Source organism: Arachis stenosperma, chromosome 1, assembly GCF_014773155.1.
Source record: "Arachis stenosperma cultivar V10309 chromosome 1, arast.V10309.gnm1.PFL2, whole genome shotgun sequence".
Taxonomy (NCBI): Eukaryota; Viridiplantae; Streptophyta; class Magnoliopsida; order Fabales; family Fabaceae; genus Arachis; species Arachis stenosperma.
Genome location: NC_080377.1, coordinates 122227669 through 122279743, shown reverse-complemented (window position 1 = coordinate 122279743; position 52075 = coordinate 122227669). Strand labels below are relative to the sequence as shown.

Here is a 52075-nt window from a genome sequence, read left to right as displayed (position 1 = left end):
GACGAGGTTAATGTTTTTGCTTTGTGTGTGTTAATATCCAACACTAATATTATGTTTTCAATTTTCTAATAACATGTTGCAGTTTGTCTGACGGATGTACAAAAGATTAATCATACCCGACAAGTTATATGGATACCTTGAGGTGTGTGTCACCATTGCTCTGTTATTGACATTTGAGTCTGTCACATGAGACCCTATGAACTGAGTGATGCGTCAGTTCGGGTATGCACAACCCGTTTCGGTGCTAGCAAAAGCCATTCTACCGAAAGAGCATTGCATCACTCTTCGCAGAGTGCAACTTCATGACGGGAGAGTTTTATATGCGGAATGGGGCAATCGTCGTAACACTCAGTTGCGAGATCTGCACCCCCTTCCGACTTGGGACTTTAGACCATCAGTTGAGTACCGTAAACGGTATGTGGGTTTGTTCAGGCATCAGCTGAAATTGTTGGAGCAAGTTTCTCAGTATCCGCCTCAGCCACAAGCACCTCAGCCACCAGCACCATAACCACCAGTGCCTCAAGGACCACCTCAGTATGCAGTATTTGAACCGTTTTCTTATTATGGAGCACAGCAACTAGACCACAGTTAGCATAGCCGACACAGTCATCACAGACACCATAGCCAGTCCAGTAACCACGACGAGCCCAGCCGTCACAGTCAGCACAGCCATCACAGCCAGTCCAACGACCATGGCAAGCCCAGTCGTCGCGATCAGCATAGTGGGCATAGTCAGCATACCCGTCAGGGTCAATCCAACCAGCAGATTAAGCCCACATAGCACATTCAGCCCAGACAGCAATGGGTTGACTTTTTGTTGATCCAATCGCAGATTCCCGTTGATGGGGATGATCATATACAGTAATGGATTGATACTGCTGTGGGTCGTTTCCAGATTTAAGTACTATCCCTTCACCACCAAAGTCTGGTCGACAGGAGTCTGCTTCTGATCGCACTTCAAGGAGGGTGTGAGTGATTCCTGATAGAGTGGTTTCTTCGCTTCGCATATGGTATTCGATACTACTCGTCTCAATCTACCAGATACTGGGCCGAGCACTTTTGAGCATGAGGTTGTTGAGGAGTACAACCCTGGTGCATCTACGCCGGCAGAGGCAAGTGGGTCAGCCACCCCGGATGTCGGTGATTCAGTTCGGAGTCATCCATATAACCTACGGACGGAAAGTAATCCACCTGATAGGTTTACTCCGTCGTGGTTTGGTCAGTGCACGATAGGCAAGGGACTTATTTGGATACTTGGAAATAAGTAATAGTAATTAAGTTTAATGTAATTTTTAATTAATCTTTTGTAAGTTTACCTTATCGAACTTTAAGTTATGGTTTTAGAATTAAGTTAATGTAATTTTTAATTAATCTTTTGTAAGGTTATTGTATCAAATTTGAAATCATCATCTCAAAAACTGTCAACTGTAACAACTCACACAAGTTAACATCTAACTTAATAATACAAACACAACAACCCACATAGACATTAAATTATAAAATTAACTTAAAAATACAAACAAGACGAACGTCAAAAACATTAATTGATAAAATTAACCTAAACATACAAACACGATCAACAAATATCTAGGGACCATCATCATCACCAACTCCACTTGGTCCAACACGCCGAGGACATCGACTCCGACTATGACCCTGTATACCACAGAGACAGCATATCCGAGGACCACACATTTTTCGTGAATCCATTTCATTCAGGTATCAAGTCAATTTGGAACGAACTTTAGACCTTTACTGCAAGGCAGGATTAGCGACCAATGTTGGTCCCAGATAAGCAAGCCATGTCTTTTAATCGCTTAATGGTACAAACTCAAATATGTAGACCTTAGAAACTTCTGTCATCTTATACACATCATTCATATACAACTGTCAATCGAGATGCTAGTTAGAACGGCAAGTAATAGCATGGCAACATGGTAGTCATTCCACTTGAAAGTGCCCACAATCACACGTCCATCGTGCAAGATCAACTGCCAACACCTTTTCATTAGGCATTTTACGCACCTCAAACACCTCGTTTCATTTATCAAATTGGTGCACAACTATATTTCCAGCACATTGCATGTTTGCTTCTATTCGCTGTTGTGTAAATACATAATAAGTAAATTTCGCACTCTTGCGATCGTGAGCTTCAGCACACTTTCACATAAACAGCTCGTTTAACCAATAATATGTTGCTTGGACGAGCGCCAACACAAGGAGGTTTTTGGCACTCTTTAGCACTGAATTAATACATTCAACAAAGTTCGTCATCATGTGGCCCCATCGATGTCCCTCGTCAAATGCCAATACTCAGTTTCTAAGTCTAATGGCATCGCACCACCGGGCATATGTCTCGCCTCATTTTTTTAACCTCTTATAATTGATGTACTCCACCGTCCTTGAATACCCTATGTTGACAACAGGTTTTTGCAAATGCAAAACTTTGAATGCTCTTAAGAAGTTGCTACCGATGTGCCTAATAGAAAACATCCACCATGCTCTTGGAGGTTGCCAATCACCTCCGAAACGATTTACTACTGCTCGGATTGACTTATGTCAGTCTGAGATTATACTTATGCCATCTCTTCTAACAACATGCCTTCGTAAATTATTGAGAAAAAAGTGTCACGCATCAGCGATCTCCCCCTCCACGAGGGAAAAAGCGATAGGCATAATATTCTGGTTCCTATCTTGTGCAACAGCAACAAAAAATGCACCTTTGTATTTTTCGTAAAGATGTGTACCGTCAACCTGAACCAGAGGCTTGCAATGCTTGAATGCTCTAATACGTGTAACACCCTACCATACAGAGTCTTATGCTTAAGTCATAATTCAGAGATGGCAAGGTATTACGACCTCTAAAATAAGAATTTAGTACGTATAGTAGTATGAATGATTGATTATAACTAGGAGCCTTTGTAGAAAAAAGGGGTAAACAAAAATCGCAACTCAAAAGCGCAACACTCCGATCGATAACGTAACGAACAAGAATAAACCAGCATGAGATTATATATATACAAAGGAGTGTCAAAAACAAGAATATCAAGACTCAAAATTCGGCTGCGAAGATAACCGGTTCGAGCATATAGCAATATATACATATGATAAAAATAAGGAAAACCCCAAAGGAAACCCAAAGGGACACAAATACAGAAACCTATTCTCCAAAATCTCCCATAAGAGGAGTCATCATAGTTTGTATTATTTAATAGAGATAAAACTATCTAAGCAAAACAGATAAACTAAAACAGAATCCCGAGACACAAAGGATCTTTGCAAGTCTAGAAGTCTCCAGCATGTCTCAGCGGGAAACCCCACGTCCTGCATCTGAAAACCACAAAATCCGCATGGGTGAGAACTAGAGGTCCCCAACATGGTAACAGTTTCCACATATATAATACATAATAATAGAGGAAAGCCGAAGGCAATCCTAGAACTTCCTCCAGATAATTCAAAGCTTATAAACAAGCTAAACCATAAAAGGGCATATGACTAAAGATCCTTCAGTCTAACTAATATTTCCCTTTCCAAATCCTTCAGACCTCCCAACCACCAGCAGGAGTATAATGTAGCAAACACAATTATATCAAACAAGAAATATACAAATAGGAACAAATAAGACATTTAGACAATTAGCAAGTAATATGCAGACAAATAGGCAATCTCAAACAATTCATATAGTATGCATATGATGAATGCCTGTCCCTAGTGGCTGATGATATCATCTGTCGGTTATAGAGCCAACCCGACAAGTCCTGGTAGTTAACCATTGGACTGTCCCTCTGTCATGTCTCCCCAACTCGAATTATACTCAATATAAACTTGATCATAATCATGATCCACATCCATCACCCTCACTGGTGAATATTTATGGGGGTGAGCTCATCCGGGGCTTTCATAGTGCCGGCCATCCTGACGACATAGGGTCAAAAGAGTTTCAAGTCTCAACCTGGAGCACGTGGTGGCTAGCCACTGCTTTCTCCCAGGGAAACTCTCATCTCCGATAATGGAAGTGCAACATTCACAATTCATTCAACAACATATATATGCATTTATTCTTAACCATAATCATGGCTCCGCCGTAACACGGCAATAATCCAGCCTTCCGGCTCACGGTTAAATCCATAACCAGCCATCTGGTTCACGGTTAAATCCATAACCAGCCATTTCATCAACAATTACGGTCTTTCGGCCCATGGCATAACAAGCACTTCCACCGCCATCCTCCGCATCTCACATAATCATCTTTGATCCTCATTGATCATCCATTTTCCCTTGCTTCACTCGCAAGTTACCACATCCCCTAGCTCCTTTTCTAATTACTAGGCATATCATAATGATTTAAGACATAAGTGGTGAGATCGGAGGCTTAGAAGTACGAGATTTGGCTTTTAAAACTCAAAAATCAACTTTGGGATGAAAACAGGACCACGCGTACGCGCACCCCACGCGCACGCGTGGATTGCCACAAAACTCATCGACGCGTATGCGTCATGCACGCTAACGCGTGGATTGAAAATTAGCCAATCGACGTGCACGCGTCAGCCACGCGTACGCGTGGGTGCTCTCGTGCCCCTGGCACAAAACTGGCACAGTTATGACACAACTCTCTGGAAAATGGCTGGGCATTGGGTGCAGCACATTCGGCGCGCCCGCGCACATCACGCGTACGCGTGGATGGCGCTTTCTGGAAGAACGGCGCGTACGCGCCAAGTGCGCCTACGCGCGGGGGGTCATTCTGCTAAAAATTTTCTAAGTTAAAATCTGCAGAATTCACAGATTAAACCCCCAATCTTCCAACGGACATAACTTTCTCATTTTAAATCATTTTTCACCCGTTCTTCGAACGGCATGAACATCCCGGATCCAATTTCATTTCTAAATAGATTTAGCACAAAACAAAGATCCGTAGTCCAAGTTATGTCCCGTCAAAGTATGCCCAAAAATCATATTTTTCATACAAAACCACAAAGTGTCATTTTCAACTCTTTTCAAAATCAATCAAAACATGCCAATTTCATCCCTTTTCTTTGAAATCAATCAAAATATATCAAATTCAACATCAAGCCTCCTCAACTCACACATTGACACTTTACTACAATTTACCAAAATCACTATCTCATCATTTTAACCCACTTCACCCAAGTGGCTCAAACTCAAATATATTGACATATCATATACTCTTCCTCATGCCAATTCTCAACAACACCAATTCCAATAAATCATCATTGCACACAATCAATATCATACTCACCATCAATATGGTTCCACCCACAATTCAACCATAATCAATCATCAAGCATATATCACAACATGCATATTTCTCATACATCATACCATCAAGGCATCAATAATCATCATCACATATATGACCACATCATATATTTTAACCATTCAACAACATCAACAATTCAATGCCTATTTTAGGGCCTCTAGCCTAAGTATTTCCTACCACATTACATATTAGATATGAGAAACCGAAACCATACCTTAGCCGATTTCCCAAGCTCAACCGGAGCACTTCCAAACCACTTTTCCTCAAGCTCTCAAGGTCTCAACACCTCTAAGAACAGATTTTTCACCACCAAATCCTTTCTCAAGCTTTTCAAAATCACCAATCAAGCCCCCAATATTCACACATACACAACCTAAGCCACAATCATCATACTCATACACAACATCTCAATACCCAAACATCATAGAACCACAAATTACACTAGAGTTGAGAATTTTACCACACCCAAGGTCCAAGGAGACAAGATTAACCTTCTCCTTCAAGAGAGTTGGGTCCTATAACATCAAAGAGCCCAAAATCTCAACATTTTTGCTCATAAAACTCGAAAACAATGCTGGAAATTCGAAGAGCAAAACGTGGCTTACCTCAAGATTTATTATATGGGTTTTGTAGAGCTCTCCACGGTGAACGCGTGGCCACAAACGGTGCGGCAATCGGAGCTCTAGATCAAAAGTTATGGTGGTTTGAAGATCAACCAAGGGAGAGAACTTGAGAGAGTCTTCTTCCCTCTTGTGCCTCCAATTTCAGCGTGTTTTGGTATTGTGTGAGGAGAGAGAGTGCTGAAAATTAGGATTTTGGTTTAGTTATGTTGGGCCAAGGACCCACTTTGGGTCCGGTTGGCCCGATTTGGCCTGTTCGGTCCAATCTTGGTCCGAATTCTATAAAATTGGTACCGAAATTCTCGTCTCAATCTCCTCTATCATATTTAGCCATAAAAATCACATTTTGGACTTTCTATAATAAATTCTCATTTATGGGTTAATTAGTCGTTATTTAACCGGGTTTTACAATACGTAGATTGAAACTCCAAATACGTGGTGAAATATCATGACACCGTCTGCCTCCTCATTTTCGTTGTACAGGAGTTATGTTTCTATTTGAACAATCGAACCAGACATCTTTCGAACCATGATCGAGAACCACCATGGCAAAGTTTGGTAAGAATATTTCCAACCACAAAAAACTTTGGCTAGGGACTTCTGCTTTGCCAACCAATAAGCCTTTCGGTAACTAATGGTATAGTTGAACATTGACTGAACTTCTGCAATTATAGATTTCACCTTGATAGATGGGTCAGTCTCAACCAATGGCCTTATAGCCTCAGCAATTGTGTCCAAGTCCAACTTGGAATGATCCTGTGAAATCGTTTCCATGGTGCATGTGTGCTTACCATTATATCTGCGTATGTCCCAACAACCTTTTTTTCATATCAAGCTGGCTCAGATAAGCCAGTCGCACCCACGCCCATACGTCTTGCATTTTGCATAGAACGTTTGTGGCTCAAACTCATACATATTGTAGTCGACTCCTCTAGAGATAGTGTAACTTCTAATTACTGCGATGACTGACTTTCTAGAATTATATTCCATTATGATCCTGAACTCCCTGTCCTCAAGATCAGCAACACCTACACAAAATAAAAATCGTCACTCGTTGATCCATCTAAAATATAAATTAAGAAAAACGTATTATTCACTCATCACGTACCTATGTTTGCATATTCAGAGAATTTCGGTACATGCATGACGTCAAGATCCAACTTATGCATAAAAGGTGGAACGTCCACCGGTTGACTAACTACAGGAAGAACCACTACATTCTCTGCTGCTGCCTCACCTCCTACATCACCATCCTCGTTTTCATCGCCGACTTCATAAGTAGCTTCGAAGTCCTCTCAGCTATCATTGTTCATTCCTTCGTACACTTCAGCTCTATTATCCTCTATATCTGAATCATTTTGAATCACATCTTTCTGTATATTTTCAAACTCAACATACAGCTCAATCTTTGGCTGTTGCACTTGTAACACCTCATATTTTTAAAACTTTAATTATTATCAATTTATTTTAAGTTATGATTTATTTATTAATTAAATTGAACTTGTTATTTTTAGATATTATTTTAATAAAGTAATTAAATTAATTTTATAACTATTTGAATTCAATTAAATTCAGATTCTTATATATATTTTTATTATGATACAATATTTTACATAATTGAAACTATAATTTTAGTAATTTATAAGTATAGTAATAAAAATTATATATATATATATATATTTAATTTGATTAAATGACATTTTTAATTTAAAAATAGAGTTTAGTTAACGATATTATTATCAAGCTCGATATCCGCCGATATGAGTAAATATCGGTACTCTTCGATGAATTTAGTTTTGCTAATGATTTATCGTATATCTTTTATCATTATGTTACCAATCTCATATATATTAGTAACTCATATATATTCTTACTTGTGTTTTAATATATCCAACTTTCATATTTATCTGTTTAAGATATTTATAATTTGAATCGTTGACTCAGCAGCCTTAACACGCGACACACAATCCCTCATTAAACACATCATCACTTATCATTAATCATTATCATCAATCAGCCGTGCATGCTTCATTTTTGGAGAAAGAAAAGAAAAAAAGGTCGTGAGAGAGAGAATGAGAAACCATGGAACATCCAACCTTCGACGTTCGATTTTTTGAGCTTCGTAACTCTAATAAAAAATTTAATCCGATTAAAGTATTTGTATCTTCATCCTCTTTACGTTGACGTCACTTTTGTTTGGGAGAAATCGCCAGATGGAGCCACTAAATCTTCCATAGCCACAGTCATAAGGAGCGTCGCCGTCGAGCTGCCGCGAGAAGAGTTAGACGAGATAGAGAGAGGACGCGATGGAGAAGAGAGTAAGGTGTGGTGATTTCCTTCACCGCTGTTGCAGCCATCAGAGCCGTCAAGAGCCACCGCCATTGCTGTTTGAGGCTGATCGGAAGAGTGAAGGTGATGGTGGCGCTGCTGCGTGTGACAACAAGCGGCTGTGTTGCCATTGAAGCTTTATGCCGCTGTTTTGCTTGTCAAAAATCATCACCAGAGTTGTACCTACTCTATTCCTTGGTTCTTCTTTAAGTACAAGTTGAGTTTCGGTCCTTGCATGTCATGTTTGGAGTTGCCGTTGTTGTTGTGAAAGCAATATAGAGCTGTAGTTGCAGCTGCCTCTGTTGCTGGACAAGAGAAATAAGGTTTTTAGATGCGTTTGGTTTTATGGGTTCAACTATTCGAGGTAGTAGCGCTTTTCTTAAACTTATTTTACTTTTAAAGAATTGTTATAAGTTGAAATTAATGCAAAAAATGTATGTTTATGATTTTCGTAAGTCTTATGGACTGAAATGAGTTGCTTTGACTAAATGTAATTGCTTGCCTGGTTGGTTATCGTTGAATTGGGTTTTCTTGAATTATTGAAAGTGATTTAATACCGAAATTTAGTTTAATTTTGGAAAAGATTTGATTTTAGAAAAGATTTAATATTGAAATTTGGTTTGATATTGAACCCGATTTGATATCGGAATTTGGTTTAAAACAATTTTGAAAAGGATTTGCTATTTGAAAATAATTGATAAGGGTTTGAGGGATGTTTGGATGGGACCCTTGAAGGGTGGTAAGGTCCGAATTTTAGAGGAGATGCTACCCAAATTTTTACAAAAATTGGAGGCTTCGTTTGAAATGATTATTTAAAAAGATTTGGATTTAAGGGTTATATGGTTTGATTTATTTAGAAAAGAATGAAACTGAAATTGGTTCTCGTTTAAGTGATTTGGTTTTGGTCTATATGATTTGATTTTAATTCCGAATCGATTATGTTTGATGGTGAATATGGATGGAATGAGATTATGATAGATGTTGTGAGGACGGTGGTTTTGTCCCACTCACAGATTTGGCAAGTTGAAGATGAAGGACTCCCTCTCTTGCTGTGATGTGAGTATGGGAAAAGTGGAAAGACACGCTCCTTCGTATTATTTCTCCCACATCTTTCTTTGGTTGTAAGGTGGAAAGGCACACTCATTCGATGTGAAAAGACACTCTCCTTCGTAATTCCTCCAGGAGAAGGTGGAAAGACACTCTCCTTCGTTTGTGTTTCTCCTGAGGATGCGCAATCTAGAGACAATATCCGGGTTAGCTACCAGATGTGTCGAGTTTTGACGATTTAACCGACACGTGAGCTCACGGTCAGTAGGACAGGCATGCATCATACTGCATTTATTTGCTTTGTTTGGGTGTGCTTAAGTGTTTTAGTTTGCCTATCTGATGATTTCTATCTAATTGTTATTTGTTGTACTTACTGTAATTGCTCTCTGATTGTGTTTGACTTGCATTATTTTGTGCTTATGATTGATTCTGTTTTGTGATTGAGCATTGATGGTGATTTGTTTTGAATTGAATCGTAGGTCGAGTTGATTTGATTTTAGGCCAAAGGCTGAGTTGATTTAATTTGGGTTGGAGGCCGTGATTGGTTGGATCAGTGGCAAATTTTGGTTAAAATATTTTCTTAGTAAGTGGTGAAATATGTGGAATGTTATTTTGCGTAAAATTTTTACAAGAAATATATGAGTTTTAAATTTGGATAATGAACTGACGATCACTGCGATTGAAAATAATTTTATTTAAAATATTTTGTTATAACAATTCTTAAACCCTCTATTGAGAACCAGTGAGTACGATATTCTCAACTCCCTACAAACTTCTCTTTTCAAGACCAACGAGGAAGCTTGTGAAAATTTTGTTAAGTTTTTAGATGCGCTGCTTCTGTTTGTATACATATGTTATAAATTTTCCTCGCCTTTATTATTATAATCTTGTAAGAGGGATAGGAGTTATATGTTTTGTATGTATATTATATTTATAAGTTACTTGTGTAAGAAGTTTTTTATATATGTATATGCATATTTGTATTAGCGAAAACGAGCTTTCGGTTTTTTCAAAGAAAACAACAATACGATTTCGAGTCAAAAGCTCTTATTTTATTGTTAAATATATGAAGTCATTGTAATACTTTTTGTTATTAGAGTGGCGTAGGCGGAAACGTGACATTCTGATAGTAAGGGTGTTACAACACCTGGGTCTGTCGGTGAATATGGAACATATTCTACATACTCGCTTCGTCAATGATCGGCAATTCGGCATAATATTAAACTGTATTAGACCACCAAAAACTATAACGGGATTTCGGTACAGAATACTGCTCACTCTCCTCAACATATTGTTCTCCATGCTTTGACAGAGACCGTTCTGAAGCTCCATGAACGCCATAGTGCATGTAACCACAAACAAAAATGGATTCTCACACGCAAAACTCACTCCATCATGAGTATTCCGTATAATCTCACCGTTGTGATATACCACCAAATTTGCGGTACCTTCTATCACACCAGAAACACACAAACAACTCTTCTCTTCGCAATGAAATGGTACCGATCTTTGCCTTATATAGGGAGAGCATTCAACATGTAGACCACGTGTTGCATCGCCATCAAATGAGAGAGCGACACGTCGCCATCACACCCTCTATGTACTGAGTCAACACGCCCTCCACGTATTGATGGCACGCCCTTACGTGTTACGTCAGCACGCCCTCTACGTGTTACAGCTGCCCAACTGACACGTCACCATTCTACAAATACACTAAATATTCTCATTTCCATTGAAAATACCAATAATATTTTTATATGAAAAAAAATGAGCCAGTTTTTTTATATTATATAAAATAAATAAATAAAATAAAACAAAGCTGAATAAAATTCCCGCACAGACACAGTTGGGGTCTTTGGGAGCAAATTTAGGCTAAACCTACAATGATAAGTACAAATAGTTAGTTTCTACAGTTATGGAAATGCAGTACCAAAAAAAAAAAAGTTATGGAAATTGTGCTTGCGTGTTATCAAATGCGACGTAACAATGAATCCACTAGATTGTTCAAAAGATGAAAATAATTATGGTAATTCAGTTGGACACGACCGATTATAAGTTCTAAAAGGATCTATTATAATCCAACGCGTGTTACCCGTTTATGGTTAAGCTCGGTTGAATCTTGAAAACACGCAAAATAGTAAAGAGATTGATTTTTTATTTTAGGATAAATTATATATTTTTTCTAAAGTTTAACAACAAATTTAAAAATATTTTTAAATTTTTATTTTGTTTTAGTTTCATCTATTTTTAATTTACATCAAATATATTTTTCACAGTTAAAATTTTTAAAAAATTTTAAATTAATCTAACAAAAATACATAAAAATTATACTTAACTTATTTACATTAAAAGTTGTTTTTATGAAATTGTTGTTGAATTAGTCTTAAATTTTAAAAAATTAATCATCAAAAAATATATTTAATACAAATAAAAAAATTTGAAACAAAATTAAAATAAAATAAAATTTAAAAATATTTTTTAAATTTTTTATCAAATTTTAAAAATAAAAAATATATATTATCTATATAATTTTTATATAATATAATTATTGACTTAACATACATATTATAAATTATAAATTATAAATTAAAATTTATTAATTTTTTATTATATTATATTATGTTTTTAATTTATTTTATAGTTAATTTGTTCCCGCTCATATAAAATTTCTGGTTACGCCGTTAAACTTAACATATTAGTACTGATCAAACAGCTGCAGAAACAATCAGTTTGATGAGTTCAATCTCTTGAATACAGTGCTTTACTAACTAGAGGACGAACCGACGAACCCAAAAAATTAAAACATAATAAAATGAGCATCTCCTAAATAATCACAGATTAATCTCCTTATCCCATATCCAAAAAATAAAATCTGGACAAAATAAAATGAGCAACATACTTTAAGATTTTAATATTTTTGAACTTTTTTTATAATAACTTCATATAACTAAAATAAACAGTATCTGAAATAAATTTTAAAATAATTTTCTTTTAAGTACATATACTAATATAATTTATTAAAAAATTGTATTTATTTTTGTTTAAAACCTTGTTTAATAATTCATAATTGAAAAAAAAAATACATTTAATTGTTATTGTCATATGAAATAAAAAAAATTAATATTTTTACAGAGAATGCATAAGAAAATATGAAAGAATAAAATTTAATTAAAAATAAATTGTAACTTTAATTTGTTTGGATTATCTTAATTTTTAAATGAACTAACTTATTATTTTTATTTAACCCATATTTATTACAAATTTATTATATATTTATACATAATATAATTATTCCATATTATTATTATTATTATTATTATTATTATTATTATTATTATTATTATTATTATTATTATTAACACTACTTGCTATCAATATATTGTAATACACATTATATATAATGAGTTATTTAAACATAATTTTTTTATATATAATATACTAACATATACTAATTGACTAACAGTATACATATTACATATATTACTAATATATTATTTTAAAAAAATTGGGGACCATGACCATTTTAGGTGCCCATAAATTCGTCACTCGCTAAGATGGAAACCATATTTATTTAAAGGATATATATATATATATATATATATATATATATATATATATATAATTAAGAGACGATATCAGGCATAATATAAAGGAATTTTATTAGAGAATATTTTAAAGAAATTCTTTAAGCTGCGAATACTTGTTAGGATTGAGACTAAAATAAGGGAATTGAAACGTATTATGTTTGATTATTAGATATTAAAATTAAAATTTTAATTTCAGCACATACAATTTTAGCTTTTTAGTATTTTAAAAAAATAAAAATACAGAAATTAAAATTTTTAAGAATAAAAATTAAATTTAAATAATATTTTTTAAAATATTTTTATCCAATTTTTAAAATTTTAAATTTATTTTTTTGTGTGAAATTAGAAAAGAGGATAAAAGAGAAAAAGAGGGAAGAGCCGACGATGTGGAGAGTCATGGCTCTGATTGTCGCCATGTGGTGCGAAGAGAAAGAGAGGAAAAGAAGAGAAGAAGCTAGAGGAGGAAGAGAAAAGGAAGATTATTTTTATTTTTTTATTTAATATTAATACTTAACTTTTTAATTTATTTTTAAGGATATTTAATTAATTTTGTTTGTTTTAGTTTTTATATTTATCTTGAACTAAATATAATACTAAGATGTAATCTAATTTTATACACTTTATATCAAATATAACATAAAGACAGAAATTATTTTTAATATAGAAAAAGAGATGGTGTTTTAGTTGAATATTGATATTTGAAGTGTATTACAGTACTGTAGAAATTATTCAACACGCTCCCATATGATGCAACACGCTCTCTATGTATTGGCCAATATATTGCCACGTGTCTAACACACTCCCACATGTTGACCAAAATGTTACTATGTGTCCAACACACCCCCACGTGTTGCAACACGCCTCTCACGTGTTGACTTCTCTTCTGCAACATCCACCATAATTATACTAAATAATCCCATTTTAAAAAAAGACACCAAAATTTTTTCCACACAAAAAAAATCAGCCACATAAAGATTTAATTTAATTTTTATATTTCGATCTTACTCTCTCACTCTCTTTTTTAAACGCAACCTTAAGAAATTAAAAGAAAATAATTTTTTTATAAATAAATTTTTAATATAATGAATGCATTAATATCCTTTTGTATGTCAATTTTAAATAGTATTGTTTTGATACTTAGTAATAAAAGTATTGTTTTGATTGGTTAAAAAAATTAAGCCAATGACAAAAAGAGAGGTAGCAGTACTCAATTTGACTAATGAAATTTATAATTTGATAGTTAAAATTATAAAATTGGATTTTAAAATTTATAATCGTAATTCACATTCATTTATGAGTTGATATCCGTTAACAGTATGTTGATTTGGTACATTAATATGCTATGATTTGAATTTTTCATTCAAGTTTTATGTAATCGAGATTTATTAGATCTTCTAAAAATTTAAAGGTTGTTCTCAAAGTCTTAATTTTTCCAAATTAAACTTATTATTATCGTTTTCATGAAGATGTTAGAGAAACAAACAAGTTTCTAGAAAGATATAGTAGATTTCAATTATATGAAATTTAGACGAATAATCCAAATTTTGGCAAGTTAACATGTAAAACCAACACATTATTCATAAAAATTAACTCAAGAACTAACACGAGTTATTATTGTAAATTTTAAGTCTAAATTGAGTCTATTATAATTTTAGACGTCAAATTGAACTGACCTCAAATTTTAGAGACCAAATTGAATATTACACCTTAAAAAAAAAGTACTTATCAAGAATATAAGGAAAATAAAATAAATATTACTCTAGTTTGTATTTAATTAGGACATTTAGGACACTAGACTTGATGTTATTAGGGCACGATGAGAAATTCTTAGGTCTGCCTTACATATAAAATTTTAAATTAGAGATACTTTATATTTTTAAAAAATAAAGAGAATAAATATTGTCAATCTTATTTTAATAATTTTATTTTTCTTATAAAGTTTATTAAATATATAATATAAAAAATAATGTATAGAATGACACTATTATTATCTATAAATAAATAAACACATAAATATCCCCTCAATATTAATTTCTTGGGCATATGCATATGGGTCCAATAGACAGAGGCGAAACAAAATCTCATATTTTGCTTCGTTCATTGCATTCTACGTAGAAGAATCATAAAATACACAAAAGCAGTCAATTGTGTTGAAGTTTCACTGGTTTTGTCTTTTTTGGCACTTTCATTTTAATTCATAAACTTGATTTAGGATGTTGATGTGAATAAGGGTTTCTGGACGAAAAGGATGGTTTGGAAAACAAACGGGGCTATTTTGTTTTTCAAGCCTTTTTTTTCATTCCTTTTTATTAAAAATAAAATATATCGTTCCACTAGGGTGTTTTTATGTAGCCTTTTATTCCTGTCCAATAATAAAACTAGGTGAGTTATAGTGTACAGACAAGTATAATCACCCGTGCCATGCACGTGAGAAGATTGAAATTATAATTTTAAATTATTTTTTTAAAATTAATTTAAATTATAATAACTTGATTAATAAAAAAATAACATATTATGCATTGTTTTTTTTTAATTCGGTGTTAATTGGATTAATTCTAAAATAGTTATTAATCGGTTTTAATAATGTACTTTTTTCAATAAATCACACATATACTGAATGTGATCATAAATAATATAGTAATAATAGTTAAATCCACCAACAAATATATTAGCTATATTATCACACTATTAAACAAATTAAATATAAAGACTATTAACACTTATAAATTTATAAAATCGTACTTTCTTTGATTCGTGCGAGGGTTTACTTGTCAAATAAATTTAAAATATAAACAAAAAATATTTATAAGATGGACCTAGCATCACTTGAAAGAATCATGGAAAATAATCAACTTATCTTATCATCCATGAGAACCATTTCTACATAAGTCGTCTTGTTCTTGTCAAATTTGTATGGGACTTTCCATAACCTTATAATTCTTGCCTTTATTTTTCAAACTTTTTCATTACATAATCTACCGTACCATAGGTAACACTATTGATAGAATCGTAATTAGTAGCCCTTAGGTATGAAAAATAATAAACAGAAGAAAATTTATGTCCGAGGTACGAATTTTTAAATGATAAATTAAATAATTGTAACAATTCACTATTACTCCTTCTATATATATATATATATATATATATATATATATATATATATATATATATATATATATATATATATACACTAATTATACACGGTAATAATTAGCAAATATCTTCAATGGAGATACTTACTACAGTTAGGTGAAATTTATTTCATTATATTTTATTAACCTTTATGATTAATTCAATAGAGATACTTACTCAATATATATGTTATCTACATTAATTATATGCCAATATTTTTAGAAAAGAGCTAAAAGAGGAGATATATAAATATATAATATCATTGCTATATAGGAAGTAGGGCTGTCAAACGGGCTAGTCCGGTCCATTTAGGCCCAACCCATTAAGCCAGTGGGTTAAATGGGCTGGCCCGTTTAAGCCCACTTTATTCGCAGGCCAGAATTTTAATTTCTAGCCCGGACCGTTTATGGTCAGTCCAATGGGTTAAACGGGCCAGCCCGTTTATCATTTAATTTTATTTTTTGAAAAATATTTTGACAAAAAATACCACTTTTAGGTCAAAAATCTTTAAAAATAATATTTTTTTTAGCTGATAGGTCTGATTTTCAGGTCGAATCGAGAGAAATATCAACTAAAAGTACTGATTTTTTTGAAAAAAATGTAAAAAAAAAAATAAACGGACCACCCATTTAGCACACAGGCTAGCCCAAAATTTAAATGGGTTTAATTTTAGAGGTAAAGTCCGTCCATTTAAATGGGTAAACGGATTGGTCCGATGAGTTTAGCCAATTTTAACGGTTCTAATAGGAGGCATACATAAATTGATACATTTTTTTTTATTATATTATACAACTTAAAATTGTACTATCATGTTATTATTAATTCTAGATACTTGCTATAATTATATCAAATTTAATTATGACTCTAAAAAATAAAATATATAACATTCGATATTATTTTTTTCTTTTTACATTCAATATTTATTGTAAATATAAAAAGTAAGATAATTAATGAAAAAATATGAACAGAAAATAAAATATATTAATTAAAATTCAATTTGTTATCTAATTAATCTTGTGTTCATACGATAAAACTTTATGAAAATATTATGAATCACAAACTTTTTTTATTCTACATAAAAAAAAACACTATACGAAACTTTTAGTCGTACAAAAATAATTATAAGAATTAATTATTGATGTTGATATTAATCACAATTAATTATTGATATCCTATTTTTTTTAAATATATTTTACCTTTTTTAAAATATAATGCATGTACCATGTAGACCTTTTATTATTATTATTATTATTATTATTATTATTATCCACTAACTGATATCAAATTAAATAGGTCACTATTAATATGTGCATCAACTATCTTCTAATAAAATTATTATACTTAAATGCAGATTAGAACTATATCAATTGATATAATTAGAATGATTAAAAATATCGATAATTGATACGTAGTTTAATAACGCATTGAATATTGATTATAATTAATTAATTTATATAAATTATAATAAATTGTGAGATTTGAATGGCTAATCAAATTAATTAATTGATATAATTAATTAATTATAATTGATTTGCTTTGACGAATTAAATGAAATAGATTTGGAAACACCTCAAGAGCATGCCACATCAGTTCCATTATTAAATACAAAAATTCTATTTTTATATAATAGAATAGAATAGAATAGAATAGATAGATAATAAAGATATTTTCTTAAATTAGTGTAATTATACATTATTCATTAAATATTTATTATAATATTGTAATATAATTATAATAAAGATATTTTTATAAAATAAATTTATTTAGAGAAATATAAATTGGTTATTAATGGCCGGTGCCATTATCATATAATTATCATATTATATTATTATTATCATTATTATTATCAATATAATTAAAATGATCAAAAATATTTTCGATTGATAATTGATAAGTAGTTTAATAATGTATTAAATATTGATTTCATATAACTATAATAAAGATATTTTCTTAAATTAGTATAATTATGTATTATTGCTTAAATGCTAATTATAGTATAATTATAATAAAGATATTTTTATAAAATAAACTTAGAAGAGAAAATAGTGTATTAATTTTGGCGGAAAAATAGATTCACGAGGAATCGACACCTCACTTTCATTAGTTGAAAAAAAATCTAATAGAAAAAAATTATATAAATAGAAATTATTCAATCAATTTCGTATGACAAAACAATGGTTAACAGAAAGTATGGAATCTTTTTTTGACATAAGTATTATGCCATACGTATAAATTATACGGGTTATTTTATAACTTCATATATATATGTATAACAAAGCAGTTTAATATTATATTTTATCTATATTAATTATATGTCAAAATTCTGAAAAAAGAGATAAAAGTGGAGATATATAAATATGTATAATATTATTGTTATATATGAAGCAGTTTTATATTACTATAATTATAGAGACTTACTATAATTATATCAAATTTAATTATGACTGTAAAAAAATAAAATAGGAAACAATCAATACTAATTTTTTTCTTTTTATAGTCAAAATTTACTGTAAATATTAAAAATAAAATCACTAATGATTAAAAATTTGAGTAGAAAATAAAACTCCATAAGCTGAATTCAATTTGTTAACTAATTAATTTGATGTCTATATAATAATAATAATAATAATAATAATAATAATAATAATAATAATAATAATAATAATATTATTATTATTATTATTATTATTATTATTATTATTATATATTGACTAAAACTGTGAATACATACTAATAAAATTATTACATACGAATGAGAATTAGAATTTTACCAATTATATAAATTCAAAATTATTATTATTATTATTGAATAATGATGATAATTCATGTGATAATGAATATTACCTATAAAATATCTAAAATTAAATAATATTCAACAGTAATTATGTAACAATTATAATTCAAAAATTACTGTATATGAAGTCACGTGAATGATTATTATAATTGATATAATAATTGCTATAATTGTTACATATTCTCAATCTTATAGGTTGTATCAATTTAACTATATCAATTATATTCAAATTAGTAGTCAATTATTTTTATGAAAATTCTTGCTATAATCAGGTTATACTTATGAGATTATCTTGTATTAATCGTTATAATTAATTTAATAAAGATATTTATTAAGTATATATGTTATCTATATTAATTATATGCCAATATATATTTGTAAGAATGAGTTTAAAAAAGTGATATATAAATATATATAATATTATTGTTATATAAAAGTTAGATTTAAATAATATATTAAATATTGATTTGATATAATTATAATAAAAATATTTTTCTAAAATAATATAATCATACATTATTCATGAGCTAATTATAATGCAATTAAATATATAATAATATTCTATATTATTTATTTACCGTCATGATTTGATTTGATTATTTTCTAATTTATTTACTTACATAAATGATTAAAATATATAACATAACTATTGTAATTATTATAATTTTATGATATAATTATAATTAACATATTTTATCATAATTAAATATTGATTTGATATAATTATAATGAAAATTTTTTTCTAAAATAATATAATCATATATTATTTATGAGACAATTATAATGCAATTAAAGATATTATTATATCATAATGTCTACTTACTATATTAATATAATATCAAAAGATACATGTTTCATTATTTTTTATAGATAAAATCGGTTTTTATTGGCAACTAAATTGTGCTTAGGACAACGAAAACTATATATTTAGGTAGAGTTTTTTTTGTCAAATATAATGAAAATACCAATAAAGAAATAAAGAATAAAAATAAACTTAAATAATATACTTGACACCACTTTATTTTATTAATTATTAAATTATTTAAAAATAGTACATTCACGAAAAATAATCATAATATATAAATTGAGGCAATAATTTAAAATTCTCTAATTATAATTTAATCAAATACTAATATTAAAACCAAAATTACTTAAACAATATTGAATCTATTCTAGTCTTTAGTCACGTATAGTATAAAGTCATTCTCGTAACGACAACCAACTGAAATAATATCGTAAGTATCAACATTTAAAATTCGTACAATTTAAAATTAATAGTACATCAACAGAGTTAAAAACACAACGAAAAGGATGACAAAAGTATTGAGAGTTTGGGACATTTATTTTGCAGCTCACAATAAAAATCTGAGGACACTTGCTGCAATAAGAGCAATTAAAAAAAAAAGAAAAACAAAATCTGAATTTGAACCAAATTAACCAATTTAGGATGGTGAATCTAATGAGAAATTATGCAACCGAATAATTATAATAATTTGATAAAAAGGAGGATGAGTAAATTATAAATGTTAGATAATTAAAATTATTGATAAGTAGTTTAATAATGATCTACTTAATTTTAATTATTTTAATTATAAAAATAAATTACAAATGTTAGATAATTAAAATTATTGATAAGTAGTTTAATAATGCATTAATAATTAAAATATCACAACTGATATTACAATTTTAATCGAATAATTAAAATTAATAATTTACTCATCCTCCTTTAACCACATTCCATTATGTTAGTCATAATAGGTGAGTAGATCCAACAATCATTCGGTAAAGTAGAAATTATTGCCCCTTCTTTGAACGCTTACATCCATGTAGTTGGAATCCGAATCAGTGAAGACAACTCGATGAGGTATTTATAGATGTGATGCATTGTAAACGATTGTGGTAAAAGACAATTGAATTGGAACATTAGACGATAAGAACAACTTAGAGTAACAACAATTAATAAATTATTAAAAGAATAATATAATAGAATGAGTATATGAAAAATATTATAAAAAATTATAAATTGTACCTTAAAAGGATCAACTTCAATAAAAAAAGAAGATACATTCTTATTCTATGAAGTAGTAAAAAAAATACTAAATATAAAATTATGAGCTGACTCTCAAATTTAGATGTATGTACGACAGAAAAACACTATTTATAGACTTTAGTAAAACAAAAATAAATAGGTAAATTAATTACTATTAAGGCAATTTGTTATTATGTACAGTAATTACGGATTATAATTGATAAGTAGTTTAATAGTGCATTAAATATTGATTTGATATAATTATAATGAAGATATGTTCTTAAATTAGTATAATTATATATTATTCATTAAATATTAAATATAATATAATAATATAATTATAATAAATAATTTAGAATAGATGAAAAATTTTATTCATTTTGGAGGAAAAACAGACTCACGAGAGAGTGACACGTCACCCTTATTAGCTGGGGGAAAACCCAATTTTAATATATTAAGTAGATTTTAAGTTTACAGATATTCCCATAACATAATTCTTTTTGCAACACGTGTATTATTTTGTCTTTACGTTGAGGAAGCAATTTGACCAGCTGCGGTGACTTAGAAATTTAGTGGCTTGGCTTGGCTTGGTTAGGTACAATAAAGAAGAAGTCATTTATGTTGCATTGGACTTTTTTTTTATATATATATAAATTGGTCCTTGGCTCTCTTGATTTTTTTTTTCTTTAATAGTTCTGGCAAGAAAAATAAAAAAAGAATTTTAAACTTTTAATACCAATAATAAGATTAATTAGCTAAGATAAAAAAATATTAATTAGCTAAAATATAAATTTAATTTTAATTGATATAATTATTTTTTACAAAAATTATGGTATATGTGCTTTTTAATTAATAGAGAAAATTGATAATTAATTCTATATAATATATATCAAAGAGAGCTTTTTTTTTTGTATAATCCAAAAATAAAAAAAAAATTATATTACTTTCTTTAATTCATTTGTAAACTAATATTCTATGAGAATTTTTGAGAATTAACAACTTTTAGTAGTTTTGATCATTATTTAGCCAGCATAAATATTAAATTATTTTTAATAAATAAATTTTATTAATTTATGTATATAAATTTTAAAAAATATAGTAGGTACAAACTGTATTAATTTATGTGTATAAAACTCTAGTAAATATAAATATAAATTATATATTTTTATTTATAAAACGTCTGTAAATATAGATATAAATTATTGTTAACAAAAAATAATAATATTTGTTAACGACTATCTAGCATTGCTCATATTCTAATTCAACTTACCATTTTTCTATCCATAATTCTCTATTCCTTTTAAGTACTTGCAAATTTATTTATTCATATATTTATAATATGTCATATATATTATTCAAATATATATATATATATATATATATATATATATATATAATACTTAAAATTGTTAATAATAATAATAATAATAATAATAATAATAATAATAATAATAACATTTTATTTATTCAATTATGAAGTATATATAAAAATTGGCATTATGTTTTCAATTATCTACATATTTATTTAACTATTTTTTCTATTAATCTGTTAAATACTTCTAAATTCTAATAATATTTAATTTATATACTTGATATATGAATTAAAATAACTAAAAAAATACATACAAAGAAAAATTTTATAAGAAGAGTCTAATTATGCAATGTTTATATATAAATGGTCCTTGGGTTTGATTGTGGTGAAATTGACTTAATTTTTTTTAATTTGTAATTAAGGAAAATAATTACATGAGTGAAAAAAATTGGAACAAAAAATTGGAGAATTATGTATTTATAATGTACATTGTCTTTAATTTTTAGACAAAAAACACAATTTAACTCCCTTATAAGAATTTTTAGTTATATGTAAATTAATTAAAAAAAAATTAAAATTTAAATCAAATTCAAAATTCTAATCTCTATTACAATTAAAAAACTTTAATCCTGAAAATAGTTACTTTAAAATATAAAAAATTAAATATGAAGATCATAAACTCATTTTGAATCAATACTTTGTTATTGATTTTATTTAATTAATAAATACTACATACTAGTAATATGCACAATTTAGATACTGTGACAATAATTAACACAAACAATTTAAAATGGATTAAAAATGAATCTTCTTAAAAGTTATGAAAAAGAAAAATGTATATTTTATAAATAGTAAAGAGAAAAAATATTATTTTAGTATCTTTTAAAAAAGAAGAATAAAATTTTCTCTTAAATTTTATCAACAATAACATACAGTTATAAATAAATTTGGATATTATGACTAATTTATTACAAATATATTTATTTCACTTATTAATGATAGAAGATTGTTTCTAACTATAAATTAAAGACTCGTTTTTTGACAAAAACATTATATGTTCATTGTCAAGTTGACATAAAATTAATTTTTTAAGTTATTAAACCGCTTATTTAATAATAATTGAATGTGTAAAAGTATTAGAGCCTCACTGATAATTTTTTTTTACAAAAATAAAAATATTATTTAAAAAAATATTTTTTACTAAACATATTTATATGTAATATGTGATATTTAATATTTATAAAAAAATTAAATTTTAAAATATACAAAATTATTTATAATTAAATATAATAAATTTAAAATATCTCATAACTTTTTTAATAATAAAAAATTATTTATATATGTAATTATGTATTAACAGGCCAGGCAGGCCTGACAGGCCTATAAGGTTAATTAGTGAATCTGGACCTGGCCTACTAACATAATAAGTCTTTTATGAGAGTCTGAGTCTGTGCTTATTTTATAACAGGTCAGGCCAGGTCAGGCCAAACACAAGTCAGGCTACAGGCCGACTAGTCTTTTTCTACCCCTAAATGTGTACAATGGAGGTTTAGGGAGTATTGAGATATAATCATTAGTGTTACTTATTCCTATTAGCCGAAGCTTTTGGGATGAGCGGTATCATGACATGGTATTAGAGCGTTAGATTTAAAAGGTCAAGAGTTCGATCCTTGGTGAACCCCAAAATTAGTAGAGGATGTTCATTTTATAACTCAATAGCCCATGATCTCCCTAGCGAGATCTTTACTTTTAATGACCCAATACGGATTTTGGAAAATGTAATTTTTTTTTGATAATCAGAAACAAACGATTGCACATTAGGATAGATTTTTAAAAAAAATAAATATTAAAAAATTTTTGCTTTTACTTTTTTAAAAAAGAAAAGTATTATTGACTTAAAAAATTAAATTATTGATTTTTGATAAAAATAATTTTTTTAAATATCTAAACATATTTAAAATTTTATAAAAATACTTTATTTAAAAAAAAATACTTTTTCACTAAAAAAAATCAATCCGAATAAATATTAACTATCAGTTACATAATAACTTTAGCATCACAACAATACACAATAAATTCAAATTATAACGGTTTAAATTTTTTTTTATCTTACTTATTTAAAATTTTAATTAGAGTATTCCTATATAACTCTAAATATTTTAGAGTTTAAGAATTTTCTATCATCTATAATAACATTATTTTTTTTATCATATTTATGTAATTGAAATTTATTTATTTTATACATTGTAACTGTTAAATAGATTCTAAAATTTTTATTTATGTTTTGAAATAAAATTTTATTCTAATCTTTTTAATTATTTTACCAAAATTATAATTATAAAAATAAAAATGTAAAACTAATTTCTCAAGATTAAAAATAATAAAAATGTGGTTGAAGAATAAAATCACATACTTTGACTCTTTTTTTTTTTATCAAAAATAGAAGTCTCAAACTCACGACCTCTTAATTGAGTATAAGGAGACTATGCCATTTGAGTTATAATTCATTGGCTCTTCTTAGGTTTAATATTAAATTTTTTTTCCTTTTTGGTTTAATATTAATTTTCATCTAATACTATTATAGTAAACTAATAACCTCTACAGAACGGTTTTCATATACTAATAACAATAAATATAATAAAAAGCTTCAAAAACTAAAGCATTCACCAAAGATTAAAAAAAGTTCATTAATGGTGATTCAAAACTTACTAGTGGCTCACCTGTTTGTGTTTGTGTGGTTCTATCAAGCTGCTCTCTCATAAAAGACAAAAAACCACGTGTCATAAAGCAATTTAACCAAAAGGAATATCTGTATATCTGTACAGATTTAAATCTGTACTGGAGAGCGACCCATAAAACTATCATGGAAATATGTTCAAAAGAATGAAGGAGATAAAAGAAAAGTTTTAATCGGTTTGTGAAAAAATATTTAGCTTTTTTGTTTTAAAAATTATAATAGAAAAAGTAAAATATATAAAAAAATAGTCTTAATTTTTTCTTTCAAAAGATTAACAAAAGCACAATAAAAATCTTTTTTATATCTTTAAAGAAAAAAAAATAAAAATATATAACTTGTATGGAGAATTAGATACTATTACACCAATGTAATAAAATATATGACTTGATATCTATATATTAAAAAACACTATAAATATATTAAAAATTAATTTTCATATATTGTAAAAATGTATGTATTATTTATTTATTTATTTATTAATATATATTTTATATTTTAATATATATTTTATACTAATATTAATGTAGTGAGTAATTTTTGTATCTGTATAACATGATTATATAGAAAATACTATACTCTTACACCAATATAAAGTTTTGTTTTTTTTTTTCCACCTAATTATTCCCCTACCAAATCAAACTCGAATTGATTTTGAATGGTGATACAAATTTATTTATTCTGTTAACGTGTAACACCAAACATTATATAAAAATAAAAATCAATTATTATTGAGCAGCCGGTCAAGAACAATATATCTATTTATTAATAATATTTTCAATCCTACTCCATATAATAATAAAAATAAAAATAAAAATAAAAATAAAAATAAAATGCATAATGTGATCACTATCTTCTGAGTTGTGAGTGAGACAGAAAGGAGAAAACAGCTGACTGGAGAACAGAGTGGTGCTCAGCTTCGTCTCCACGATCATTTCTCTCGTCCTTCTTCTAATCCCAATTCCCAACACACGCTTCTCTGTAATCGGGTAAAGTTAACACCTTTTCCGTTTTTTCTCACTGCCCTTTTTAATATTTGATCACGCTCTTTGCGAATTTTGATCGGGTTTGTTCTTTGTTGTTGCTCTTTTCTGTTGTATCTGCTGAATTCTTCTTCTTTAATGCTGTGAGGTAATTTACTGCTGATTTTTTGGTGACATAAAAAGGTGTTTGGAATTTCGCAGAGGCTTATATGATGATGGCAAATAACTTTGCGGGCCGGTTGGTAGGCTCAGAGATTCATGGATTCCACACATTGCAAGGTACCCTTTTTTTTATGTATACCCTTTTCCCATCTCTTTTTATTTTATTTTATAAATCTTGAATTATGCAGTATGCTTTGTTAGTTAGCTAAGATATGTTGTTTCAGTATAGTTCTGAAAGTTACCATCATGTTATCTGGGTGGTTAAACAAAGTTTTAACTTTCAATGTTTGTTTTCTGATCACATGTATGAGCAGTTCTTGTTTTGTTTTTTACCTGGTACAAATGCATCCGTGCAAGTTTGTCACTTTCAAATTTCAGTATAGCCTTGGAATGAAAAAGACAGTTAATTGTGTCTTCAGTTCCACCGTGATTATGTTTCTAATAGTGTTTGGTGTTGGGGTTGTTGTGACAACAATCCTATTTGTTTCTCGTGGTAAGATATAGTGTATTATTACCTGTTAGTACAGAGTTTATTAATTTGGTGAGTTGAGTCAGATGTTAAAATCTTTGTCTTAATATGGAGGGCTACAGAGAACATTATCTTGATCCCAAGATGCAACAAAACATGTGTGAACTGTGAAGTCTTCTACCCTAGAAATATTAGGTTTTGATAGGCCTCCTCATTAGAAGGAACTAATAAATGAATCTAAAATCGTGGATACGGAAAGTGGCTTTAAATTTTTGTTAAGTATGATTTTTTGGCATAGAAACAAGATTTGGATAAAAGAAAACTAACAATTTATATTTACGCCATTCACTTCTCTCTTGTTTGCTTCCCATAGCAAATCTTATATGGAGTACCAATTGTTTGGCTACTGATATATTAATCGTCTCTTTTTTTTTTTGTCATTGTGAAATACATAGACTTGGATTTGGGAAACATAATGGAGGAAGCAAGAACCAGATGGCTTCGTCCCAATGAGATTCACGCCATACTTTGCAATTCCAAGTACTTCACAATCAATGTCAAGCCAGTGAATTTGCCCACATGTAGTTATCTTTGCCTGTCGCAGTGACCTGATATTTCTGAAATGGATATGCATAGTTTTCATAAATACTTACGGCTGATAGAAATCTTTCCATGTTAATCTGCATAGTTTCTAAAAGTCTTCGTAGTAAATTTTGTGAAATTCTAGATGCTCTGATTCTTGTTGGAGTCTCACTGTGAATAGTTTTCGTTGCATGTATGATGTATCTACTAATAAATTTCATGAGTTATTTTGCATTTAAGAGAAATCTCAAGCAGTAATGTTATATTATTATTGGAACTACTACTTTTGTGCAAACAGGTGGTACTATTGTATTATTTGACCGCAAGATGCTTAGGAACTTTCGGAAAGATGGGCACAACTGGAAAAAGAAAAAGGATGGTAAAACTGTTAAAGAAGCTCATGAGCACTTAAAGGTAAGTAATTTCATTTTCTGATTGTTTAAAATGGTGTTAACTTGAATTTTGTGCGGGCAATTTGTACAAAATATTTTTGGATGAGAAAATTTGACATTTTTTTGGTTCGCATGGAATGTGAAGGCAATACATGAGCATCAAGTATTTTGGTTAGGTTAAATCTTGAATTAAACAAGGCTTTCAGGATCTCAGTTTCTACTATACCTGTTCTCTTGTAACTGTGTTCAATTTTCTCCAAAAGTGCTAATATTTATTATGCATTTGATAGACCTAGATAGCATACATAGAGGTACTGAAGTAACTAATTCAGTCTTAATTGATAGATAAATTTGTCTCTGCTTTGTATGTTGTGCAGTTTTGGACTTCATACATAATTATTTTCATTCAAATTTTTATCATTATTTCGGGTTAATATTTTAGTACTGAACTATTATTTCGGATTATTTTCTTATTGTGATTGTAATAAATTGAGTCATTAATGTCTTATCTGATATCTGACAAGCTTTATGGTCATTATTTTCTTTTCCCCATGAACCAGGTTGGTAACGAAGAAAGGATCCATGTCTATTATGCACATGGACAAGATAACCCAGGCTTTGTTCGTAGATGTTATTGGTTACTTGACAAGTATGTATATTAATAGCTGAGCTAACTCCTTAGTCCCCAATTCAACATGTTATGCATGTCCATATTTCTGAACTATGATTTAGTAATGGTCCTTCTTTAGTTATTGTAAATATTGGTTAGAGCAAAGACTTATAGTAACTTTGCAAATATTAATAAGACTTACATCTGTTATTATTTTCCTTTCAGGAGTTTGGAACACATAGTCCTTGTTCATTATCGTGAAACCCAGGAGGTATCATTTGCTTTGTTATTTTTCCTTTATGATGTTTTACACATCACAGACCATGGTTGAAAAAAAGACCATGTAAATATATCATCATTCACTTTTCTGATCCCGAGCCATTAACCTGGTTTTACTCATTTTGAACATGAGCGGATTCTCCACATGATGTGTCTATAAGAAATTTGTTATGGCAACAATGTGAAAAAATACACTCAACTAATATTCAATCAATTAGTTTCAGTTTGTGGATGATTCTTAATCTAAATACATCTTTGTAATCAGTGATAGACTAATGTTTAAGGTATCATTTATACCTTGCCATTTGATCATGACAAGGAATATAACCTGGATTTGCACTTGTTTTTGCATTGTGGTGTGGTTTATGATACAGTTGCAAGCTTCTCCTGCCGCACCCATAAATTCGCACTCTAGTTCTGGCTCTGACCCAAATGCCCCATGGATTTTATCCGAAGAAATAGATTCCGGGATCAAAACTACAAATGCTGGTGGTGAGAATTTACTTTTTCGTGATGGTGGTCTTATCTTCTTAAAACCTATATTGATAGTAGATATTAGTACAAAAGACATAGCCCATTAGTGTTTTATTTGAAACAATTATCTCTTAACTTTGAAGATTTTAAGGGATGGTTTGGAAACAAGTAGCAGAATTATTAATTCAAAGGAAAGAATATGTGCCACGTCCATTACTCTACATGCTGCACATTTTTCTTCATTTTTATTTATTTCATGATCCTTTCTGCATGTTGTCCATTTTGTACCCATTCGATTTTATGATTTTTTTTTTCCTTTCAAAAAATTGTTGATGTCTAGTTTTATAGAAGTTTTTTGATAAAATAAATACATTAGTTGTCTTTACTTGACAAGGTAATATCCTAATCCCGATTGGTGATTAGCAGAGATTAATAACAATATAACCGTCAAGAGTCACGAGCAAAGGCTTCATGAGATTAATACACTTGAATGGGATGACCTAGTGGTTGCAAATGATCCTAACACCTCGACTGTTAATGGAGGTAACTGATTGTCCTTTAGCACATTGAAACCTTGTCTAGAAAGCATCATAATATTTTTTAACTTTCACTTCCTTTTTTAGGAGGCAAAGTTCCACATTTTGATCAACAGAATCAAAGTAATCTCAGCAATGTAAGTTGATATCATCTTCATTGTTCTATTGTTTTGATATCATCTTCATTTATACCCTCCCCACTTCCTTTCTTTCCTTTTTGCGGCGATTCTTGCTTTGTATTATCTGCTTAGCCTGCATAGTGGTTTTATCAGCAGGTAGCCAACAATCTTTCTGCAGAAATCCCTTCTTTTGATAATCTAACGCAACCAATTGCTGGGAGTCACACTTTTCCGGAGAATCTTAATCTTCAGACAGACAATCAAATGAATCCAAATGAGCAGATAAATCATAATGTCTTAGTTAATGGTGTTTCCTTGGACACTTTGGGCAATGGTGGATTGCAAAGTCAGGATAGCTTTGGAATGTGGGTGAACCATATGTTGTCGGATTCGCCATGTTCAGTAGATGAGTCAGCTGTTGAATCATCAGTGTCATCCATTCACGAATCATATTCATCTCTAGTAGGGGATGATAAGCAAACTTCTTTGCCAGAACAAGTATTTAATCTCACTGATGTGTCACCTGCATGGGTGCCTTCTACTGAGAAATCAAAGGTTTGCTTTGCTATTCTCATCTACCTACTTTACTAGCCATCGCTTTCTGGTAAAATGTATCTTTCGTTTAACACTAATTTATTATCTGCTTTCCTACTTTATACATCATTCTTCTTCCATTTTGTGCAATCAATCTTAAATTCTTATAGAACTCCCAAGCTATAAATCAAGGGTTAATTGTCGGGTGATCGATCAATGTGTTTACCGCCCTCTATTTTGCAAATGGTTTGACTTTCTCTAAGTTTGTTTACTTGTTGCAGATCCTCGTGACTGGATTCTTTCATAAGGATGCTGACCTTTCAAAATCCAATCTATTGTGTGTCTGTGGTGATGTAAGTGTTCCTGTAGAATGTGTTCAGGTTGGGGTCTACCGATGTTGGGTACCTCCACATTCTCCTGGATTTGTGAATCTCTACTTGAGCTTTGATGGCCATAAACCTATCAGTCAAGTTGTTAATTTTGAGTATCGTACTCCTATTCTGCATGATCCTGCAGCTTTTATGGAAAACAATGACAACTGGGACAAGTTCCAATTCGAGATGAGGCTTTCTTATCTGCTTTTTACCAAAAAGAATAGTCTTGATGTTTTCTCTTGTACAGTATCACCTAAGAGACTAAAGGAGGCGAGAAACTTTGCCATCAGAACGTCATTTATTTCCAATAGTTGGCAATACTTGATGAAGTCAACTCAATACAACAGAATTCCATATTCACAAGCAAAAGAAGACCTATTTGGAATTTCTTTAAGAAGCAGACTAAAGGAATGGATTTTGGAAAGAATTATTTTAGGCTGTAAGACTACTGAATATGATGCACAAGGCCAAAGTGTAATCCATTTGTGTGCGATTCTGGATTATACTTGGGCTGTTTCCCTATTTTCATGGTCAGGCTTGTCACTGGATTTCCGTGACAAGCTTGGGTGGACAGCTCTTCATTGGGCAGCATATTATGGAAGGTAAAATGGTTAAACGACCCAATTCTTTAAACCCTTGTCCATGCTTCAACTACGTTGATCTCCACATTTTTTACATGTTTATAACCAACTAAGTACTTTTGTTTCTTTCCACCCTACACAACCAGATATTAACATTATTTGAATTCAGCATGACTTTTGGTAAATTTAATGAAAACTTTGTTGTTTATTTGATTTGAAATTTGTGTTCGTTGATAGGGAGAAAATGGTTGCAACTCTTTTGTCGGCTGGGGCAAAGCCAAATTTGGTTACAGATCCAACTCCACAAAATCCTGGTGGACAAACTGCTGCTGATCTCGCATATATGAACGGTTATGATGGCTTAGCAGCATATCTTTCAGAAAAGGCTCTGGTGAGGCAGTTCAATGACATGAGCTTAGCTGGAAATATCAGTGGCCAGCTAGAAACCAACACAACTGACCCAGAAGATCCTGAGAACCTTTCAGAGGACCAGCTGTACCTGAAGGATACATTGGCAGCTTACCGAACAGCTGCTCAGGCAGCAGCACGCATACAAGCTGCGTTTAGGGAGCATTCCCTAAAACTGCAAACTGAAACCATTGAGCTTTTGACACCAGAGGCTGAAGCACGCAAAATAGTTGCCGCAATGAAGATTCAGCACGCCTTTAGGAACTTCGAGTCAAGGAAAATGATGAAAGCTGCTGCTCGCATTCAGTACACATACCGCACATGGAAGATTCGCAGAGAATTCCTCAACATGCGTCATCAGGCAATTAAAATTCAAGTAAAGTGCTGCTCTTCCTGCTCCATTTATTTCATGTTTTTGCAATTTACTTGCAAGAGAATGACCATATATATACAATACAGGCTGCTTTCCGGTGCTTTCAATTGAGGAAGCATTATCGTAAAATTTTGTGGTCTGTCGGGGTGGTCGAGAAAGCACTATTGCGTTGGCGTTTAAAGAGAAAAGGTTTGCGTGGGCTGCATGTTAACAATGCCGATCAGAAGGAGGAAGGTGATGGAGAGGAGGAATTCTTTCGAATTGGTAGGAAGCAAGCTGAAGAGCGTGTTGAGAGATCTGTAGTGCGTGTGCAGGCCATGTTCCGTTCAAAGAAGGCACAACAAGATTATAGGAGGATGAAGCTGGCCCTTAATCAAGCAAATGTAAGTGACTAATGTATGCAAAGATTATTGGTGATAGGTTATGTTTTACATGTGTATTGACGTGTATATTTCGTTTGTGCAGCTGGATCGGGAATATGAAGAATTCCTTGGTACGGAAGATAACATGGAAATTTAAGACATAGGTTCTCAAAAAAAAAAAAAAAAAAAAGATAGGTTCCTAAATGTTGGGAAAATATTAAAAAGGGTCCTTGTTTTTTCTTTGGATGCAGCCAACACCCCAAGACAATTGACAAACTAGTAATGTGTAAGGGGAGGTTTGTGCTGTTTTTATATATTGTATAGTTTCTAGATTACCTAGGGTAGATATAAACCCTTTGACCCTTTGAACAAGATATATAGTCAAGACTCAAACAACGTGCCTTCCCAAATTTGAATGGAAGGAATAGTAATCTAATCTATCATTCTATCTTTCATACTGATTCATGTGGTCCTTGTTTGCTGCATTAGTAAAAAGGACCTGTGTTTGCGCTTTGCAGCGAACATAGCTATCATGATTTTTAACCCCCAAAGGGTAAATGACATGGCATTTGTGCAGATGATCCAAAAGTGAAAAAGGCAATGGTTAAGGGTGCATTATTATGACTGAGAAAACGTGTTTATTTCTCTTTCTACATGTCCTTTGAAAATGTAACAAAATTTCCCAGTTTAGCAAGGGTATTCTCCTTCTATTAGGAGAAAAAAAAATAATTCCTAGTTTAGCATAGTAAGACTAAGTTTTCAAATAATGTTTTCCCTGAGAATGGAACCAAATTCTTTCTGAAATCATAAAACTTCTCTATCACTATCAGCATGTCTCTTATCATACTGGAACCATGCAGTTAATTACTCTCCAAATCAATTGATCTCTGAAGCTCTGGCATTTCACATTCTCATTCTACTCGAAGCATATATATAGATGGATCCATTTCACACATTCAAAACACACTATTAGATAGGCAATTTTAGTAACCAATATAGACAGAAACACAAGCTTCTCAACCCCTACCAAAAATAGAAACAAGCGAGTCTCATAACTAAGTACAAATAAAAATAGAAAACATTATAGTATATCCAATTTACATGAGACGTCTAAAACCTACAACTGCTAATGTTGAGATTGCATCAGCACCATGAGAAGTTGAGAACCAAACCAGGAGCACACTGCACACTTGTGGTCTATTTGTCTTCCCTCTACTTAATGTACTGAGAGAGCCACTTGAAGCCTTCACCATACCCCATCTTGCGGACGATACTGCACATGAACACCTCAAGAGGTCTGACTCCAGTGTCTGCCAGATTCACATTGCCCTTGCCAGTAGTGAAGTTACTCAGGCCCATATTATATCGCAATTCTTCCTCCGATGCTGCATAAGGTATGTCAATCTTGTTTCCCAAGATAAGAAAAGGTACATTTGCTAGTGACTCATCAGAAAGAAGGGCATCCAGCTCCCTCTTTGATTCTGCAAACCTCTCCTTGTCATATGCATCTACCAGGTAGACTACAGCATCCACCTACATGGCATCAACTTCAGAGTTAACAGGTAAATTCACACGAATTAGGAAACTACAAATGTTATTGCTTGGGAATGGGAACAAATACTGAATTGACACTACACAATAAACATTAACGACTCTTCCAATGCACCATGAAGACCATAAAAAATCTAACAATCCTACCAAAATTCAATGCCATGGGGTTCATGTATACTAAATTGGACGTTCTAAATGCATGTTTTGAATCATATAATGAATGATCTTGCACTTAACCCTACCATGTCTCTCTAATAAGGCAGTAAAAACCTGTGTCTTGCATTCAGACATAAAAATATCAGAAGAAAAATTTTATCTCTAAGAAAGGTTAACAAACCTTAGCATAATAATCCTTCCAGACCCTGCGAGCAATTTGATGGCCACCCAAATCAAAGGCCTTGAATTTTATCTTCCCAATACTCAACTCTTCAGAAGTTGGATATTGAGTAGGCTGATGCTGAACTAATCTCTGCAAAACTCAGGTTTTCTTAATCACTACATGAAGGTATTCATCACACCAAAAACATAAACAAATAAAACGAAGATAATCAAATAAATTTGATATTTTTCGATCGCAGAGAAAACAATAAAACTAGATGCAGGATAAGATTGAAAAAGGAGAAAAGGGACGAAATAATAATAATGATAATAATAATAACCTCGTCTTTGAGCATGTGAAGCAAGGTGGTCTTCCCAGAATTATCTAACCCAAGGAATAAAATCTTTGCCTCTTTTTGCCACAGACCCAGCGATGCAAGAACTCCATAGAACCAATCGACAAGAAACATTTTTTTTCCCTATAAAAGATTAATAATTCGGTGGAAAAATAAACAGCGATAAAAATCCGCCGCCGACGAGTTCGTCGGAAACTCCAACCGGCGTAGCCAACAGAGTAAGCTAGACGATGATATTAACTGAGAGCGATAAGATGAATCAACAAAGAGAGAACAAGAAAACGCAACAGAAGAAAACGAAATCAGTGATTTTTTCTTCTTCCTAGGTTACTTATTTTCGCTGATTTTTGTGGAGTTTATTTATTTATTTATTTTTCACTCAATTTATAATACTGAATACCGGCGTAGCCAGTGAAGTAGGCGGGAAGCTTTCGTGCGGGTAGGTTGTGGAAACCGGAGTAGCCAGTCATTGGGTGGATATTCCAGTTGTGGGTATTTGATTGGTTAGTACGCGTCATTAGATTTGTTATTTGAAACATCCGTATGAATGTAGAACCAACCGCTGGGTTTATGAGTCTATTGGCTTCGCTATAGAAAAAAAAGCTAAGGAAAATAAATAAATAGAATTTCTAGATAAAATTTACAAAAATATTATTTGTATACTAAAATTAGTCTTTAAAATCAGCCACTAATATATATAAATATATGTGTGGTTTAATTTATTTTCAATATGTATTTATATTTTAACATATATTTTATACTGGTAATTGACTTTAGTAGCTAATTTTGATGTATATTATCTAAAAAAATCTAAACAAAATAACCGTGTAAAATTTTTTAGAATATATATATTCAAAATTAAAATTTAAATAAAAATGTAAAAAATGAATTTTTTAAGATAATTATTTATATAAAATATTTTTATATAAAAATAATAATTATTAAATAATTAATATATTTAAAACTAATTTGGATTGATAAATTAAATAGTTAGTTCATTTTTCTGTTTAAACAAGTGTTTAAAAGTTTAAATTTTATCTTTTATATATGACAACTCTTTAAATAAAATTTATATTGATGACCGATTAATTATTGACATATGGACCAAAGTACATAACTGTCTTAATCTTAACTATTATGTTCACATTTCATGTGGATAGCACCATTCACAGGCATGGCAATAAGTCAAAAGTCAAAACTTAAATAAGACATCAACAAAGAATGGTGCATGACAATTAAACTTGATGAAAAACCGAAAATGGAAAAGGGGAAGACAACAAAGTTAGAAGTATGTGAAAATTACTTGTATGTGAATGAAAAGTACTTGTGGAATCCCGGCAAGATGAATCACTTGTACGAAAAGCACTTCTATATATTCTTTCCAACGGGTAAATGAAGTATGTACAGTTGCAGCCTGATTGTGTTCCAGCCTCGGAGGAATTAATTGAATTGATTCTACAAGCTATGTTTTTGTATGTGACCTAAGTTTGCATGTATTTTGATGAGGCACTACTAGATAAAGTAATTTAAATAAAGTAATTATTGTGTTTTGGTTTTGCTATGATCATTGTCTCCATGAATATGATGCACAACCTATAATACTTCAATACATTACAACAAAAGGCGATTAGTTGTTCTATTTGGCATTTTTGTGTGTTTTACTGTTTTAGTCATCAACTCAATTTCACAACATGCTAACATGCGAAACGATGTTGATATATTAGATTTCTCTCTATTTCAAAATCAACAACACAGAGTGGAATATGATTTTTTTTTCTTTCTAAATTTATTGGTGACTTCTCTGTTTCTCCTCGGTCATACCACCTTACAACAGAATCCAATGTTTCAAAGGAGAATGAATATGCCCCAGCCCACAAAAGAATCCCTAAGGATACAAATTGTAATCCATAATAGTACTGCAGTTGTATCAAATAATCCAATTAAATCCAAATCACCAAAACCAAACAAAGATAAAGCCTCTTCTGATGTAACTGCAGACAGTGAGTGCTTGTTTGTTAACCTGGGAAAGGGGAAGAAAAATGATGCCCAGGCTCTACTTTATATATTGAGAGACCCATTTGAAACCATCGCCGTACCCCATCTTGCGGACAATGCTGCACATGAACACTTCAAGAGGCCGAACATTGGACTCTGTAAGATTGACCTTTCCCTTCCCCGTGGTGAAATTGGTCAGGCCTAGATGATATCGTAGCTCTTCTTCCGAAGCAGCATATGGAATGTCAATCTTGTTGCCTAGCACAAGAAATGGAACATTTGCTAAGGCTTCATCTGAAAGCAATGCATCCAGTTCCTTCTTTGATTCAGCAAACCTCTCCTTGTCATAGGCATCAACTAGGTATACTACAGCATCAACCTGTAAAGACAACATACATGTGATGTCACAAGCAATAATAATGAAAAAGAAAAAGAATTATTATTATGCAGCATTGCAGTCATCGCAGATAAGGCATGGCACACATGTTTCCGTATAGTGAATACATCTATCCAAGAGCGCTTGTTCTTTGTTGATAAAGAGATCACCAACCTCAAGAGGTCAGCTTATAGCACATTTGACATGCAAGTAATGCCAGACGAGGCAAGGAAAGATGACTGAATCACAACCTGTCGATGAACATGGTGTGCTGACAGCTGATTTATCTAAACGCTATTAGTCCCTTAAATTATTTTCTACAAATAGTTTAATCCTAAATTTTAAATCGTAGTACACTACTCTCTGAATGTATAAACTCATATCAAGTAAGTCCCTTTTAGGGACAAAAAATAATATGAAAAGGACATTTGATGATGTGTTTTATAATTCATATGCAAACTCACTAAATTTCAGAGAGTAAACAGCAAGGGCAGAATGTCGGGGAGTTGGATCATGTTAGTAACCTAAAATATTAAAATAACTGCTTCTTGGAATACTTCAGTAGGTTATATCAATTTATTAGAAAATCTAACAACTAGATGGTTATAGTTCCATGCATCTCATTTATTCCTCCTACTCTTCTGTGTGCTCTTCTATATCCAACTGATCTGGAAGAACTTGGACATATTAGGAAAGCCTAGTAAGAGTGTTAACAAGTTCAATTGCCACTGTCAGTATTTGCCTCCCATGAATCAGAAAAAACACAAAAGGTTCCACCTGGGATTATGAAGGCATAACTGGCTGAATCAGGAAAAACATATGAATATCAAGCAAGTTGTAAGTTGGTTACAATATATATTAAAGGTGAGTTTGGTTTAGGGTATCAAAATAGTGAATTTATAAATTGGATTTTCATATATATGAAAATACGGTAAACAGAGAATATTTTAGAAGCTAAGCTAACTTTTCAACTTATAAGAAGAGCTGAACATTTTTTTTTTTTTTTTGTGTTGGGGGAATGTGAGTTCATAAGATAAAACAAACTAATAAACAGAGTCCAACAAGTGAAAATTAAAGCAGAAAATATTGCAAAGAGCCATAACCTTAGAAAATCAACCATTTATTTTCCGTTAGAATAGATGAGCATTGTGTCTTGTTGTAAAGCATGTCTACATGGATCAATCTACATCATTGTGTCCTATCAATAGATAAATAGGCTAAAAAATTTCAAATGTCCCAAGAAAGTGAGGGCAGCCAGAAAAAGAATTCAAGAAAAGCTGGTCTATGAATCTATGATGAGGAAACCAACCAGAGTTAAAAGTTAAAAGAAAGGCATTAGCCAATCATATCAAAAGCAATTGGTATCCAGGCTGAAGATTAGCACGTCTCAGGCTTCAATTGAAAATCAATCTAAGAAGCACAATTGCTACATCACATCCAACTGAAAAGGAAATTCCACTACGGCTCTAACCAAAACACTTGTAAACCATGCACTCTCTGGAAACAACATAATGCGGATAAAATTTAAGCTTAGTATGTTTCTCATCGAAGATTTGACAGGAATCCCTACACAAATAACAATAAAAAACAACAAATCTGCACATAAAAAGCAAGATATGCATGCATCATATAGACATCTATATTAAATGACAACCAAGTACACATTAATCCCAAATATTATAAATACCCTCCCGCAAGCCACATAAAGATATCCCATTTTCAAAAACTAAAATCATTTTAAAGCTGCATTATCTTAAAATTTTCCATTTAAGAGAGGAAAAAAGTCAAAAATTGATAAACACAAAGGATTGATTAATGACCTTGGCGTAATAATCTTTCCAGACTCTGCGGGCAACTTGGTGACCGCCCAAATCGAAAGCTTTGAACTTGATCTTCCCAATGCTCAATTCCTCCGAAGTGGGGTGTTGGGTTGGTTGATGTTGAACTAATCTCTGCAATGACATGGAAAGAAAAATTAAATTTCATTTTTAAACCATTCAGAATCACACACAAAAAAAGATTAAGAGACAGGGAAATTGTTCGATGTTGTTACCTCATCTTTGAGCATGTGAAGGAGGGTGGTTTTTCCGGCATTATCGAGACCGAGGAAAAGAATCTTAGCTTCTTTCTGCCAAAGACCGAGGGAAGCTAAAATGCCGTAGAACCAGTCGAAGAGAAACATGGTTTTGCTTTCAGCGTTGAGATCCAAAGGGGAAGTGGGAAATGGAGAGAAAGGTGTGTATGAATCTGGGGAGAAGAGAGTGTCACAGATCGCTGCTTAGTTCACGAAATTATGTGAATGACAAAAACGAAAGGAAGCCACGCGATCGATGAGATCCCACACCACCATAAGTCCTTAATTGTCTTTTCACATCTTACATTTGCATTTGCTACCCCCATTAGCCAATTACCGATTTGCCACCAATACAAATCCTCCGCATGTCCTGCTCTGCAAATTTACAATGCGTATTTTTTTATGGTATTTGTTTAAGCTATAATAAGGGTGTATGACGATGGTATTTTAAGTACTACATTCTAATTAATAAAAAACAAAAATAGGCTTCTTACTATTATGGATTTTAATTTCAATAAATTTATTATATATTACAAATTTTATAATAAAAATATGTTATATATTATTTTTTATTATAATTAAAATTAATTTTTTTTCTAATTTTAAGAGTCATCACTTTTTCTCTTTCTCTATTTCTTTATTTTTTTATTTCTTCACTTATTTGTCTTTTTTATATATCACTATTAATAACTAACTACAAATTTAAAAATTATAATGTATAAATGACATTCTCTAATAATAATTAAAATTAAATTAAAACTAAAATATAATTATTATATTACTAATTTAACAATAAAAATATATTATATGACACTCTCTTATTAAAATTAAAATAAAATATTTTTTTCTAAAATTAATAAACTTACTTTTTCAATCATCTTGTCTATCTTTTTTTTTCTCTATTTTTTTCTACTCTTCCTATTCTATATATAATTTATAATTTATATTTTATATTACTAATTTTTTTTTGTAACTTCTTATATTACTAATTTAACAAATCAAAATATGTCACGAGATATTTTTTATTACAATTTAAATAAAATATTTTCTTCCAAAATTACAAAATTATCTCTCTCTTCTTCTTTATCATTTTCTCTCATTCTCTATCTCTCTCTTTCTATTTATTACATATAATTTAGAGAAAATACTAATGTTATAATGTTGTGATTAATAATTAAAATCAAGATTCACTTGTTTAAAAAATTAATTTTAAGTTAATTTTATAATTATTAATATAATTTTTTATACTAATATCTAATTATATTTTTATATATAGAGAGAGAAATATATTATTTTAAAAAAATATGAAAATTAATTATTTTTATTTGTGTAACAAATTTAACACTTAATCAAATGTAAAAATATACACGTTAAAATTTTTCAAGTTTTAGATAATAAATATTAAAATTAACTATTAATAAAGAATTAAATTCTTTCGTATAAAAATAATAACTAAAAAACTTATATTTTTTATCTATGAAGACCTTCGTATTTTATAAATCTTTTGTGTCATAATCTATACTATCAAAGTCACGGTATACTCTAACTCGACAGACAAGGAATAATCTATTGTGGATATAATTATTTAAGTATACGAATGGGCTGACCATTTGACCAATTTAAATTGGCTATGTTTCCATAATATTATTGTTACGGTGGGTAATCGGAGATTAATAGGATGGATGGCGCTAGTTGGCCCAATCGTCTGCGGACGGTAGTCTCCGAGCTGGTTTGCACGCTGGAGCCTCCTTCCGACTTGTGTACGTGAGTGAATAGGGGGTGGTACCTGCAAAGATGTGAGCCTAAGTTAGCAAGGATGTGAGCAGGTCTAGAGAGTATTGGGCTTAGAGATACCATTTATAGTGATGAGCCAATAACCACCGTTGGAGTAGTGCCATATTTTTAGGGTGTTAACCGTCCCATTATCTTAGGGAGGTTAAGATATGGCTCGATAAAGTAGTTAGAGAGATTTTAGGGGCAGTTACTCATTTGAATGAGTGCTTATCTGCCAGCTATTCTCCGTCCCGACTTCTTTGGAGTAAGTCGGGTTTAACACCGACTTCTTAGTGTGAAGGTTGGTGCTTAGCAAGGCTCAATCCTCTGGACTATGCCTTTTATTTGGACCTTGGGCCTTTATTATTGGGCCAGAGTATGAACAATTATTATATTATGGACAAAAATACTAGTAATGTATGAAATTTTTTTGGACTTGTATTAATGTATGAAATTTAAGTACATACTACAAACATATTACAAAAAAAAGAGTTTTTTACAAAGCTCTTTTTTTCTTCATATGATTTTTAGGCGTCTTCTTATTTTAATTTAACATAAATTGGGCCTAACTATCTGTCTCCGGCCCGGAAGGGCATTATTGTAATTAAGAAGACAAAATGTCCTAGGGTTTTCGCTCACGTATATAAACATCCCATTTGCTTCGTTCCTAATTTCCTGTTCCGCAGAAAACCCTAGAGCTCAGCATTCCCTCTGCTTTTTCACGGTTCGCTTTTTCTTCTTCTTCAATTGCTCTGCCGTAGTTTCTCACCCATTTTCTTCTCCTTATTTCTAATTTGTTCTGTTTTGTGGATTCAGAGATGGCAAAGTCGAAGAACCACACAGCTCACAACCAGTCCTACAAGGCCCACAAGAATGGCATCAAGAAGCCAAAGAAGCACCGCCACACTTCCACCAAAGGGGTACTGATCTTTCCTCACCCTTTCTTATTTCAAATTTCCCTTTAAACCTTCTCAGTTGATCTGTTTACATTCATTTTTGTTCTAATAATATTGTGTTGTCGGCAATTACTGTAGATGGATCCAAAGTTTTTGAGGAACCAGAGGTATGCAAGGAAGCATAACAAGAAGAGCGACGAGGGATCTGCTGAGGAAGAGTAAACTGCTACTATCGAATGGAGCTATTAGGGTTTTTCATTTAGATTCCTTATTCAAGCTCTATATATGTTTTGGTGTTAACATTTTGTTTTAATCTAAATTCAGTAGTATAGTTCAATTTTATGGATACTTATGGGTTTTAATTAATCCAGAGATAATGATGTGCTTTGTTGGTGATTTCTGTTAAAGACCATTTAAAGTTTTTCAGTGAAATATTTAGTTCCATGTGTTTTTCTCCTGTTTGATTGTTTAACTGCCGTAGAAATACGGATATCAGAAGCCATAAGCAAACGTAGTGGGTTTCTAGGGAAATGTATTTAGGGCTTTAGGCATAATTTAGCTTTCATCGAATCTAAATTAACAAGTTATGAATAATCCTTTGTTATAATTTTGAGTCTTGTGATATCTCCTCCTACTCTTATAATACTACAAAGAATAAATTACTATTTGTATCCATGAAAGATACAAACGCCCTTAAATGTATTCATGTAAGAATAAAACGACAATTGTATTTACGGAAGATAGCTTTTGAGTGCCTAGAATACCCTAACGGATCAATTGTGTAACGTGTAACCAATGTCCAGGTACTCTTGGCGAACAGAAATTATCTTCCGTGGTTATAATTGTTGTTTTATTCATATATGGGTACTTTTGTCAACACACCTATTTTTTAAAGGTACAAAATGGTAATTTATTCATAGTATAGGGTACCAACATATTATCTGTCAATTTATTGCAACAATCATTAGTTATTATATTTTAAACATATATATAAAGAGACACATCCAAAAATATATTTATAAAGACACTTCTATTAAAACACATCTATAAAAAAGACATTTTTATTAGACACATTCACAAAGACACTTCCATTAAATACAATTATTGTTTATGAAATGATCGTAGAATGGGTAGCGTAGCAAGCATGTCATAGGTTTACTCTGCAAATCTAATCTGGCATGGTCTTTATCGGCTTCCCACTTTTTCTGTTACGTTTTATCATAAAAGTTTATGATCGTTAATATCGACTACAGAATGATTATAAAAAAAAAGTTCCCTGGTATTCCGATGTCTATTTGTACTAAGGGTCATTTTTCATTTGAAAATTTAATCTTTTTTTTCTCATGTTGATCATCATTAGCGATCTTGTTTAACTTTCGAAAAAAGTATTCATTACGGATTTTTTGACGACTTGACATAGTTAGATCGAGAAGAGTTATTCAAAATTAGAGGGTTTTTTAGCATTTAATTTTAATGTAAATGAAAGGAAGGATGGAATAGCAAGATAATAAAAGAATGATGAAATGGTCTAAAATAATACTACTCAGTACATGGTAACATTTTTCGGTAGTTCAAAAGCGTTTTGTAAACTTCAGCGTTTACAAGAAGAAAAAGTAGCCAAATAAAAAATAAAAGGGTTTAACACAAACCACTTCAGCGAAACTTAAACGTGCTTTTTACCTTTGAAACGCAAAAACAAAAACACAATCTAAACGTTAGTTGTTTGTCAGTTTAAACAGAAATAAACTTTTCTTATTACTTTTTAAGGTTGAATTCTGAAAAGGCTATGATTTCGGGGCTATCATTGATCATTTTGAAACGGGAGCAAACTTCATTCTCTTCCCAAGCCAATTAATAATCGATAGTAGATTTGGCAAATCTACTCGAGCCCACGAAAACCTAGAATGGAACACGTTGGGAGCTAATTAGTTTGACGAAGATGTCGACGGGATTAATTTTATCAACTAATTTGGCCAAGTCTTTGACTTATGAGGAAAAAATGGGTACATTATTTTTGGGTGCAAAAACCAAGAGCTTTGTAAAGTATACCACTCTAAAGAAGACTATAATTATGAGAAGCAAATCAGTTTGAGAAATGCAACATTGAAGCTAAGCATCTCTGGAATGCACTAAAAATACTAAGAAAAAGTGATAATACTACATCTAATACTCCGCGGCTATTCATTCCATGGCTGTCCGTGGTCTCCTTCCAGCGGTTCCCTACTACAGGCTTCTGAATGTGCCCAAGTCTTCCGCTTGAAGATGAGTATTCCGGAGGTTCCTAGTACAAGCAAATTTCTTCAAAATTTATACTTTTGGGGAAGATTACACTGCAACTGGTTCACTTACTGGGATGGAAGCATGTGCTTTAACCTGCCTCAGTAATTGAAGATGGCGTGTATCAATTTACAAGATACAATAAACTAGCTGTGCATTAATAGAATTTAACCTTAAATTCACCACTTTCAGAAAGAAGTTTAGATTGAAAACCATGAACAACTTGATGCCTATCTTCACATTTTCACCATTATAAATAATTAGGTATGCTGGAATGGTCATGCTTAATATGATGTTTTAAGTAAAGGATAGCTCACCTTTGCTGACTTGAACAGCTCATCAAGAACCTCTGACAAAGTTGGATGAGCATGAACTGCAAGTTTTATGTCCTGCATTGTGGCGAAATATGATGAAATATCAAATAAACAGTGAGACAGCAAAACACATGGTGGCCAATAACACGAACATTAATAGACTAAAAACTTTATTGATAACAAAATGTGGTGAGGGAAAAAAGAAAAACTCTAAACTAAAAAAGTCAATCTGAACAAATTTTACCTGAATACGTGTTCCTAATGCTATTGCATTTGATGCTTCGTGAATGAGATCTGCTGCATGCAGACCAAAAATATGAACACCTAGTATCTCTCCATTGTCAGGTCTATATATCAACTGCATTAAAGCATAAATGACAGTTAGCAATGTGTAGCAAGTCTCACACAGAGACAACAAACTTGTTCAGCACCGCAAGTTATTCCTTAGAAAAGATGTAAAACTTATTTATCATTTCGTACGCAAATAGCATCAAAGAGAAATACAGAAGTAGAACCTTGGCAAGTCCCTCTCCTTCATTTTCTGCTAGTGCCTTTGTGTTAGCTTTAAAACTTGTTTTGGCAACACTTACTTCAAAACCCTCTTTTTCACCTTTCTCCCTTGCTTGAGGCTGCAGATTTTATGTTGGTCACAAAATATAAGATCTTGATCTTCCAAATTCAAGACAAGAAGCAGAAATATTATAGTATAATATTGGGGGGAAAAGGGTGTTAGACCAGAAAACTGGAAGGAAAGTTAAGAACATATATGAAAGAGAATAAGTCCATTACTGTAACATTACTGCAGAGAATGACACATAAAATAAAAAGAAAATTCTGATATACCTCTGTTAGTCCAACCATGCTGATTTCAGGATGAGTGAAACAAGCAGCCGGAACACTTAAATGATTGAGTACGTGATCTCTTCCAGTAACTTGTTCAACAACTGTCAAAAAAAGAAATTATCGAGTGAAACGAAGCAAAATACTAATAATTTTTAGAAAATTACATCAGTTGCCAGTTACCTGAAATTCCTTGAGCACTGGCAGCATGAGCAAGCATCATTTTGCCATTTGCATCACCAATGCAATATAAATGCGGTACCTAACATTCCAAATCCTACGTCAGTAGCCATAGATCAGATAGATAATTGTTTGATTAGCACCTGAGAAACTGAGACAAACCAGCTTTCCATTTGAATCAATTACTCGCATGCGCTCATCCACAGGAACGAAACCTCTCTGTGTTACCACATCAATCTGTAGGAACAACATGCCAAACTTTATAATCATTTCTTTAAGGGAACGCATTCTGTCCTAAAAACATTTCTGTTAGAAATGCATACATTCTCCAACCCAAGACCGTGTGTGAATGGAGCCCTTCCAGTTGCTATTAGTGCAGCATCCACCTATACCAAAGCAGATAAGAACTTGTCAGGTTGTGATGAATCCATATGAACCGGTATGAAACAAATAAAGAGATCATTTAACTTTGAGATTTCCGGATAGTTCAAGGATTCCACAAAACCTAGCACTACAATTAGTTAACGATTTCAGCTCATAACCTCACAGTGCTAAGTTCAACGGCACCGCTATCTCTAAAGCTAAGCATAGACAAGAAAGAAGAGTAATTTGGTTATCAATCATCGTAGACTTGAATTGCCTGCCTCAGTGCAGCTTCATGCACTTATTTTGTTGATTTTATGCAAAATTGATGTGCAGTGCATCAACCACTTCTGGCTTTTGAATATGTGATTCAAGTTAAGTGGCAAGTCCTCTTGTCATGAGTGTGTTGGTGCTTTACAAGGTACATGATCAGACACAGTTACTACTAATGAAACTAATAGTTAAGTATGAGTACATTCTTGTCCATGTTTACTCCATCTCAAATTCCAATTTTGCAATTAATAACCTTCTCCCTCATTCCCATGGGATGATGGAAGAAATATTTACATCAAGGAGATAAAATTTTCAGGTAAATTACCTCCAAAGTGTCCTTTGGTTCCTTGGTCTTTGCATCAATGAGTTCAATCCTGACAGGTTTTCCATCCCTTGCCGGCGTGATCTATGGAAAACATCAGGACTGTGATTCATGAAAGTAGCCAACCAACAAAAATCTAAATCAATAAATTACAAGATGTAATTACCTTGCTTGCAAAAACTCCCGTATGATAATCAATATTCCGGGGGTTAATAAGAACCCTCTGAGCCAATTTTCCAATTTCTGGATCAAATCCAGGCATAAGCTGATCTAAAGCTTCAACAAAAGTAACCTGCAGAATATCATTACAACTAAATTACTAGCCTTAATAAATTAAATATTTGTTATAAATTTTGTATATCGAGGGATGTGGTTGTACGACACTCAATTATTTGTAATACTTCTCAGAATAAAAAGTATCGAGAAAGAAAAAAGCATGCCAAATATCTAGTATCTCTCTTTCAAGATCTGTACAAGGTTGAACAACAGTCACCTATTTGTAATATTTCTCAAGTATAAAAGATAATGAAAAATGTATGCCAAAGATGTACTACCTCACTTCCAAGTGCAGTATATACATCACTGAATTCAAGGCCAATGTAACCACTTCCAACAATTGCTATCCAATCAGGAACAAACTCCAGTTTGAGTGCATGGTCACTGGTAATCACAGTCTTCCCTGAAGGTGATTAATTGGCAAATTTTCATTAGGAAAAAATAAGTAATTATACCGAATGTCTGAATATATCTTATAAGAAATCAGGAGATGACAAACAAGGACAATACAAGGTTGAATTTATGGACAAAAGCTAATTATAAACTGAAAAGAGAACAAATTAGGATATATGGCATTTCTGAGTTTTTCAATTTCGAAGAGATACGACTGTTTCAGTCCACTTGATGAACTCAAGTGTCAGGAGCGTTAACCATTAAATAGAACACAGCCCTATCCCCTCTTCTAAAGATTGAATACAGACAGTGAGTCTACATGAATCATCAAACTGACATGTTGAGAGATTAGAAAGCTATGTTTTATTGATAAATGTTTTGTTTGTTTTGCATTTGTATAGGGAAACCGTTATCCCCAATTTTTATTATCCTCCTCCTCATCTTAATAAAATCCTTTTTTTTCTAAAATATGAATCATTTTGACATTTGAGATCATAAATAGAATGTACTATTGTAATATACTGACCGACAATCTCATCATATAAATTCTAATGGAGACGAACAAGTTAAATACTAGTAATCAATAAAAATATCTCCAATCCAAATACTAATGTTGTGAAGTAATTGATACATACCATCAATTTCAATTCCCTTGGGAACAAAAGGAACAGATCCAGTTGCAATAATGATATCTTTTGCAGTTACTATTTTGTCTGAGGAGCCAATTTGCACTTTTTGAGGACCCTAAACAAATTCATAAAGCAAATGAATGTCAAGAACTTGGAATCTTTTGAAGTTTAAGGATAGCCTTGCTTAATAAACAAATGGTTCATTTTTCCCAAGCAATTAGGCATGACAAAAATATGGATCCACAGCCCAAAATATTAACTATAGATTCATGACATACCAAAATTTTTCCAAAACCAGTAAGTATATCTACTCCAAGTGCTTTCATTGAGTTGGTTAAGTTATTGCGGATTTTTGACGCAAGATTTATAGCATGGTCAGCAACTCCTTGTCTGTCATACCCAGCAGCAGAAACCTAGATCAAGCAAAACAAAGGAAACCAATTTACTCGTGTATCTGATCGGCCCACTGCTCTACCATGGGGCAAATACCAGTATTCCATTGCCATCACAGCAATTGACAGCACCACAGATTCAAATTTCGAAACCAAATTAACTAAGATATTATATAGCATTGTTACCTGCAAGCCCAAGGACTTCAAATGGTGATCATTCTGCAGTTCTCGCATACGACCAGCCACAGCCAAAAGAGCCTTTGAAGGAACACAGCCTCTGTTCACACACGTCCCTCCCACCACGTCTCCCTCCACAATTGCCGTTTTCAAACCCTGTAATGTACATGTGATCCTTAAGATAGTTATACACTTATACATAACAAGTAATTTACAGTATGGTACAGTGCACCACTGTTGAACCTTATCAATCTAATTATATTAAACAATTATTAGTCCCAGGTGAACCCTGTCCTGCTAAGCTTACTTTTGTAAGATATTATTAAACATTAAATGATTGAGATCAAGTTTGGGAGATCGGACCTTCTCTACAGCGTGAAGCGCAGCTCCGTGGCCGCCGACGCCAGCGCCAATAATCAACAAATCATAGTCGAAGGATTTGGGAGGGCTGCCATTGGCGGAGAGCGCAGCTGAGATGGCTTGAGAGCGGGGACGGGACGGGAGCTTAGAGGAACGATGGTTGCCGGAAGCATTGAAAGCTAATGCCTGAGGCCTGAGGCCGCAGAAGCGGAGATTGAGGGGCGTGGAAGTGTTTAGTGAGAATCTGGTGGTGTGTGATCTGGAAACTGCTGCGGCGGAGGAAGAAGGAGAGAAGGAGAGTGAGAGAGTCGACTGCATTTTGGAGAGAGAGAGAGAGAGAGAGAGAGAACGGAGAATGGGAATGGCGAAAATGGAAATAAAAGGGAGAAGGGAGATCTGAGAAGATATAAGACAGAAAGAAAAGGTGTCTCTCGATGAATCCGTTGGGAGTTAGGAGGAGCAAGTGAAAGAGGCGGAGAAACCAAAGAGTGGCGGATTAACCACTTTTCTTTGCTTTGTCATTACCCTGCCTTAACTTCGCCACTAGAGTGGGACTAGTCATTAGTGGTCGGAAATGAATCATCTCAATTTTCTTTTTTAAATTATTTAATAAAATATAATTTTTTATTTTTTATTTTTTAAATGAAACTAAAAATATATATATATATATAAATCAAATAATTAAAATTACATTTTATAAAATAATTAAGAAAAAAATTTGAGAAAATTCACTCCCACACCTATAAGTGTTTAAGAAAATTAAAATATCCGGACAAAAATTTATTTATTATAATTTGATGCTTAAATTGATATTCGTTCTGCATTCTTTTTAGTGAGTCCAAGTGTCCAACTAATATGGAATAGTAGCCAGCTATCAACAAGTATCCTACTGGGCGAATGTGTTTAACTGTTTATGGTAAGGTCTAGTCATGTATTGCTGTTTAGATATACATTTTTGTGGCACCTAACATTACTTGAAGATGTACTAGCTATTTTGTATGGTGAAAACTCAGGTGCAGTCGACTTTACGTGAAGTTGGTATTTGAGAATCGTTAAATGATTTGACTAATTTGATTAAATTTTCATCTAACAACTCTGAAGTATCAACTTCACATGAAGTTGACTTCACCTGAGTTCTCACAATTTTGTATTCATTGTTTTATATTGAAAGTTGAATCAGGCCAGAATCCATTTTTGATGTACTTTTAATTTATATTTTTGGATTGGCCTTTTATTTAAGTTTTATTCTTTGGTTATGTGGACTTTTTTATTTAGTTTATAAAAATGGTATCATCCAAAATATTGGCTCAATGGGCCACCTCAAACCCATAAAATTTTAGTCAAAAGTGGAAAGTCTTACCTCAAATTTGTTCAATATCCTAGCAGAAAACAATTGGTTCAATATTTTTTCTTATTTGATGGCATAAGCCCAAAATCACATATACAGATCAGAAATAATTCGTGGTGCAATTTAGGTTTTAGCTCAAATGATAAGTCATGTATCTCTTAAAAGATTATATTCGGATTTGAATATTGACAAATATCAAGTTGTGAATAAAAATCCTTAAAATACCGTGTAAACGAGTGTATAATGTGTTGTTTGATGAGTTAAAAGAAAATAAACAAAAACTAAGAACAAAAAAAAACAAGAAACTGCTTAAGAAAGACAGTCCCATTGAATACTACTCTCAAATTTCTTTCAAGGTAACGGAAGCTCCACTTGAGGAGAAATGGTTCTCATTGCGGTCTTTGCCATGATGTCTGCTATTATATTTGCATCTCTCAAGATCAACGGAAGATCAACACGCCATTTCCAAGACATGATATCTCGGATTTTTAACACCAAAGATCAATAAACCCAGAGCAATCTTATAAATTATTGACAATAATAAAAGCCTCCACACAATCTGTCTCACATATAATGTCTCTTCATCCCGAGTCTCATGCTAAAAGAAAGCCTCTCCAAATAGCAAACAATTCTTCTTGCAAAATGCTACGACTCTCAATTGTTCCCAGACAGTCTTGTTGCCACCTTCCCTTCCAATCTCTGCTAACACAAGCAAAACCAACTAACTCGAGCACCATTGTCAGGATAGCTAGCATCACAATTAATTTTAAAGGTATCCACTGAGGGGGGAATCCAAGAGCCTATAATGGTTGAGGGGATAGACGGTCGTTGCAACTTAAAAATATTTCGGAACTCCTTTTCCAAGGACAAACCCATACCAATCACCTTGTCTGTGGTCCAATGCTTGTGAGGATGAAAGATCTCGTTATTCCTCGAACGCCAAATTCACTAGAGACCAGAAAAAAATCTAAAGGGACGCTGTTTGCTATTATGTAAGAACCAACTCATCAAATCCATTGATTGATCGGAGATCTCTAAAGCTTGCCAAACATTGCAATGATGTAATGCTTAATATTAAAAATGTCCAATCCATATAAATAACAAAAATTATTAGGGTAAAAGAATTCTTCTTACATTATAAGCAGCTTATGTTTAGATAGTGGAGTATCTAAAAATTGTTCAATATAATGTAATGCAATGTAACAAAACGAATAAAATTTAAAATGAAAATGGCTGATTTGAAGTAAATATGTTATATGATAGTTTGGAAGGCCCAAAAAACGAAGGAGAAGTAGTGCATTAAATTTGATAGAAAATAGTAATATTGTCAGCTGAAGAAAATAATAATATCACTCTTTATTTTTTATAAATTTAATTATTTTATTGATCCTTATATTTTATTAAATTTTTTATTAGATTTTTATATTTTTTAATTGAATTTTTAAATTATTTTTAATTTTATAATTATATTATTTTTATGCTAAAAATGTTAAAATCAACAAAAAATATTTTTTTTTTAAATTAATTAGATTTTTAATCATAGATATTTTTAATTTATGAAAAAAATGTTAAGTTAACTCTAACTTTTTATACTAAAAATTAAAAAAGACCAAAATACAAAATTAAAATAATATAAAGATTCAATTAAAAAAATATAAAAATTTAACTATAAATTTAATAAAATTATAAAAACTAATAAAATAATCAAACTTTTTTTACAATACTGTTTTACATATAATATTTTATATTATATTTTTGCATAAATTTATAGACAAAATGAGTGACACTATTAAAATAAGAATGCCAGTATGTATTCTCAATTTAACAATTCTAAATTGAACCACACAAATTTTCGGATTGATAAAATTTGGTTTTTTCAAAATAACTTATTAAAATAATTTTATAGAATTTATAATAATTATATTTGTTAAATTAAAATAAAATAAATATTAATAAGTACACATTACTAATAAAATTATTTTTAATATTTTTAATAAAAATAAATGTAATAAAACAGTAAAAAATATATATAATATAAAATTGTATTAGATTTTTTTATTAAAAGACTAACCTATCAAAACAATATTCAAAGATTTTAGTATTGACAAAACAATTTTAAAAAGCATGGAAGCTAAATTAATCTTTAAAAAAATTCTTAATTTTGATAAAAATAACTAAACATCCAATGAAATCATTTTTATTAATGAAAATGTTGAGTTGGCTAATAGAAAAGTTGAGATGAATTACCACATAGACTTTTCTCTCCTTTCTATCCTCTCTTTTTTTCGCCCTCTCATCTCTACTCACTTCTTCTACAACCTCATCTTTCTCCTCGTTCTCCTCTGTGAAAATAGTATTTAAAAAAATGATGACACTAAAAAAAAAAATTCAAAAATACAAAAGAGACAAAAGAATCCTAAAAAAATTAATGGATTTGACAAAATGATCAAATGTCAATTAATCACATTTTTGTTAACAAAAAACGCTTATATG

General features: G+C 31.3%; 5 protein-coding genes across 8 annotated transcripts; 2 read left to right on the top strand and 3 right to left on the bottom strand.

Annotated features, from left to right (window-relative positions):
- Positions 1 to 25710: 25710 nt before the first annotated feature.
- On the top strand, positions 25711 to 32552 carry LOC130969609 (calmodulin-binding transcription activator 5-like). Of its 4 annotated transcripts, none has more exons than XM_057895441.1 (14): positions 25711 to 25850; positions 26046 to 26123; positions 26931 to 27056; positions 27356 to 27471; positions 28010 to 28098; positions 28285 to 28330; positions 28713 to 28830; positions 29239 to 29355; positions 29436 to 29485; positions 29624 to 30022; positions 30283 to 30977; positions 31194 to 31740; positions 31824 to 32120; positions 32203 to 32552. In XM_057895441.1, the coding sequence occupies exons 2-14, from the start codon at positions 26054 to 26056 to the stop codon at positions 32254 to 32256; spliced, it is 2724 nt and encodes a 907-aa protein (XP_057751424.1). In that variant the 5' UTR covers positions 25711 to 25850; positions 26046 to 26053; the 3' UTR covers positions 32257 to 32552. The 4 variants fall into 4 exon arrangements, with proteins under 4 accessions (XP_057751424.1, XP_057751416.1, XP_057751399.1 ...); XM_057895433.1 differs by having other exon boundaries at positions 29621 to 30022; XM_057895416.1 differs by having other exon boundaries at positions 29609 to 30022.
- Positions 32553 to 32979: 427 nt separating this feature from the next.
- On the bottom strand, positions 32980 to 34689 carry LOC130969627 (GTP-binding protein SAR1A-like). Its single transcript, XM_057895450.1, has 3 exons — positions 34310 to 34689; positions 33988 to 34119; positions 32980 to 33632 (listed from the first exon to the last, which is right to left on the bottom strand). Exons 1-3 carry the CDS (start codon positions 34436 to 34438, stop codon positions 33312 to 33314), a joined length of 582 nt encoding a protein of 193 aa, XP_057751433.1. The 5' UTR covers positions 34439 to 34689; the 3' UTR covers positions 32980 to 33311.
- Positions 34690 to 36014: 1325 nt separating this feature from the next.
- On the bottom strand, positions 36015 to 39029 carry LOC130969634 (GTP-binding protein SAR1A). Its single transcript, XM_057895463.1, has 3 exons — positions 38749 to 39029; positions 38516 to 38647; positions 36015 to 36698 (listed from the first exon to the last, which is right to left on the bottom strand). Exons 1-3 carry the CDS (start codon positions 38875 to 38877, stop codon positions 36378 to 36380), a joined length of 582 nt encoding a protein of 193 aa, XP_057751446.1. The 5' UTR covers positions 38878 to 39029; the 3' UTR covers positions 36015 to 36377.
- A 2147-nt stretch (positions 39030 to 41176) lies between these two features.
- Positions 41177 to 41895, top strand: LOC130936967 (60S ribosomal protein L29-1-like). Its single transcript, XM_057867048.1, has 3 exons — positions 41177 to 41266; positions 41359 to 41462; positions 41577 to 41895. Exons 2-3 carry the CDS (start codon positions 41361 to 41363, stop codon positions 41658 to 41660), a joined length of 186 nt encoding a protein of 61 aa, XP_057723031.1. The 5' UTR covers positions 41177 to 41266; positions 41359 to 41360; the 3' UTR covers positions 41661 to 41895.
- A 1529-nt stretch (positions 41896 to 43424) lies between these two features.
- Positions 43425 to 48740, bottom strand: LOC130945738 (dihydrolipoyl dehydrogenase 2, chloroplastic). Its single transcript, XM_057874448.1, has 15 exons — positions 48238 to 48740; positions 47884 to 48030; positions 47584 to 47718; positions 47312 to 47420; positions 46562 to 46686; positions 46174 to 46299; positions 46011 to 46091; positions 45373 to 45435; positions 45212 to 45286; positions 45053 to 45131; positions 44873 to 44973; positions 44545 to 44658; positions 44274 to 44387; positions 44033 to 44104; positions 43425 to 43811 (listed from the first exon to the last, which is right to left on the bottom strand). The coding sequence occupies exons 1-15, from the start codon at positions 48550 to 48552 to the stop codon at positions 43764 to 43766; spliced, it is 1704 nt and encodes a 567-aa protein (XP_057730431.1). The 5' UTR covers positions 48553 to 48740; the 3' UTR covers positions 43425 to 43763.
- Between the last annotated feature and the right edge of the window lie 3335 nt (positions 48741 to 52075).

Bases quoted from the DNA above. Each gene is read 5' to 3' on its own strand.
- LOC130969627 (XM_057895450.1), bottom strand. From the start codon at position 34,438: ATGTTTCTTGTCGATTGGTTCTATGGAGTTCTTGCATCGCTGGGTCTG. The intron at 34,120-34,309 runs GTTATTATTATT...TGAGTTTTGCAG, and splicing joins TTCACATGCTCAAAGACGAG to AGATTAGTTCAGCATCAGCC. The intron at 33,633-33,987 runs GTTTGTTAACCT...GATGCCATGTAG, and splicing joins GGAAGGATTATTATGCTAAG to GTGGATGCTGTAGTCTACCT.
- LOC130945738 (XM_057874448.1), bottom strand. From the start codon at position 48,552: ATGCAGTCGACTCTCTCACTCTCCTTCTCTCCTTCTTCCTCCGCCGCA. The intron at 44,659-44,872 runs GTATATCAGAAT...TAAAATCTGCAG, and splicing joins GCATGGTTGGACTAACAGAG to CCTCAAGCAAGGGAGAAAGG. The intron at 44,105-44,273 runs GTAAAATTTGTT...GCCACAATGCAG, and splicing joins CATTAGGAACACGTATTCAG to GACATAAAACTTGCAGTTCA.
- LOC130969609 (XM_057895416.1), top strand. From the start codon at position 26,054: ATGATGATGGCAAATAACTTTGCGGGCCGGTTGGTAGGCTCAGAGATT. The intron at 29,356-29,435 runs GTAACTGATTGT...TTCCTTTTTTAG, and splicing joins CACCTCGACTGTTAATGGAG to GAGGCAAAGTTCCACATTTT. The intron at 30,978-31,193 runs GTAAAATGGTTA...GTTCGTTGATAG, and splicing joins TGGGCAGCATATTATGGAAG to GGAGAAAATGGTTGCAACTC.
- LOC130969634 (XM_057895463.1), bottom strand. From the start codon at position 38,877: ATGTTTCTCTTCGACTGGTTCTACGGCATTTTAGCTTCCCTCGGTCTT. The intron at 38,648-38,748 runs GTAACAACATCG...ATGTCATTGCAG, and splicing joins TTCACATGCTCAAAGATGAG to AGATTAGTTCAACATCAACC. The intron at 36,699-38,515 runs GTCATTAATCAA...TTGTCTTTACAG, and splicing joins GGAAAGATTATTACGCCAAG to GTTGATGCTGTAGTATACCT.
- LOC130936967 (XM_057867048.1), top strand. From the start codon at position 41,361: ATGGCAAAGTCGAAGAACCACACAGCTCACAACCAGTCCTACAAGGCC. The intron at 41,463-41,576 runs GTACTGATCTTT...CAATTACTGTAG, and splicing joins GCCACACTTCCACCAAAGGG to ATGGATCCAAAGTTTTTGAG.